General features: G+C 38.6%; 3 protein-coding genes and 1 non-coding gene across 4 annotated transcripts; 2 read left to right on the plus strand and 2 right to left on the minus strand.

The window, feature by feature from the left end:
• Positions 1–5,599: 5,599 nt before the first annotated feature.
• Positions 5,600–5,704, minus strand: LOC138890937 (small nucleolar RNA R71). The gene has a single exon (XR_011407300.1). It is a non-coding gene; the product is annotated as a small nucleolar RNA R71 (small nucleolar RNA).
• Positions 5,705–18,411: 12,707 nt separating this feature from the next.
• Positions 18,412–28,359, minus strand: LOC104220240 (ABC transporter G family member 25). The gene is made up of 3 exons (XM_009771069.2): positions 28,056–28,359; positions 26,850–27,708; positions 18,412–19,771 (listed from the first exon to the last, which is right to left on the minus strand). Exons 1-3 carry the CDS (start codon positions 28,203–28,205, stop codon positions 18,765–18,767), a joined length of 2,016 nt encoding a protein of 671 aa, XP_009769371.1. The 5' UTR covers positions 28,206–28,359; the 3' UTR covers positions 18,412–18,764.
• Positions 28,360–33,262: 4,903 nt separating this feature from the next.
• LOC138889738 (uncharacterized) lies at positions 33,263–34,036 on the plus strand. The gene is made up of 2 exons (XM_070173074.1): positions 33,263–33,698; positions 33,768–34,036. Exons 1-2 carry the CDS (start codon positions 33,263–33,265, stop codon positions 34,034–34,036), a joined length of 705 nt encoding a protein of 234 aa, XP_070029175.1.
• A 5,264-nt stretch (positions 34,037–39,300) lies between these two features.
• LOC138889739 (secreted RxLR effector protein 161-like) lies at positions 39,301–39,978 on the plus strand. The gene has a single exon (XM_070173075.1). The coding sequence runs from the start codon at positions 39,301–39,303 to the stop codon at positions 39,976–39,978; it is 678 nt and encodes a 225-aa protein (XP_070029176.1).
• The last annotated feature ends 32,111 nt before the right edge of the window (positions 39,979–72,089 follow it).

Below are 72,089 nucleotides of genomic sequence, written 5' to 3' on the forward strand. Positions count from 1 at the left end.
CAAATCTAGCAACCATCGTGTCCAAATATATCTGGATCTGCACACGAAGTGCAGAGTATAGTATGAATACAACCGACCCAATGTACTCAATAAGTAACACAGTAATAACTCAAAGAAATTCCATAATCAGTTCGTACACAGTACATAAATGTATACATTCTTTCAAGTTCAATAATTTAAGATCAACGCTGATAAATATGCCAAGTACAACTAGCATGAGGAATATTACATCTGTATGACTACATGTCAAATGTAATGCATCACAATGATACTCCCAAGTACTCACGCTCTCAGAGTATCCCAATCTGACTGTCTCAACTCCCACTCATCACACATAAACACTCAACACTGTGTGGTACCTATGCTCACAGCTGGTATGTTAGACTCCGGAGGGGCGGATCTTGCCCAAGTGCTAATATAAAGCCAATATGGCCTGTTGCGGCATGCAACCCGATCCTATCATAATAGATAAAGCTTATAAGGCCTGTTGCGGCGTACAACCCGATCCATAATAATAATAATAGATATAAAGTCAATATGGCATGTTGCGACGTGCAACCCGATCCACAATATCACTCATAACACAGCTCTCAGGCCCCAACTCAGTCATCAATCTCTCCATTCTCACGGGCTCACATATCTCATATCACTCAGCCCAAACAATGATAACATGATGTAACAGTAAATGATAATAGAAACTGATATATGATATGCAAATGAATGAATATGACTGAATACATAATTGCAATTTAAGAAAATAACTCAACAGCAGAAATGACCTCAGTGGGTCCCAATAGAATAAGCATACAACCTAAACATGATTTGTAAAATAGATAACAACACAATTATTCTAACACATAGGAATTTTATGGATAGATAAAAGATTAGATAAGTACATGGTACCATAGAATCAATTGAGTCATGATTACTATGGTGCACTCCCACACGCTTGTCACCTAGTATGTGCGTCACCACAACACTAATCACATAACACGTATTTCAGAGATTTATCCCGTCGGTACCGAGTTTAGAAGTGTTATTTACCTAAAAGTGTGCAACTCAATTCTCCAACAAATCCTTGTCTCGCAAATCGGTCTCCGAATGACTCGAATCTAGTCACACACAACTTAATATAATCAAAATAAGCTATTGGAATCGATCTCATACAAAAAAGCTAAGTTCTTTAACAAAATTCAAACGTCAACCCAAAAAGTCAAACTCGAGCCCACGCCTCAGAACCCGACAAAATCCACAAAATCTGAACATCCATTCAATAACGAGTCCAACCATACCAAAATCATCCAATACCGATCACAAATCGCCTCAAACTCTCAAATCTTACTCTCCAATCTCTAGTCCAAAATCCAACAAATTTCACCTTAAACACATAATCTATGTATAGAAATCAATGGGTATTCAATATTATAGCTTACCTCTTGATTAGTAGTGGAATCCCTCTCAAGAATCGCCCCTAGCCAAGCTCCCCAAGTTCATATATGAAATTTTACTCTAACCCACGATTTGGGATTTTAAATAGTCTGCCCAGTAGTTACACTACGCGATCACGAAGAACAAAATATTTAGAAGCCAGAAACCTCATACGTGAACACACTCTCAGGGTCGCGACGGCGGTGACTAACTTCCCAAACATACGCGATCACTGCCAGACTCACGCGATCGGGTATGACATCCCAGGTCTCCTCTTCCTTCTTCGCGAACGCGTCACCTCTCACGCGTTTGTTTAACACAACTCTCCAAAGGCTTGTGATCGCAGACGTAATCTTGCGAACGCATTGAGAAATATCCCACCCACCAGACTTAACCCTATGTGATCGTGGTCCTCCTTTCGCGATCGCGAAATAGGAAACCAGAAGCACAAATTTCAGCAATCTAACAAAGTCTAAAATGAGTCAGACCATAATCCGAATCACACCCGAGGCCCTCGGGATCCCATCCAAACATACCAACAGGTCCTAAAATATGATACGAACTTAGTCAATGCCTCAAATTAAATCAAACAACACCAAAAACAAAAATTGTACCCCAATTCAAACATATTGAAACTAATTGATTTGCAACTTCTACAATCGATGCTGAAACCTATCAAACCAACTCCGATTGACCTTAAATTTTGCACACAAATCATAAATGACACAATGGACCTATTCTAACTTTTGAAATCAAAATCCGATCCCGATAATAATAAAGTCAATTCTCGGTCAAACTTTTCAACTTTCCAAACTTTCAACTTTCCAACTTTCCAAAATAATCAGAGGAGAAATTTTATTTTGTACGAGACTCAACTATTACGTGGCAGACAATACTTGTATGGACTGCTTTAAATCTTTGCCAAGTGGATTTTGGGTCCCACTTCCAGCAAAAATTGGCCACCTCCAGCCCCTATTACGAGAAATTTTATTTTGTACGAGACTCAACTATTACGTAGTAGACAATACTTGTATGGGACTGCTTTAAATCTTTGCCAAGTGGATTTTGGGTCCCACTTCTAGTAAAAATTAGCCACCTCCAGCCCCTATTACTCTCCTTCTCTTCCAAATTTCTGCAACTCCCTTAACTTAATATATTTCCATTCACCAGAATTCCATGTTTCTAATTCGTTTTCTATTCAGTCAAATTAAACCCATAAAATATTTTTAAAAAGAACAAGTATATTATCTCTCTTTATCGCTATCTTTCTTGTTCATATTCCTCAAACCTCTTTTCTGTTCTTTTTCTCCATGAAAATGGTGAAAATCCATTAAAACAATACCTTTAAAAAAATTCAAATAAGATTGGTAAGGTATTTGCAGAGCTATATTTTTTTAATTTTGACTTCATTTTAATAGAGAACTAGAGTAAAAAATCAGATTTTTCTCCAAGCAAACATCTTCTTTTTCTAAAAACAATTCTGCAGCAAATTGCCTTGACAAGCCGTAGTGGAAGGAGTTGTCTCTCTTTGGTACTCTGTTGCTCATTATTGACAGTCATGGAGATTTTTCATCTGGTTAAGTTTTCTAAAGAACTCAAGGATCGGGCGAGACACTCTCGAGGTCCCAATTAAAATAAAGATACACAAGTAGTGTATGAAATGTGGAGCTAACAGTCACAGACCCATCGCATAGATCTGTTGCAAGGGGGAATATGTATAGATCTGTTGCAAGGGGGAAGATAGAGTGTTAACGAAAAAGGAAAGAATAAGAAAGAGAAAGTGCGAGGAGCATTTGCTTTGACCGAAGAAACACATCGAAGGAGAAAATGTTAGAAAAAATTGGGTTCACAAATTACAGATGTGACTAAATAAGGGCCTCACACAAGTATTACTTGGCATATTAGACTCAAAATAAAATTTCTCCTCTACGAGGCTCAACTATTACGTGGCAGACAATACTTGTATGGGGCTGCTTTAAATCTTTGCCAAGTGAATTTTGGCTCCTACTTCCAGCAAAAATTGGTCACCTCCAGCCCCTATTACTCTCATTCTCTTCCAAATTTCTGCAACTCCCTTAACTCAATATATTTTCATTCACCAGAATTCCATGTTTCTAATTCGTTTTCTATTTAGTCAAATTAAACCCATAAAATATTTTTTTTAAAAAACAAGTATATTTCTCCCTTTATCGCTATCTTTCTTGTTCATATTCCTCAAACCTCTTTTCTGTTCTTTTTCTCCATGAAAATGGTGAAAATCCATTGAAAAAAATACCTTTAAAAAAATTCAAATAAGATTGGTAGGTGATGTTTAGCTTAAAGTATATATATTTTTATGTAAATTGCCTTATTCTTACTCTTGTTTCATGAAATTATGATATTAAATGCGATGAATTATATTGATTTGAAGTTTTTTACTTGTAGGAATGATTCGGGAGCAATTTGGGACAAAACATGCAAGAATAGAAGCTAAAACGGAAAAATCGGAAAAGGAAGACAGTTGGGCGCCACAGGCAGTGCCTGGCGCTACCTGTGGCGCCAAAAACATTATGCTCACATTTGGGACGCCGTGGAGGGTGCCTGGTGCTGGGCTGAGCGCTGGTGACGTGAAATGTGTCCTATTTTGCCCGGGACAAGTTTATTTCGGCCCTAGACCTACCTAACTGATATAAAGCAAGACTAAACCTATTTTTGGGGGGAGAGACGGACTTTGGAGCAAAGCTACACGCAAGAAACATTGAGGAGCAAGAACATCTCAGAATTCTTCATCTTTTCTAGTATTTTCAATTAATCAAAACTTATGCAATTGTTTGATTACATCATGAGTGGCTAAACACCCATTGTTCTGGGGTTGTGATTTAGCCATGAATATTGTTGTTTGATATTAGCTTGACCTTGATTATAATTCACTCATATATGGTTGTTTCTTCAATTCTGTGTTGAATTGCTTAATTGTCTGGCCAGCAGTTAGGTTCTATTTACTATCTATGCTATGCTTGGGAAAGCCATGTTTAGATTAGAGAAGAATTGAAGAGATCATGATCTTAACCCTTAGGGGGAGCAGATTTGTGGTTAGGATAAGAATATACCTAGTCACCATGCTTAAATAAATATTGTGATCTTAATGCGTTCTTAATAGATTGATTTCATTGGAATATAGGCGTTAATCTATTGAGAATAGGTGAGTAGTACTTCGGGAGAAGGCTATGAGACCATTTATTGATTAATTAGCAACCATGAGTGAATTATATGAAAGGGAGAGATAATTAGAACACAATACGATTGGTGAATCGATCACAACTCTGGAATATTTGTCTCTACTGAATACATAACAATCAACTCGTTACTTGATAATTTATTTATTATTTAGAATCGTAGTATCATATAATCATATTATTGGACTTTGTTTTTAGCTGGATTGAATAACAATTTTAGTGAATTAGTGAGTAGTTTACACAAGTCTCTGTGGGTTCGACGCTCAACTTATCATTATATTACTTGTACGACCATGTATACTTGCGTGTGTATTGGGAGAAACATGTTTTTGGCGCCGTTGCCGGGGGCTTGAATTTTAAGTACTTGCTAGTTTTTGCTTTAATTGTTCATTTAGTCTAGTCTAACGTTACTTGATTGTTGCTCAGATCTCAGGAACTTTGATTGAATGCGTAGGGTCAGAAGCCAGGACCGACTTCAAGGCTTTGATCCTGAACCTGAGAGAACATTTCACAGGAGGTTGAGGGAAGCAAGGGACGCGAATAATATTCAGGCACTTGTTCAATTTCCTGTGGACATGGCAGAGGAGCAACCTATGTCTGTTCAGGAGGTGGCGATGCCCAGCATTGCTAATGTCACCTCCAGTATAATGAAACCCAGGATCACTGGGCACTTTGAGCTGAAACATAGCATGATCCAGTTACTTCATGCAAACAAGCAATTTATGGGTCTTCCACACGAGGATCCACAACAGCATATTCTGAACTTTTTGGAGATTAGTGATACTTATATCACTAACTGGGTCACTCCAGATTACGTGAGGCTCACACTTTTTCCATTCTCTCTGTTGGGAGAGGCTAAGCGATGGCTAAAGGAAGAACCAGCTAACTCCATCACATTATGGAATGATTTGGCAAGAAAATTTCTGGCAAGGTTCTTTCCTTCAGGCAAAACTGCAAAGATCAGAAGTGAGATAGTGACTTTCAAACAGAAAGTGGGAGAATCTTTATACTCATCTTGGGAAAGGTTCAAGGGGCTACTCAGAGACTGTCCTCATCATAATCAGACAAATGAAGTATTAGCTCACACTTTCATAGAAGGGCTACATTCAGAAACAATGATCGTGGTAGATGCTGCAGCTGGGGGTCAAGTTTTGGAGAAAAGCTTTGACGAGATATATGCATTATTGAACAAATTCTCCAAGAACAATCCGGATTGGCAAGGAGAGATGGGCAGACACACAGTGCAAAAGTCTGCAGGGGTTCTTGAGTTAGATGTCATCTCAGCATTATCCGCGCAGATTTCTACACTGACCAATTAAGTCAACCAGATGAACTTGAGTATCAACAAGCAACAAGTACAACAGGTTCAAGCTTTTTGTGAAATATATGGAGAGGGGCACACGAGTGACATATGCCCCGCAAACCCAGAGTCTGTCTGCTTTGTGGGTAATCCAAATAGGAGCCAACCAAACCAATATGGTAACACCTACAATCCCAACTGGAGGAACCACCCAAACTTCTATTGGGGTAGAAACCAGGGCACTCAGAATCAATACAGGTCTCAAGCACCTCAACAACAGTATAGACCACCTCAGGTTGAACAAGTGAGTCCTACAAGTCACCTTGAAGACATGTTCAAAAAAATGATGGTTGAACAACAAGCCCTCGCCACAACAGTGAGAAATTTGGAGCATCAAGTGGGACAGCTTGCCAGTGCTCAAACACTAGACCAGCTAGAGCCCTTCCAAGTGACACTGAAGCAAATCCTAGGGCGACCCTTAATGTCGTGTCGTTGAGGAATGGGAGACAACTAGACGAAGTTCTTCCTAAAAAAGGGAAACATGTGACTTTTAATGAGAGGCCAACCACTATAGAATCAACATCAGAGAAAGCTAAGGAGCCAGAGAAGCCAGCTGGAGAGGTGGTGGCTGAGCAACCCCCACAATTGGTTGCAAGGCCACCACCTCCCTTCCCTCAAAGATTGCAGAAATTAAGAGATAATACTGCATATAAAAAGTTTCTTGATATCTTGAAGTAGGTGCAAATTAATATTCCATTGGTTGACATCTTACAAGAAGTATCCAAATATGCAAAGTACATCAAGGACATTGTGGCAAATAAAAGGAGGCTAACCGAGTTTGAAACGGTGGCACTCACTGAGGAGTGCAGTTCCAGAATTCAAGGCAAGTTACCTCAGAAATTGAAGGATCCAGGTAGTTTCACTATCCAAATCTCGATTGGCAAACATGTTGTTGGGCGAGCTTTATGTGATCTTGGAGCAAGCATCAACTTAATGTCGCTATCTGTGTTCAGACAGTTGGGGCTGGGTGAGCCACGCCCAACAACAGTTATCTTACAGTTAGTTGATCGCTCCCTTGCTCATCCTAAGGGAGTGATTGAAGATGTGCTAGTTCAAGTGGGTTCTTTCATATTCCCTACTGATTTTATTATTCTGGACTACGACCCTGATCAGGAAGTCCTATTTATTTTGGGGTGTCCATTCCTAGACACGGGTCGAGCTATTATTGATGTTTGCAAAGGAAAGATGACAATGAGAGTGGGTGATCGAGTGGAGGTCTTCAATGTTTACAGAGCACTCAAGTTACCAGCCCACTATGAAGAGTTATCTATGATCTCTGTGGTGGAGAGTGAAGCCACATCGTTAGTGCCCTATATGAGCCCCGTAGATCCTGTTGAACGAGTATTGATTGGGGATGTAGAAAATAGTGAAGATGAAATGATAGGAGAAATTGAGCAAATACTGGATATGTCCTGCAGTTATGTATATGGGTTTAGAAAATTTGAAGAGTTAGATAGGCCTGTTACTCTGACCTTTCCCAGGCCATCTATTGAAGAAGCTCTGAAGCTAGAACTCAAGCCACTTCCAGCGCATATGCGCTATGTCTATTTGGGGAGCTCTGAGACATTTCCCGTGATTATTTCGTCCAGCTTGACTAGAACTCAAGAAGAAAAATTGCTCAGAGTAATCTGTGAGCATAAAAAGGCCATTGGGTGGACCATAGTTGACATCAAGTGTATTAGTCCATCGTTTTGCATGCATAAAATCTTTTTAGAGGATGGACACCACCCCAGTGTGGAGAAGCAAAGAAGATTAAATCCTATTATGAAAGAAGTGGTGAAAAAGGAAGTAATCAAGTTGCTCGATGCAGGGATCATTTTTCCTATTTCTGACAGCAACTGGGTAAACCCAGTTCAATATGTGCCCAAAAAGGGAAGAATGACTGTAGTTGAGAACGAGAAAAATGAGCTAATCCCTACTCGCACTGTTACGGGATGGAGAGTCTGCATTGATTATAGAAGGCTCAACAAGGCAACTCGCAAGGACCACTTCCCACTTCCATTCATCGACCAAATGCTAGAAAGGTTAGCCGGGCATAAATATTACTGCCTCCTTGATGGTTATTCAGGATACAATCAGATTGTCATATGCATAGAGGATCAGGAGAAGACTACTTTCACTTGTCCTTATGGAACTTTTGCCTTTAAGTGAATGTCGTTTGGACTTTGTAATGCACCAGCCACTTTCCAGAGGTGCATGATGGCTATTTTCACCGACATGGTGGAAAAATTCGTGGAAGTGTTTATGGATTATTTTTCAGTTTTTGGGTCTTCTTATGATGACTGCTTGAGGAATTTGAGCAAGGTGCTAGCCCATTGTGAGGAAACAAATTTGGTACTGAATTGGGAAAAGTGCCATTTTATGGTACAAGAAGGCATCGTGTTGGGTCACAGAGTATCTAGGAGTGGCATTGAAGTTGATAAGGCGAAGGTGGAGGCGGTTGAAAAGTTACCTACACCTATTTCAGTGAAGGGTGTCCGGAGTTTCTTGGGACACGCGAGTTTCTATCGGCGCTTTATTAAAGATTTTTCGAAAATTGCTACTCCTTTGTGCAGGCTGCTTGAAAAAGATGTAACTTTTAACTTTGATGATGCTTGCCTCAAGGCATTTGTAGAACTTAAAAATAAGTTGGTGACTGCTCCCATTATTGTGGCACCTGATTGGTCCTTACAATTTGAACTCATGTGTGAGAGTGACCTTTCTATTGGGGTAGTGCTCGGCCAGAGGAAGGACAAGGTGTTTTATTCCATCTACTATGCGAGTAAGACTCTTGATGATGCACAGCTGAATTACACCACCACTGAGAAGGAGTTGTTAGCTGTAGTATGGGCATTGAGAAATTTCGGGCGTACTTGGTGGGAACGAAAGTCATAGTCCATACCGATCATGCAGCAATCAGGTATTTGTTTACGAAAAAAGAATCTAAGGCTAGATTGATGCGATGGGTTTTATTGCTACAGGAATTTGATGTAGAAATACGAGATCGAAAGGGGACAGAGAACCAAGTAGCTGACCATTTGTCGAGGTTGGAAAATCACAAACACGTGGAGGAGGGTGGCCAAATTAAAGAAGTATTCCCTGATGAGCAACTTTTTGCTATAAACCAAGACCCTCCCCCATGGTACGCAGACTATGTGAACTATCTTGTGAGTGGGGTACTTCCTCCCGAAATCCAATCTGAAGCTAGAAAGAGGTTTTTACATGATGTGAACTTCTACTACTGTGATGAGCCCTATTTGTATAAGCAATGTGTTGATCAGTTGATGAGGAGATGCATTCCTGAAAAAGAGGTGGAGTTAGTGTTGTATGATTGTCACGCATCACCTTATGGGGGCCATCATATAGGAGATAGAACAGCTGCAAGGGTGCTACAATCCGGTCTCTTTTGGACGACTTTATTCAAGGATGCTCATGCATTTGTTAAGAAATGTGACCAATGTCAGAAAACAGGAACAATCACAAGGAAGCATGAGATGCCTTTAAATAACATTCTAGAAGTTGAGCTTTTTGATGTGTGGGGGATAGATTTTATGGGGCCATTTCCACCATCCAGAGGAAACAAATACATTTTTCTAGCAGTTGACTACGTTTCAAAATGGGTGGAGGCAATTGCTTTGCCAACGAATGATGCCATGGTGGTAACTGTTTTTGTGAAAAAGAACATATTCTCGAGATTTGGGACTCCATGTGCCTTAATTAGTGATGAAGGGACTCATTTTTGCAATAGATTGTTGAATAACCTTCTAGCTAAATATGGAGTTCGCCATAGAGTTGCTACAACATATTATCCTCAAACAAGTGGGCAAGCTGAGGTGTCAAACAGAGAAATCAAGCAAATATTGGAGAAGACAGTGAGTGTGAATAGGAAGGATTGGGCTACAAAGTTGGATGATGCTCTATGGGCATATAGGACTGCATATAAAATGCCAATTGGAGCGTCCCCTTACAAGCTGGTTTATGGAAAGGCATGTCACTTGTCAGTTGAGCTTGAACACAAGGCATACTGGGCCATTAAGAAGCTGAACATGGACCTTGGAGCCGCAGGTGAGAAAAGACTGATGCAGTTGAATGAATAGACGAGTTCAGGCTGCACTCTATGAAAATGCTAAGCTATATAAAGAAAAAACAAAAAGATGGCATGACAAGCATATCCAGCCATGTCACTTTGAGTCAGGCCAACATGTATTATTATTCAATTCTAGACTACGGCTATTCCCTGGGAAGCTAAAGTCAAGATGGTCAGGTCCGTTTGAGGTGGTGAGAGTCACTCCTTATGGTGCAATCGAGCTGCGAGCTTTAAATGGTGAGAGAAAATTCTTGGTGAATGGTCATAGAGTCAAGCATTATTGGGGATGAATGATTAACCGTGAAAAGACCAAGGTTGTACTCGCTAATGAGTAAGTGAGACTCTGCGTCGTGCCGCAACGTTAAATCAGGCGCTTGTTGGGAGGCAACCCTATTTTTATTGCATTCCTAGTTAACTTCTTAATTTTGTTTTTCTAGAATAGGTAGAGTATTGCATTTTCTTTATAGGTATAGAAATTTTAGATGCAATGGTGTAGGACGTGTAAATTGGGTATATATAAGGCTCGGGGGATCGGGATGTTTCTTAAAAAAAATCAGCGTGAACAACGCCCAGCGCTGCCTGGGGCGCCAAAAATAGTAGGTCCGAAAACCCCAGCGCCAGGCAGGGGGCCAGGCGCCTAGCTAGGGGTCCAGGTAAGTTTTTTTTTATTTTTTTTTATTTTTTATTTCGTTATTTATTGTATTTTACCCCATACCCATTTAACCCAACCCACATACCCATTTACACTAATACTCCTACCCATATACCTTCCCAAACCCACCCAAACACAAACAACCCAAAATTTTACAACCTGAAGAAGCACAACTCCACGCCAACCGCTACTCTCTGTCGACCCCCTTCTTCCTCTTCACAAAATTTTGTCTCCAATTTTTTTTTCTTTTTCTTTCTCACCATCTTGCACTCCTTTTTTAGGTATTTATTCTTCTTATCTTCTCTTTCTTGTGTACTCTAACTAGTAGATTAACATAATCCCAATACCAAGAGCCCTACTTCCCCATTGTTTTCCTCATATAGTTCTGATGAAATTTTTATGGTGAGTGATGTGTTTTGGTCGAAAATTATGTGTTTGATATGTATACGGAGTAGTAAACTAGAATTCCCTCTACTTCGTTGAAAATTGGGAGGGCCACCATGTTCCACCATTGTTGAAATATAAGAACACACTTTATGCCCACATTGTGTTTGTTTAAATGCTTGAAAGAGGACTTTTGGTGCACCGGTGAAGTCTGTGTAACCGGAAGCAATTGTGTATGCATTTGGGCTAAGTGTGGGGTGTGTAGGGTCACTTTTACATGCTCGGGGATATGGTGTTGATGAAGAACATGTTCTTACACCATTGCTTTTATATGTTGTATGTTGTAGAATCTTTTAAGTTAGCCTAATTTAGTATAGTCTAGTATTTGTGATAGGTGCATACTATATGCCTTTTGCTTAAATTATTGAGAATTCATGTTGCCATGATCAATCTTCATTGTGTATCATGGGGAAGTCTTGAGTGCCCATAGCTTTGAGGTGCAACACTTGCATTTGTGCCTTCGGTTTTTAAGTGAGGGGTCATTTCCTGACTTGCACGACAACATGAGGCATATTTCTTGAACCATTATCACATTCATGTTTACTTGTGTAGCAGGACACTATGGCTCGTGATAGCACTAGCAAAGGCAAAGGCATTGGGAAGTCCTCCACCACCTCTCCGGCGACCAAAAAGCGCAAGCAGGGATAAACCTCTTCACGGCAATCCAAAGGGCAACAGGTCGCCAAGGGACTGAAGCAAGTACCATTGAGGCCGAGGCCTCATTTGGACTTGGTTGATGCTACTGCTATAGCTTGGCATAGAGACTTCGTGCCGTCTGGTCGGTACATTTCTGAGATGGGATTAATACTATAGTCTTAGAGAAGAAATTCCCGGAGATACTTGATAGGTTGCGAGCTCTAAAGATGGACAAGTTTTTGGAATGCCCGGGGCCTGTGAACCTGAGCATGGTACGAGAGCTATATTCTAACTGGGATTATCACAGAATCACTTCATGTGTACGAGGAAAGGATGTGCCACTGGGCAGGGAGTATTTGTGTGACTATTTGGGAATTGAGAATGCCGACCCAAGGAGACTCCAACGATTGATCCGAAAGCCAAAGTATGAGCAAATACGTCACACTCTTTGTGGCGTAGAGTCCAATGATAAGTGGATACGGAAGCAAGGCAATATTCACCTCTCTATGGTCCGCTCAGACTTCAACAACACTGCCAAAGTGTGGCAGAACTTTGTGCAGGCGAGATTAATGCCGGCGGAGCACAGCAGTGACTGCACTCGTGCTAGGGTATGTATCATCTTCTCCTTGATTACAAGCCGACCAATAAATGTAGCTGACATCATGCTCAATGAGATGGCCCGCACAAGGTTTGGGCGACAGATTCAGCGGTTCTTCTTTGGCAATTTACTTACTCAGTATATGATGTTTTGCGGAGTACCAGAGTACCCCGGACATGATGAGGTGGTGGAGGCATCGTCAGGGCTTATGGACATCACATCGGTGGTGGAGGCATCATCCAAACTCACCCCCGCTGCACGGATGGAGCGAGAAGAGAATTTCAACAGGTACATTTATAATACTTTGAACTTGCTCATGAGCAGGGCTGGCATTACAGACGAGGAGCGTATGCATTTGCGTGATGACTTGTCCAGCACATCCAAGGAGATGTTGGTGATTGCACCGGGCAGCCCCGTTCACCCATATGAGGACATCAACTCTGCAAAAAGTTCGGATACTGAGGATGAGGATGGCAATGGTGCTACGGAACCCATGAATTTGGCGCCTTTCGGACCGGATGACGATGACCCTAGCACTGCTGGGGAAGTGGTCTTTGATTGACAGGAAGTTTTTCTTCTCACCCTACTCTGTTTTTCATTTTTACTTGCATCGGGGGCTATGCATAATTTAAGTGTGGGGTGGGAGGAATACTACTTGTGATGTAGTTGTATATTTTGTATTAACTTGTTTTGTTTTGTTTCTTTCCGTAGTTCTAGTGTAGTCAGTCTAGTTTAGTATTAGTTGCTTTAATTGAAAAAGAAAAAAAGGGGGCATAAAAACACTTTTGAAAAAGCTGAGACTTTTCTCGACGATGGATTTTGTGGACAATTTTCTTGAGGGCTAAAAGTCCGATTTAAAAACAACAAAAAGATTTTTGTTTTTTTATTTTATTTTAATTTTTAGTATTCCTTGATTTTTCTTTGGGCACCGGTTTTTTTCCAAGGATGTAGCTCGAACCGGGCACTCTAATTTTTTTTTAGGAGTAGTTTAGGAAGGAACTGAGTCGTTCTGAGATACTCATTGACATGATTGATGCTGGCACGTTAGGCTATGATATACATTCTATTTTACCGTGTATTTGGTTTGAATTGTAAAGCCGAAGTAAAGTAAATAGCCTATTTTGTGACGCCTTTTCCCGATTGTCTGACTTGTATGCCGCATAGTGCAATGTTGCTTAAATTTCTCATTTATTTGTGCTTGCTTGACTTGAGAGTTGAACAGAACCGTCTTGATTGAGTCATGTGCAACGCGTGTGTGAGGATTCATGATTTTCTGTGCTATCCTGTGTAGTCTAGAACTTGCCTCGTGTGTTAATTGAAGCAAAATTGTGAGTTGTTCTAATCTAGGAGATGACGTAGGCATTTTTCTTGCTTGATCATAGATGTGTTTGTCACATAAAAATAAAAATTTTCGTTGCTAACCCCTTTGAGCCTATAGACCTTTCTTTTGGCACCCACATTACAAGTCATTCCCTATTTTGTTCTTAATTTTATATTGATTGAACCTTTACCTCCTAAGGCACTTAGTCGCTAAAAGAAGTAAGGTTAGAGATTGGGGAGTAGCTTTTAAGTGGAACCATGGAATGGCAAGTTGGTGCACTAAAGTTGAAATCAAAAGTCACTGGCCAATGAACTTTAATGTATGGAGTGTGTGAAGAAAAGAAAAAAAAAGAGAAGGGAAAAGAAAAATTGAAAGAAAAGAAAAAAATGATAGTGAAAGTATATAGAAAATACCTCCAATTCTTATTGATTTGTGCTAGTGACAAAAATAGAGAAGTGCTTAAGTGAAAAGAGGGCTATGTTGTATATGGCAAGTGATTTGATTGAGAAGAATATGTGCTTGAAGTGTAAATGTAGTGTATTAAAGTGCTTAGGAGGGTGAGTCACTATTTCTAAATATATCCTACCCGTCCCTTAGCCTACATTACAACCTAAAAGTCCCAATTGATCCTAGATTTGGCTATCTTAAATTAGTGGAGATATACACTACGGGCAAGCTTATGGAACGACCACGGGATGCATATGAATTCTTTGTGAGAGTGAGCGAATTTTGTTCAATTGTGTGATGTCCTTAAATTATATTCAAAAGCATATTTGAATGTGTGGACCAATTTATATTCACTCTCGGTTTGTTGGTAAGGGCACATGATCTCATGAATGATTGGTAATGTTGTAAACTTTCTTGTTGGATAAGTGCATAAATTGATGGTACTTAGTGGTTGCAAGTCGGCTTGTGAGGCTGGGTGGTGAAAATTAGGTTATTGGAAATTATTGAATTGAAAGATTATACTTGGGTTTGCTTAAACGGAAAGAATGTGAATTTGTGTGTGTGCATGTTTGTGTGCCGGTATTGATCATAGTCAAGGGTATAGTATGTAGTTAAAAGTTAAGGTGCTCCTTTATGATTGAACGTTGTACGTAGTTGGGGGTTTATTAGATAGTCCGATTGCTCGAGGACGAGCAAGAGTCTAAGTGTGGGGTGTTGATGTTTAGCTTAAAGTATATATATTTTTATGTAAATTGCCTCATATCTTACTCTTGTTTCATGAAATTGTGATGTTAAATGCGATGAATTATATTGATTTGAAGTGTTTTACTTGTAGGAATAATTCAGGAGCAATTTGGGAGAAACGTGCAAGAATTGAAGCTAAAACAAAAAAAATCGGAAAACAGTATGCTCACATTTGGGGCATCGTGGAGGGCGCCTGGCGCCGGGCTGAGCGCTGGTGACGTGAAATGTGCCTTATTTTGTCCGGGACAAGTTTATTTTGGTCCTAGACCTACCTAACTGATATAAAAGCAAAACTAAACCTATTTTTGGGAGGAGAGATGGACTTTGGAGCAAAGATACGCGCAAGAAACATTGAGGAGCAAGAACATCTCAGAATTCTTATCTTTTCTAGTATTTTCAATTAATCAAAACTTATGCAATTGTTTGATTACATCATGAGTGGTAAAACACCCATTGTTCTGGGGTTGTGATTTAGCCATGAATATTGTTGTTTGATATTAGCTTAACCTTGATTATAATTCACTCATATATGGTTGTTTCTTCAATTCTGTGTTGAATTGCTTAATTGTCTGGCCAGCAGTTAGGTTCTATTTACTATCTATGCTATGCTTGGGAAAGCCATGTTTAGATTAGAGAAGAATTGAAGAGAGCATGATCTTAACCCTTAGGGGGATCGGATTTGTGGTTAGGATAGGAATATACCTAGTCACCATGTTTAATTAAATATTGTGATCTTAATGCATTCTTAATAGATTGATTTCATAGGAATATAGGCGTTAATCTATTGAGAATAGATGATTAGTACTTCGGGAGAAGGCTATGAGAGCATTTATCGATTAATTAGAAACCATGAGTGAATTATATGAAAGGGAGAGATAATTAGAACACAATACGATTGGTGAATCGATCACAATTCTGAAATATTTGTCTCTACTGAATACACAACAATCAACTTGTTACTTGATAATTTAGTTATTATTTAGAATCGTAGTATCATATAATCATATTATTGAACTTTGTTTTTAGCTAGATTGAATAACAATTTTAGTGAATTAGTGAGTAGTTTACACAAGTCTCTGTGGGTTCGACACTCAACTTATCATTATATTACTTGTACGACCACGTATACTTGCGTGTGCGTTGGGAGCAACAGTAGGTATTTTCAGAGCTATATTTTTTAAATTTTGACTTCATTTTTATAGAGAACTAAAGTAAAAAAATCAGATTTTTCTCCAAGAAAACATATTTTGTTTCTGAAAACAATTCTGTAGCAAATTGCCTTGACAAGCTGTAATGGCAGGAGTTGTCTCTCTTTGGTTCTCTGTTTCTCATTCTTGACAGTCATGGAGATTTTTCATCTGGGTTAAGTTTTCTAAAGAACCCAAGGACCGGGCGAGAGACTCTCGAGGTCCCAATTAAAATAAAGATACACAAGTAGTATATGAAATGTGAAGCTAACAGTCACAGACCCATCGCATAGATCTGTTGCAAGGGGGAAGATGGAGTGTTAACGAAAAAAGGAACGAATAAGAAAGAGAAAGTGCGAGGAGCATTTTCTTTGACCGAAGAAACACATCGAAGGAGAAAATGTTAGAAAAAATTGGGTTCACAAATTACAGATGTGACTAAATAAGGGCCTCACACAAGTATTACTTGGCATATTAGACTCAAAATAAAATTTCTCTAGAGAATTTTATTTTGTACGAGACTCAACTATTACGTGGCAGACAATACTTGTATAGGACTGCTTTACATCTTTGCCAAGTGGATTTTGGGTCCCACTTCCAGCAAAAATTGGCCACCTCCATCCCCTATTACTCTCCTTCTCTTCCAAATTTCTGCAACTCCCGTAACTCAATATATTTCCAGTCACCAGAATTCCATGTTTCTAATTCATTTTCTATTCAGTTAAATTAAACCCATAAAATATTTTTAAAAAGAACAAGTATATTTTCTCCCATTATCGCTATCTTTCTTGTTCATAGTCCTCAAACCTCTTTTCTGTTCTTTTTCTCCATGAAAATGGTGAAAATCCATTAAAAAATACCTTTAAAAAAATTTAAATAAGATTGGTAGGTATTTGCAGAGCTATATTTTTTAAATTTTGACTTCATTTTTATAGAGAACTAGAGTAAAAAATCAGATTTTTCTCCAAGCAAACATCTTCTTTTTCTGTAAACAATTCTATAAAATTGCCTTGACAAGCTGTAATTGCAGGAGTTGTCTCTCTTTGGTACTCTGTTTCTCATTCTTGACAGTCATGGAGATTTTTTATTTGGGTTAAGTTTTCTAAAGAACTCAAGGACCGGGCGAGAGCCTCGAGGTCCCAATTAAAATAAAGATACACAAGTAATGTATGAAATGTGGAGCTAACAGTCACAGACTCATCACATAGATCTGTTGCAAGGGATAAGATGTATAGATCTGTTGCAAGGGGGGAGATGGAGTGTTAACGAAAAAGGAAAGAATAAGAAAGAGAAAGTGTGAGGAGCATTTGCTTTGACCGAAGAAACACATCGAAGGAGAAAATGTTAGAAAAAATTGGGTTCACAAATTACAGATGTGACTAAATAAGGGCCTTACACAAGTATTACTTGGCATATTATACTCAAAATAAAATTTCTCTGCACAGAGAGAGCAAACCATTGAGCCCTTGTGATGATGTGAGCATACTTTTAAAATCTACTTATTTTAAATAATATGTTTTTGTCAAAAGTACTCTTGAAGTACTTTTGTATAGTAACAATTGCGTTTGACTAATTAATTTGAAAATTATTTTTGCCACTATTAAACAGCAACTTATCTTTACCTAAGGATCCAAAAGTGTTCCGTGAAAAAATACTTATTTTTTCCTAAAAGTTTGGTCAAACACATAGACTCTCTAAAATAAACATAAAAAAAAAAAAAAAAATTTGCTGTTTTTGATTGTATATATCACAGAATTCTGTAGCAACAATCAGTTAACCTTTCCCAGATGGTTGTGTATGAAATACAATTTTCGAATGTTATGAATGGTGGTTCCCGTTTTCTTACGGTTAGAAAATTATTTTCTACGTACCAAGGTCCTCCCTGCAATGCTTTAAAAAAATTCAAGTTTTTGAAATTCAATGAGGTATAAATTATAGCTCAAATCATGAATAAGTGACAAACTTACAGAAGGTCGCCACAAGAAAACGATTCTCTCTTTTATATAGTTGTATCCTACTCTCTTTTCTAGTACAATCTCTATGCTAATAGCATTCTTCCATTAGTTATAGCTTCTTCGTTTGTCCACTGAAGCGAGACAGGAAGGATGAAAATATATAAGTTATTTTTCATGTTGTACTTCATCTCTAGAGTGCTTTAATTATAAAATCTTGGCAGAAGTTGTCTTCTATTAAGGAAACTAACCTTATTAAATGTTCTTAATTCATTCAATTCTTATCCATAGATTGTCTCCTAATTAGTTGTAAAAGTCTTTCATTTGGATTGTTTGAGCCTTTCAGAAAATTGAATGCGACTTGGTGTTAAGTGTATAATATATTGCGAATTCATGTAACCATAGAGAAATGTTGTTTAGAAGAATTTCTTAGTCTTGAAAGAAAAGGAAAGCTTCTTGCGATAAAAAAAATTCCTCGTCTTTCTGAAGTTACAACAACGAATGCTGGCTGGCCTTTCGCCAGTTTTAGGTGCAAGTCACTACACTTTTTCCTCTTATATTACACTTCAATTTTTCCCTTACCCACTGCAGCTTTCATCATTTGAACAGAGTCAGTCACAATTCTCAACAAGTATATACTATTCCCACATCCCCCACAAAGCTAGCTAACCATCAATTTCCATCATCTAAAAAAGTCAGAAACTTTCCCTCTGTTTAGGCTCGAATTCGCCTCAATGCAAGGTAAGCAATTAATCGATATCCCACGAACATTATCAGGAGGATGCCAAGGCTCGCGGATGGATGAATTTGACCATTGATATCTTGTTCAATGAATTTGCAGCTAGCTCTATCACTTCCTTGATGTGAGCAGCCAAGCATGTCTGAGATTTCCTTGCCTTCTCCATACTGGACATTAATAAGTAGTCGATAACAGTAAAATGTGGTCGAGATGTACTTAATCCAAGCTAAACAAGCTGGCACTTTATGCACGTAGAACCCTCCTGTTAGAACGAATGCTAGCATCGTGACAGTGACCACAGTTGAAGCTTGTTTAGCATCCATGATCAAGGCGCCAAGGGCTAAGCCGAGGCCTTGTGAAACAATCACATAGCTCAGCAGGACGAGCAGTGTCAAAAGGAATGGCAAGAGTTGGGGCTTTAGCCCTGTCATCCAATACGTTATGGCGAGGAACAATGTAGGCAAGATAAGGTCCATGGGAAGATCTCCAACGATTCGTGCCATGAAATAGGAGGAGAGTGTGTACATACCCGAAGCCCTTTCCTTGACGAATATGGCACGTTCTTGAGGGAATGCGAAAACAGCGTTGAACGATGGGAAAACACCCCAAAAAATGGAAATGAAGAAGAGGAGGCCAAGCCTGTCCTGGATATCCGTGTAGTCAGAATGCCACCACATAGAACCAGCTAAGAGAGAAGCTGCTATTACTTGAAAAACTCTCAAATAATTGAAGGTTTCATGCCTTCTTTCTTTTACCCCTCTTTGAAGGAGAATGCTGAATTGATTGAACCAATTGGAGAAGCTACTTGTGCAAGTCCTTTTGTAACTTGAACAAGTATAGGTTATTTCTTTAGGAACTATGCTTGTTGTATCCAAACAAGCTGCTTTTACCTTGGGAGCTAACAAGTTGTTATAAGAGGATACCAAGGTTTGTTTTATATTAGGCCTTTCTTTCTCACTTACTCCATCAAACTGGCAAACCCCTGCATTTTTCCAAGTTAAGCTTTAGTGAGAATTACATTGCAAGAAAAAATGCAATAGCTGTACATTTCAAAAGGGTTCAACTTCTATAGACAGTTCAAAGAATGTTATCACTTAAAAGATAATTACAAGTATCAGTCCATAAAAGTAAGACTAAAAACCTGAAAAATGGGACAGGTTGTCTGTTATGTAAAACAGGTTAAAAAACAATGATACAATTATAGTCCGTGTATATAAGTTATATAATGTTTTTAAAAAAAGCATAGCTTTTACGTTTTAAATTTGCTTTTCCACTATACTTGATCAGTATTAGGAAGCCAAGTTAGTTTACAATGGCTAGGTGCTAGACAATTCCAATGCTCTCAAAACATTAAGAGTTCGTTTGGCAGAGTGCATTAGAGAAAATAATGCATGTATTAGTAATATCTTGTTTGGTACACTTTTTCAACATATACATTAGTTATAAATCCTATTTGATATTATCCTATGTATAGCTAATGCATAGCAAACCATAGTATTAGCAATACTAAGGCTTAGCATGGTTAAAGACAAAATTATCCTTAAAAGAATATGGAGGACATTTTTGTAACCAACTAATTTTCTTAAAAATTATGCAATGCATTTTAATTTTTAATACACTACACCAAACAATGGATAAAAATAATCTCATGCATAATTATACTTGTATTACTAACCCATATATTACTAATCTCTGCATTAGTTATACACTAGCAAACGACCCCAAAGAGGAAATCTCCATGCTTTAGCTACAATCAATGTTTAAGCTAGAACTTATGCCAGTGGAATGAGGCCCCCCAGAGAATGTTATTTTAAAGTAAAATCAGAGGTGAAACCTAAAACCTTGGTTCTACTTGAGCTAACTACAAGAACTTGTTTTGGAATTGGAACTTGTCTTCACAGAAAATAAGCTAAAAAACATAGATATTCAAAGGACATGAAATAAAGAAATGCTAGTTGCAAGATTTTTAATTTTTTTTGGTTTCCCACCGGATGTCCGGTAACCGCATTGGAGCCGAACTATATCCGGATTCGCGCAGCGTAGGACTCCATTCGGGGGGAAGCGCTCCCTACCAAGGATTTTTCCATACCCATGGCTCGAACTCGAGACCTCTTATTAATAAAAGAGCAGTCTAATCCACTGCATCACATGCTTTGGTGGTGCTAGTTGCAAGATGGTCATAAGCTTAAAAGAAAAGGTGTAAGGTACAACTACAAATTATTGTGGGCACCACTAGTAAAGACATCATACTATTCAAGAATTTGATACTAAATTTGTCAAATCAAGTTTTATTTCCATCCTTTTGTCAAATATAGTCAATCTTTCAATAAGGTAAATTACCATTCACCTCTCCAATACTTTTCCCAAAGTATAAGCTAAAGGAGCTTGCTAAAATCTCAGTTTCTTTAATGTTAACAATTGGAAAAAGCTAGATATGTATCTTTAAAGCTAGGACTACAAAAAAGCATTAAAGTAATCTTAGCACTCAAAATAAATAAAAAAACACATAATTTGTATCACATAAAACAAAGAATAAATTTAAGTTAAAAAAGAGAATATTAATTAATTAGCTGTACTATCAAGTAATAATTAGTATAGAGGAGGTAATTAAAGATGTCCAATGTTGGTGGCAAAGGGTGGAAGTCCACTAAAAGAACATAATGCTCTATTGCTGATGGAAGTTTTGGGCCACCATCATCTCCACTTATCTTCTTCTTTTACCAAATAACTATTCACAAAACAAAAAAAGCTCAATTTGGTGGGATGAATCTGAAAGCTTGTTCATTTGCAAAGGACCCTAACACGTGGCGCTATTTAATAAACGTCTTAATATTCAAAAGAGTGCCATGTAGAAAAGTAGCAGAGGAAAAAGAATTGTTCTTTGTTGAATAAAGGAAAGGAGGTGAAGAAAAGAAGAAGAAAAAATTCTTTATAGCTCAAAGATGCCTATCAATAATTGAATAAAAATGAGGGTTCAAGCGTGACAAGTGTATTTCATCATTGTAGCTCAAACTATATTGAAACACATTATAGATAAAAAAGTTGATATTTCTCTTTGCCATGTCTCGTGAAATAATTGGTACATGACATTATTGTCTCTAATACTATTCATGATTTCCTTTTAAGGTAACTGTGGACTTGCCAAAACCACCATCACTCTCTACCAAGAATCTATGTTTCTCAAATCCTTAAAAATAAAGTGTGTCAGATCCTCCAACAGTTATAGGATCTAACACAAATGCGACTGTATTTTCGAAGAATTCGAACAACATAGCCAATAAAATAAATGATTTGATTTGAGGTTATGATCTACAAGTGGACTAACTCTAGACTATTTCAATTGGTTCACTTAAATCATATTGGACTTCTGTTACTATTGCATAATATCGATATATAGAAAGAAGTCATCAACTAAGGTGAAAACTTTGACCACGAACCACTATACTTGCAAAGGTGGCCATGTGTAATTAGAACCATTGAGCACTCAATTTAGAAATGAACATTAACAAACTCTAGATAAAGCGAAATGATTAAGGTTGATAAAAAGAAGAATCAATTGACATTAATCGCTTGACACTTTGGACCAAGAATAACATCAATTTATTATTTTATATGTAGTTGACGGAGATATCATACATTTAAGAATTTAATGGTCCTAAAATTAGAGTAGAGTTGAAACTATCTCAGCCAATAACTATAAATATACTTGTAGATCTTGATGCTAGGTTTAGTTTATCCTCAAATATTTTGATCCAGATAAATATAAACTACACATCCAAGACTTTCAAGAACCCTACTACTCCTATAATGCAAGGCATGTGGGTTGTACAAACTAGCAAAGCATGTGCTATTCTATTACTATGCCAACTAAATAGAATTTAAAACTTTCCCATTTCTCAAAGTATAATATCTATGTCTATAGGTTAAAAGTTGGAAAGGGTGCTTGTGGAGTCATTAACAAAAACTATATGATTAATTTAAGGAAAGATCCATGTGGAGCCATAAATAATTAATTACTTCAAAATTTAGAGGCAGAGTTTTGAGGTAATATTTTTTTTTAAAGTGCTCGTGTGTACCAACTAGTGTAGTTGGTCTCATATTATGAATGGATTGCTAATCTACGCAAGCAGTGTTGTCACACTTCTCTTTAATCCATATTATCTAACATGTTCTCCAATGACAAATCAAAGTGAAGGAATAAAGCTCACTATATGTTTTGTTTAATAACCCTAAAGTTGCATATGCGTGATGGCCTCAAGCTAATATTAAAAAACAAAAAGAAATTAAAGAAAGCAGGTCAAAATGGTGTCCAACAACAATTTTGTATGCCAATATTACTTAAAACTATAGTCCTTTATCCAGCTGAAATGTCCCCCACACTAAAAACTATTCTTGAGAAAATGATAGAAACCAAGAATCATGGAAACACCCTGCATTGTCAAACCCTCAAAATCCATAAACCAGATTTTCATGTACTTTGGACATAGATTTTCTTTAGAAAAATGGAGTGTTAATATTCTTAGTGGAGTATGACCCCAGGTTGATGGAACCCCTGACCCCAAAACCAGAAACAAAATTATTAGATATTGAGACAATTAATCAAGACTCATTTGACACCCTTTAGAAGAATGGGTATTTACTAAGTTGTACTATCCAAGTAGAGAAGGACCACGACATGCTACAAATCCTGCATCTTAATTAAGAACTATATACAACACTAGGACTATTCTATATACATTATAACGATTTCAAGAACAACAACTACTACCCAGTAAAATCTTATAAAGTGGGGTCTGGGGAGGGTAATGTGTACGCAGACCTTACCCTGATCCCGATAGGGCAAAGGAGTTGTTTCCGATAGACCCTCAGCTCAGAAAGATTGGAATACATAATAATGATTATATCTCCAATATACAAATCAGTAGGAGTTTTCTAATAGCATTAGTCTTCTAGTTGGTATCTCACACACACACAATATATATATATAAAGTAATGTTGTCTCTCTCTTTGTCTTCTATCTTTTGCTAGAAGAATAAAAGATGCAATGGTGCTTTCTATAATTATGAGCATTTCAGGTCAAACCCAAGCATATTCATACAAGAAATCTTTTACCCCATAATATTTAGACAGAGAATAGGACATACTTCGATTCAGAGGGGAAAGATATTAGATTTTCAATACTCCATGATGATAAAGTGATGGCATATTAATGTCAATCTCAGAATTTAAGAATTTACTCATCATGAATATGAGAAAGGGCAGCCACAACAAAGAGCAGAAATCCAAGATAATAGAGTTAAAAGATTCAAGATGAACCATAACATGTCACTATCACAATCTTTCAAATACAAAGAGTCAACTCTAAAATAACAAAACTCTTTCTTTTCTTCAATATAAGTTAAAGTCCCAATTTTAAATAGGAAATACTTCAATGTAGCATCCCCATCAGAGTAAAGTCAGTTAAAGTATATGTTCTTCAGCAATTAATCATAATCCAGAATAGCATTATTCCTCTAGAAATTAGAACAAATATAGTTGTAGTATTAAAGAGGGAAATGTAGGATCCACTTTTTCCCCATATTTCTGCGCATTATAAATAAGAATCAAGATTTACAAGTATATAAATTAATTAAAGGGCCCCATCTTTCTATGAATGGATCCCCACATTGGAAATTAGCAATTAGCATCAGGTACTTTGGGAAATGATTTACATATTGAAATGAACCCCAGCATTTCCAACACAAAGCTGACCATGTGTGTTTGATTATTAATAATAGATCTAATCTAACGATGACACCTTCTTTTCTTCTTTTTATTCCAACTATAGAACTTTAAAAAATAAAAGTTTATTCTCCCGGTTGAGATACATTATTCTATTCTTTGAATTAAATCCTGTAAAATAATTTAGGATACAATATTTATGCATGAACGAACAAGACCACTCGTGCAAGTAACATATACCCCCAATATTTCAAAAAGATATAACTTTTTTTATGCAATTAGGAAGAGATTAATTGGTCGACATTGCTTTACAAACGGCCAATGACATTAATTAGAGTAAATTATAGTATAGGATTTGCTGAGAAGAAAAGTAAGGATTTGAAAAGAAAAAAAAGTAATGGACTGTAGAATAAGCTTGAGTTGGCTAAGGGAGGACAAAAAACAAAAAAAGGAATAGCCGACCATTTGAAGAGAAGGGGCACGTGGAATGTTGATATTTTCCCTAGCTAGTATATAAGTTTCACCAATTTAAACTTTCTCAAGATCAAATTTTAGTACGTTAGCCATGATGAATGTTACTCCCTCCGGTTCAAAATAAATGATTTTTTGGATGTTTTTATACAGATTAAAAAATCCACCTTTTAGCATTAATTAGCAATAGAATTGACCATATTAACCTTTACTATCTCACATAAATACTCCTAACACATATTCCAACACTATTTACTCCAAGGACAATATAGGAAAAAAATAATTAATTCATTCTTGAAATTTGAAAAAATCACTTATTTTGGACCACAAAAAAAAGGTCAAAAAATCACTTATTTTGGACCGGAGGGAGTACCCACTAAAACAAAAAGTTACGATCTTTCCACGTTATATGATTATATATAAAAAAGGTAAAATAATATTTCTTCCCGTCCATTTTTATTGATTTTTTTGCTTTTTTTGTGGTCCACAGTAGTTGATTTGTTCAGATATTAAGAAGCAATTAACTTCTTTTTCCAGAGCCTAAGAATATTTATTGTATTTCTAATAAATAAATTAAGGTTAATATGATCAATTTTATTGTTATAAATGCTAAAAGGTAAATTCCTTATTATGCGTGAAAATAACAATAAAAACTAATTAAATTGGATGGAGGGAGTAACAAAGATTAGGCATCACATATCTCACTTAAATACAATCATACTTGGAAATGGAATACTTCACTAAAAAGAAGAACTAGCAAAAAATCTAGAGTCAAAAGGAGAAACTGACCCACATCTACTTTCGGACTTTGGTTAGTTTAGCGTACGAGATTCTTTTTGTCACGTAAATTTATGGACCCCAATTTTATATTTTTTGATCCATAAAAATTTAGGTCCACAAAAATGTGATACACAAAAATTGTCGTCAGACACAAAATAAAATTTTCCCACCGATATACATATCAATAATAAATTGGAACATTGAATGTTTTACTTGTTTTTCCCCCTTCATTGATGTACCACAGTAGTTCGTACCAGGTACAGCTGGTGCGCCTCACTTTTTACAAAGTAGTGTACTGCTCTATCATCAATTTAAGGGACACTATTTTATTATTAATACATCATTACATCTCCAAAAAAATATTTTTATATTTAAAAATAATTAATTTTATATTTCTCATTTACTCTTAATACAAAACTTTTATACCTGATATGTTTAAAACTATAAGTTTCAAAAAAATTATTATAATCATACAAGTACTATGACATATTTACAGTCATAAATTTCGAAGATTTACTTTCTTTCTTAAGTTTCACAAGACAACTAGCTAGCCATGACCCTTGGAAGTTGAAGTTTTCTAGTTGTCACACAATCTTATTCGCATTATATACGGACTTGTCAACTAGACCCAAGTTGTCCACATCCTAACAAAAGATATTGAACACAAAATTCTGTTAATTAAGTTCACTCAAAAGTGAAGCTTGCATTTCAAGTAATCTTTACCGTTAATTAATCACCTTAGTTTACCTAATCAAAGCCACTTTATAGTCCACTAGCATATATATATATATATATATATATATATATATATATATATATATATATATATATATATGTCACTGGATATTGTCTTTCAGATAATATATCATCGTTTTATTCTTCCCCGCTTAAATAAAAAGCTAAGTATTAATTAACGTTAGATCAAATTATGACAAAGCTACATGGTACAGCATCAAAACTCGAACTCAAAACACACATATATGTGACAGAAAAAAGTACTTAACATGTTTAGTCAAAAAAAGAAAAATAAAGATATTTTATATGCATGTACCATATTGTAGGGTAGATATAGACAAAAAAATACGTACCATTAGCGAGATCAAGGAGGAAATCCGCTGGATTCATGGGAAAAGATGGAGAAAATCCAACCGCCTCGAAATAATTCATTGCTTCATTTCCTTTTCCAAAATACAAACACCTCCCTTCCGACAAAACCAGAACCGAGCTAAACATTTGAAAAACCCGGCTCGACGGCTGGTGAACCGACGTAATTATGGTCTTCCCCTTCTGCGCCAAGGACCCTAGCGTCGAAACCAACCGGTAAGCCGCTGTAGCGTCTAAACCGGACGTCGGTTCATCCAGTATGAGTAAACTCGGGTTTATTAGCATTTCATGGGCTATACTTACTCGTTTTCTTTCACCACCCGAGACCCCACGTATGAAGCTGTTCCCAATTATAGTGTCCTCACATTTATTGAGTCCTAACTCGGTGATCACGGAGTCGGTCACAGCGATTTTGTCCTTCCGGTTCAGCGTGTTAGGGAGCCGAAGCAGCGCGCAAAAAATTAGAGTTTCTCGAACCGTCAAGTGCGGGTAAAGGACGTCGTCTTGAGTGACGAATCCGGTTCGTTTTAAGACCGGTTTGCTGAGTTTCCGGTTATTCGCGAGGATTGTTCCGGTGTTGCCGTGTCCTTGGAGTCTTCCTGCAAGTCCATTTAGGAGCGTTGATTTTCCGCTCCCTGATGGTCCAAGAACGGCTAGGATTTCACCCGGTGAAACCATTCCTGTAATCCCATTCAAGATTGTACGTTCGTCATGAATCGTGGCTGTTGGATTCTCGATATCGGTCGAAGATGATGTGGGCCCATTTGAAAACATCTTTCTTAAGTTGTTGCTTCCCCCACTTGATTTGCTCTCCAGTTTTATCCTATAACTCACGTCCATGAACTGCAAATTGCCCAACAAAAAAATAACATAATTAATGTTTTATTCATTACACAAGTCAAGTTTCCTTGAAGTCAAATGAGTCGTTATATGTCTACTTCAGTCTCCTACTATTTGACTCTGCCACTAGATTTTATGTCCTTTTGAAATTCTATGGAGCTACACAAAATAATTCAAAGATTTTTGAAGAAAATGATAGTGATCAAGGGGGATTAAACTGCTGTTAACTTAAAAAACCTTAAGACCTTTTTTCTTTGAGCTAATTACTATGTGGTTTTCCAAAGAATATAGAGAAAATTAACAAAGATTATATTATTGTGGCTATATATGTAACTAAAGTGTGAGTTTACCTTAAGGGTGATAGGATAAGAAGAGGAAGACATGAGAAAAGGGAAGTCATGAGAATGCGAAAACTGAGAGTCTTTGTTTGTTTTATTTTCTCCTGTTAGTGTTGTTGTAGTCTTCATTGTTGTTGTTGTTTCTTTGCTTGAAACAGGCATTTGTTTTAGGTATATATCTTGAAACTGCACTTTGTTTCTTCTTCTTCTTTGAAGAGGAAAATGAGGAAAAGGCAAAAAAGATTGAGAGAAAGTAATAAGTTGATGAGTATATATGGAGAGAAGAAAAAAAGGGAAGGAAAGAAGAGTTTTAGAATGGTTGGAGAGGAACTAAGAGCAGAAGCGGAGAAGCCCTATTTATTTTGGTTTTGAGCACTGAATGGTCGCCACATCATACTAGGTAGCCCATAGGGGGTGTGCTACGTGGCACTTGACTCATATAACCAGCTGTACTACTTTTTTTCTCTGCCTTTGGGGGTGTTTAAACTTTAAAGTGGAAGAAGGGGACTGCTGTATGTATAAGTGGGAGTAAAAAGACTTTCTTTCAATAGGGTTCCATGAAAGTCATACCCAAAATATTATTCAGCGCCGTTTCAGGCTTCCAAAATCTATTTTTTACTGAGTACAAAGTATAAAAAAAGAAAAGATTTTTGATCTTGTAGCATAAAATAATATACATATATTTTATTGTATTCACATTTTGGCCTTTTCATTTATTTATTATATTTATAATACTGATATTATTTTTTTGGTTTCTGTCGTGGTTAGTGATCTATTGTGTCTAAGCCGAGGGTCTCCCAGAAACAGTCTCTTTATCCCTTCAGGGTAGGGATAAGGTCTGCGTATATCATATCTTCCCCAGACCCCACTAATGAAATTCTACTGGGTTGTTATTGTTGATATGTAAATTATTGTATAAAGGTAAATTATTTTCAAATAAAAAAAATCATTCTTTTTAACACGAACTAAAAAAAAATAGATTCACTTAAAATTCGCGTACTGTATATCCTTCTCATCTCAAGTAAGAGAGAGATAAAGTTCGTAATGAGTGATCTAAGGAAACACTAAGACCAGAAGGTGTTTGGTTGAGTGGGGAGTGGGGGTAGGAAAAAAGATAAAAGAGAGGATAATTTACTAGTTTAAGGAAATGAGGTAAGGAATAGAAGAAAAAGAATGATTTTTTTTTTTTTTTTTACTATAAGGAAGGAATGAGGAAACGGAAAAAAAAATTAAAGATGTTACGCAACAAATGTAGTTGAATCCTCCGCTTCAATAATCAAGTGACTTATACCTTTACTCCAGACAATATACCGGTTTTGGAGATTATATAATAAAAGAAAACAGAGGACAATCAACCAGTTTGAGGAATGAGTGACGGAATTTGTGAGGATAATTTACCAGATTTTAAGCTGATATTTATCTTAAAATTGAACAAGGTGGATGATTTCAATTAAAGTATTTCCTCTGTATGCGCTTTCATAAATTGAATTTATTTTAAAATATTTAAATTTTTCAAAATTATATAAAAAAAATCTATTATTTTTTTCAAATCACCGTTATCACTTTAAATAGTGGACTAAGAATTAAATAAAACATTTAAGAAAAGTGGGGCACTTGCATCTATACCCGTTTTTTGGGTTACGTTTTAATTTGTGCCCGCTTTGCTAAACAATTGCAAGTGTACTCACAGCGTAACTTCAGCATACGGAGCTGAAGTATCAAAGACAATCACGCAAAACTTCAGCATTCTAGTAGACGGGATTGAAATAGCAAGTGTGTTGAACCAAGTGTGCTGAAGTTTTTGTTTGTAATTGCTGAACTTAAGCATAGTAGCTGAAGTTTTTTGTTTGTAATTGCTGAAGTTTTTGTTTTTGTATCTGGCAAACTTCAGCTAGAGCTGAAGTTTTTGTTTTGTAACTGTCGAACTTCAGTTCTAGAGCTGATGTTTTTGTTTGTAACTGGCGAACTTCAGCTCTAGAGCTCTAGGGGGCATGTTGTACCCACACGAAGTAACTTAAAGCAACATTAACATGAACCAAGAAACATCAACACATTACCAATCCAATCGACAACTGAAATCTCTAATTTCCGCCAGACCTAATTCACCAAACAACAATATAAAATTAATAATTAATTTCTCTTGTCCCATTTTCACATCAAAATTGTGCATAAGATTCAAGTTGCAAAACCAAGATAGAACCTTTACTGAGGGTGTCGGCGAAAAGGAAAAAATGATTGAAAGGAGAAATAAGAATAAGCAGATAGAGATGAACCTTACTTCTGGAAAAAGAAAAAATAAAACTTTGAGGAGGAGAAGGAATATGAGAAAATGGGCTGAAGTTGTTTAAAAAAGTGGGTACAAGTTAAAATATTTAAAAAAAAAATTGGGTATAGGTTAAATGGGGGTGACCAAATAGGGCGCCCCGTACAATTTTTACGAGAAAAGTTTATAGTTTAGACCAAAATACTTATAATTAAACTATCAAAAGTTTTTTTATAGGATATTTTATTAAATAGATAATATGGACCAAATATAATAATTCAAAGATTGTGGTTGAATGGTAAGTGCTTCTTCATCTTTAACTAGAGTTTCGAGTTTGAGCCTTATATATAAAATTGCCTTTGATAGCATTTTATCCTCAAAGCGAGACTTTCGAGCCGCAAAATAAACACCATATACCGTACGGGAAACGGAAAAAAAAAATACACAGGTTAGCTGTTCATGATACGGTGGGAGTTTGAAATCATCATATGCATTGATATATTCTGATTTGATTTAGAACCGGTATGATGGTGATACAACAAATTATAAAACCATCCCAGTTGATATAAAATTTTGATTCCAGCAGTTGATTAGCCGTCATTGGCAAGGCACGATGGTTTATTTCATGTTCAAGTTGCTTAGCTTGTTACGAAAGTCTTAAAAGAGTATTATTAGCTCTGCAACTGCATCTATCAGTAATGTACCAAAAGAAACTGCATGTATCAGTAATTTATCAATAGCTTCACATATATTTAGTTTCAAACGCTATATGAGATCGACTTATACCAACTACAAACTCATAAACTAATTGAATGTCTCAATACTAGCTATAATTTCCATGGTTAATTTAAAGAGTATAAAAATCTAAAAATACAGCAAGCATGGATATGCCACGTGTAATTAATATGAAAAAGAAATTACCATTGGGCTATAAACTAAAGTGCTACCAAATATAATGTAAGCCTATGAAAGAAAATGAATGTCTTGGTACCATCTATCCAAGACAAATCAAACTAGTAACTTAATAGTAATACCATTATACTACTATGTGAGTCACATAATCAATATTACTATGTGAATCTAGTGTATTTCTTGACAAATGGACTCATGTTCCTACTTAATTATTTTAAGACATAAGCTAAAAAATATAATGTTTAATTCTACTCTTTTTTCCTAATTAGAGGCTTAACTTGGTGGGACAATAAAAGAAAATTAAAACAAGGGAAGACCTCTTTCATTATATAATTATATTATTAGATAAAAAAAACTTTTTTATTAAATATCTTACATTTTAAGATCCAAGTGAAAAAAAAAAAGATCCAAGTGAAAATTAAAGGCACAAGCAATTTTTATATTTGCAAAATTTAACGCACCATATCTTGAGCTATTTAACGAAAGAGAATATTGATAAATAGTTTATATGATAGGTGAGAGAAAGTAGATATTAAAAATATAAACTGGTAATTTTCAATTAAAAAGTATTCATTAGTTGATCACATTTTAAATAATAAATTTTTGTAATTACACCAATGTTGAATATTTGGTGTGGGTAGCCCCTATGGACTGGTCCGACCCGCTTTAAAGGAGATATGATTAAAGGAAGTTATTTAGAGAAGGTTTAACTCCTAAAAGTAAAACTATTGCACGTTGCAAAGTAAGTGGGAGCGTGTGGATCAACGTGGATCAGTTTCTCAGTAGTTTTTTCTCTGACAAATTTCCTTCTCTATATAATCAAGGCTCTCCTTCTTCATAGAAATATACTCTGTACAATTCTCCCTACAAACATAGAAACACACTAAAAGAAAGAAGAAGGCATTTAGTTTGTGAAAAGTATTTCGTTTCTAAGAGAGACGAAGTCGGTGTTAGGTTTTGTTAGTAATAACAAAAGAGGTGTGAATGGAAAATGGAGGGAAAAGAAATGGAGGAAAACAAAATTTTGAATTAGTTCACTTTACTAATGCAGTTTGTCCCTCATTGGAAGAAGGAAAGAAAATCTTTGTACTTATATAGAAAAGCACATCTTCTAGCTCTTAAAGAGTTAAGAAGAAGTGGTGCCTCGCGCCGTCGTCGTCGTCGCTCGCTCGGCTTCGGCTTCGGTCAATTGGTATGATTGATTGATAATTTTTGGACCACATTTATTTTCCTTTTCTATCATTTAATATTTTCTTTTCTAATATTTTTTCGCGGAAAAAAATATCGCGGAATCATTTTCTAACAGTCGAGTTCGCAACCAAACATTCCGTTCAACATACAATTTAAGTATTATCTGCTCAATAGTCACCTTATTAACGAACATGCAACTATGCACCTATTGGGACTCAACTTCTTTGGCTATAAATATAGAGGCTTAGCCTCATTTTTCACCACCGAAAAATCTGAAATCTCTCCCCTCAATCTTCTGCATTCTGATTTGATCTGCTATTTGAGTTCGCCAAAATTCTTTGATTTGAAGTGTCGCTATCACAGAATAGTTATTCTGTTCTATCATGGGAGAAATTAATCCGTAACCTTGGGCAACTGTAAGGAGATTAAATTCCTTAAGGACACACAAAAAAATTGTGGGCTCGAAATTTTTTCTGTTTTATTTTCTTAAACTAACACTTTTCTAGTTTTCTGGTTTTGAATACAGTGTACTAATAAGCTTAAGGAATTTAATATTCTATATTCATCTTACTTTCTAGTTTGGGAGACTAAAATTGTACTGATTTCTACTCCCGTTTTGGAGATTAAAATCTTCGTATTGTCTACTCCGGTTTGAGATTAAAGTCTTTGTGACTTTCTACTCAATCTGAGATATAAAAACTCGGTTGTTTGTATTCTATTTGAAGATATAAAAACTTCACCGAGATACTAATTTTGTTTGTGTCAATTTCTTTTACAGAAAAATGACAACAAGCACGGAACAACAAAATGGTTCTAGTGGAACGACTACTGCTGCAATGGCTACAACGTTTTCATGTCACTCAATGCCTGCACTGGTGATGGCACCGACAGAAAGCCCAGGAAATTTTCTGGCATGGACTTCAAACGCTGGCAGCAGAAAATGTTCTTCTACCTGACCACACTTAGTTTGCAGCGCTTTATTCCAGTCTTGGGAGAAGAGACTTCAGCTAATGAGCGATTTATGGTCACGGAGGCATGGAAGCATTCTGACTTTTTGTGCAAAAATTATATATTGAGTTGTTTGAAAGATGGCTTGTACAACGTTTCCAGTGTCATGGAGATTTCGAAAGAGTTGTGGAATGCTCTTGAAAATAAGTACAAGACGGAAGATGCTGGACTAAAGAAATTTGGTGTCGCAAAATTCTTGGACATTAAAATGGTTGACAGTAAGTCTGTCATAACTCAAGTTCAAGAATTGCAAGTCATCGTTCATGACCTCCTTGCCGAAGGTATAAATCCAATCAATATTTTTATTAAAGATATTGATTATATTATTAATCCTAAATTTATGATTGTAGGTATGGTCATAAATGAAGCATTTCAAGTTGTGGCATTGATTGAAAAGTTGCCTCTGATGTGGAAGGACTTTAAAAACTACTTGAAACATAAGCTCAAGGAGATTACATTGGAAGACCTTATTGTTCGCCTAAGGATTGAAGAGGACAACAAGGCTGCAAAAAAGAAGTCTCGTGAAAATTCAACAATAATGGGTGCAAATATTGTTGAGGAAGCTTCCACGAGTAAAAAGAGAAAGAAGCCGCTTGGACCAAAGAATTACCCAAGTTAAAAGAAGTTCAAAGGTAATTGCCACAACTGTGGAAAGGTTGGACACAAGGCTGCTGAATATCGTGCACCAAAGAAGGACAAGAAGAAAAGTCAAGCAAACATGATTGAGAAGAATTATGAAATAGACGATTTATGTGCCATACTTTCGGAATGCAACCTAGTCGGAAATACTAGAGAATGGTGGATTGATTCGGGGGCAACTCCTCATGTTTGTACAAACAAGAGTTGTTTACTTCTTATGCTCGCACTGGACCCAACGAGATAGTTTTTATGGCAAATTCCGCTACTGCAAAAACTGAAGGAACGGGCAAGATAGCTTTAAGATGACTTCTGGCAAGATTGTGACTCCAAATAATGTCCTTCATGTTCCTAAAATGCGGAATCACTTCTAGTCAAGAATGGATTTAAGTGTGTTTTTATTTCCAACAAGGTTGTAGTTAGTAAGAATAAAATGTATGTAGGAAATGGTTACCTTACTGAGGGCCTTTTCAAACTCAATGTAATTGCCATTGATATGAATAAAATTTCAGCTTCTTCTTACTTGCTTGAGTCAAATAATTTATGGCATGAACGTTAGGCCATGTCAACTTCAAAACTTTGCGAAAAATGATTAATTTGGAATTATTGTCTAAGTTTCAATGCAATAACTCAAAATATCAAATATGAGTGGAGTCAAAGTATGTTAAGCATCCTTATAAGTCAGTTGAAAGAAATTCAAATCCTTTAGACTTAATTCAGATATTTGTGACGTGAAGTCAATACCATCTCGCGATAGGAAAAAGTATTTCATAACTTTTATTGATGACAGTAATAGATATTGCTATATTTACTTACTTAATAGTAAAGATGAAGCAATTGACGCATTCAAAAAATACAAAATTAAACTTGAAACGCAACTAAACAAAAAGATAAAAATCATAAGAAGTGATAGGGGCGGTGAATATGAATCTCCTTTTGAAGAAATATGTTTGGAAAATGGCATTATTCACCAAACAACTGCCCCTTACTCACTGCGATCTAATGGAATTGCGGAAAGAAAGAATAAAACGTTAAAGGAGATGATGAATGTCTTATTAATAAGTTCTGGTTTACCTCAAAACTTGTGGGGGAAGCTATTCTTACAGATAACCAAATACTAAATCGAGTTCCCTATAGCAAAACGCAATCCATTCCATATGAAAAATAGAAACGAATGAAATCAAACTTAAAATATTTTAAAGTGTGGGGATGTTTGGCTTAAGTGCAAGTTCCTAAACTCAAAAGGGTAAAGATTGGACCAAAAACTGTTGATTGCGTTTTTGTAGGATATGCAACAAATAGTAAGGCATATCGTTTTCTGGTTCATAAATCAGAAAATCCCGACATTCATATTCAAGACCTTCTCTTGATTACTTTGACACATACTCGCCGGTAACAAGGATTACATCTATCCGAGTGTTAATAGTGTTAGTCGCGGTGTATGGCCTTCAAATCCATTAGACGGATGTAAAACAGCCTTCTTAACTGGAGATTTGGAGGAAAAAATCTATATGGAAAAAACTGAAGGGTTTGTAGTTCCCGAAAAAGAAAAGAAGGTGTGTCGACTTGTTAAGTCACTTTACGGACTAAAACAAGCACCAAAATAATGGCATGCGAAATTTGACCAAACAATATTGTCAAATGGTTTCAAGATCAATGAGTGTAAATGTGTTTACATTAAGAATACTCCAAATCAAATAGTCATTGTTTGTTTATATGTGGATAATATACTGATAATGAGTAACGACATTGCTAACATAAATGCTACTAAGCGCATGCTTACTAGTAAGTTTGATATGAAAGACTTAAGAGTTGCCAATTTAATTTTGGGAATTAAGATCCTTCAAACTCCTCAACGTCTAGCTTTGTCTCAATCTCATTATATTAAAATGGTTCTTGAAAAGTTCAAATATTTGGACTTTAATGAAGCAAAAACGTCAATTGATTTAAACCATACTTTTGTAAAGAATAAAGGTCAAAGGAAATCTCAATTGGAATATACTCGAGTGTTGGGAAGTTTGATATATATTATGAATTGTACACGAACTGAGATAGCTTGTGCAATAAGTAAGCTTAGTCGATACAGAAGAAATACCAACCAAGCTCATTGGATAGCAATGAAAAAGGTTTTGGGATATTTGAAATATACTCAAGACTATGAAATGCATTACAATAATTATCCCACAGCTATTGAGGGACATAGTGATGCAAATTGGATCACAGGATCAACGGAATCAAAACCTACAAGTGGATACATTTTTATTATTGGTGGAGGAGCAGTGTCTTGGAAGTCGTCCAAAAAGACATGCATCGCCCGCTCTACAATGGAGTCTGAGTTTATAGCTTTAGACAAGGTCGGTGAAGAAGCTGAATGGCTCCAGAATTTCTTAGAAGACATTCCATTTTGGCCCAAACCTTTGGCACCTGTATGCATACATTGTGACAGTCAAGCAGCAATAGGAAGGGCTAGAAGCGTTATGTATAACGGGAAATCTCGTCACAATCGACGAAGGCATAATACCGCTAGACAACTACTCTCTAGTGAAATTATCACAATTGACTATGTAAAGTCAAAAGATAATGTATCGGATCCGCTTACAAAAGGCCTACCTAGAGAGGCGGGTGAGAAGTCATCAAAGGTAATGGGACTATGTCCGAGGACAAGTAACTGTGGCGGTAACTCTACCTAGAAGACTGGAGATCCCAAGATTTAGGTTCAAGGATATCAAACAAAGTCATTAGTGACAGTTCAACATTGTCAAATAAAATTTCGGTCCATTCTCATGATGAAGGTAATGTTTAGTTCCAAGGATAATACATTAGGGCTTTTTAATGGTTTCTAAGGATGATACGGGGTATATCATATAGTGTATCTATGAGATAACACGTTTAGGAATCACCTATGTAAGTGTGAAGTGTAAGCCGCTTCAAAGAGAATTCTGTAAGGCCAGTTCTCTATGCACTTATGAACCAGGTGGTGTTCATGGCTGAAAAGAACACAACAATTAGAACCAAAGATGGTTAAGGGTCGATTGTGTGACTTATGGTTGTCTAGGTATACACCAAAGTTCGACGGTTCAAAGATATCAAATCTACCGATTGACCGAGTATATCCGACATAAGTTCACTACGGAAAGTTCAAAGGAAAACCTACTTATCCAGATGCGATTAATACTTACTTCCAAATCACAAAGTTTTTTCATGCATATTATTTCGGATAGCCATTCCCAATTCATGTGGGGGACTGTTGGGTTTTGTTAGTAATAACAAAAAAGGTGTGAATGGAGGAAAATGAAATTTTGAATTAGTTCACTTTACTAATGCACTTTGTCCCTCATTGGAAGAAGCAAAGAAAATCTTTGGAAAAATGGGGGCAACTCGTCATGTTTGTACAAACAAGAGTTGTTTACTTCTTATGCTCCCACTGGACCCAACGAGATAGTTTTTATGACAAATTTCGCTACTGCAAAAATTGAAGGAACATGCAAGATAGCTTTAAGATGACTTCTGACAAGATTGTGACTCCAAATGATGTCCTTCATGTTCCTAAAATGCGGAATCACTTCTAGTCAAGAATGGATTTAAGTGTGTTTTTATTTCCAACAAGGTTGTAGTTAGTAAGAATAAAATGTATGTAGGAAAAGGTTACCTTACTGAGGGACTTTTCAAACTCATTGTAATTGCCATTGATATGAATAAAATTTCAGCTTCTTCTTACTTGCTTGAGTCAAATAATTTATGGCATGAACGTTTAGGCCATGTCAACTTCTAAACTTTGCGAAAAATAATTAATTTGGAATTATTGTCTAAGTTTGAATGCAATAACTCAAAATGTCAAATATGTGTGGAGTCAAAGTATGTTAAGCATCCTTATAAGTCAGTTGAAAGAAATTCAAATCCTTTAGACTTAATTCAGATATTTGCGACGTGAAGTCAATACCATCTCGCGATGGGAAAAAGTATTTCATAACTTTTATTGATGACAGTACTAGATATTGCTATATTTACTTACTTAATAATAAAGATAAAGCAATTGACGCATTCAAGAAATACTAAATTAAACTTGAAACGCAACTAAACAAAAAGATAAAAATCATAAGAAGTGATAGGGGCGGAGAATATGAATCTCCTTTTGAAGAAATATGTTTGGAAAATGACATTATTCACCAAACAACTGCCCCTTACTCACTGCGATCTAATGGAATTGCGGAAAGAAAGAATAGAACATTAAAGGAGATGATGAATGCCTTGTTAATAAGTTCTGGTTTACCTCAAAACTTGTGGGGGAAGTTATTCTTACAGATAACCAAATACTAAATCGAGTTCCTTATAGCAAAACGCAATCCATGAAAAATAGAAATGAATGAAATCTAACTTAAAATATTTTAAAGTGTGGGGATGTTTGGCTTAAGTGCAAGTTCCTAAACCCAAAAGGGTAAAGATTGGACCAAAAACTGTTGATTGCGTTTTCGTAGGATATGCAACAAATAGTAAGGCATATCGTTTTCTGGTTCATAAATCAGAAAATCCCGACATTCATATTAATACGGTAATTAAATCGGATAATGCTGAATTCTTTGAGAATATTTACTCGTATAAAAATGAATGTGAGTCGTCTAATGGAAAATCTAAGCGACTTCGGGAAGAAGCAAAGGAAAGTACTTTTGATGAGGAAAATCCAAGATGTAGTAAACGTCAAAGGACAACTACTTCCTTTGGACCAGATTTTCTTGCATTCTTATTAGAAAATAAGCTGCAAACGTTCAAAGAAGAAATGTCTCCCTCGGAAGCACAATATTCGAAAGAGGTAGTCAATAGTGAGATAGAATCCATATTAAGTAATCATACTTGGGAATTGATTGATCTTCCTCCGGAAAATAAACCTTCGGGAATTGATAAATCAAGACCTTCTCTTGATTACTTTGACACATACTCGCCGGTAACAAGGATTACATCTATCCGAGTGTTAATAGTGTTAGCCATGGTGTATGGCCTTCAAATCCAATAAACGGATGTAAAACAGCCTTCTTAACTGGAGATTTGGAGGAAAAAATCTATATGGAAAAAACTGAAGGGTTTGTAGTTCCCGGAAAAGAAAAGAAGGTGTGTCGACTTGTTAAGTCACTTTACGGACTAAAACAAGCACCAAAATAATGGCATGCGAAATTTGACCAAACAATATTGTCAAATGGTTTCAAGATCAATGAGTGTGACAAATGTGTTTACATTACGAATACTCCAAATCAAATGGTCATTGCTTGTTTATATGTGGATAATATACTGATAATGAGTAACGACATTGCTAACATAAATGCTACTAAGCGCATGCTTACTAGTAAGTTTGATATGAAAGACTTAAGAGTTGCCAATTTAATTTTGGGAATTAAGATCCTTCAGACTCCTCAAGGTCTAGCTTTGTCTCAATCTCATTATATTAAAATGAATCTTGAAAAGTTCAAATATTTGGACTTTAATGAAGTAAAAACGGCAATTGATTTAAACCATACTCTTGTAAAGAATAAAGGTCAAAGGGAATCTCAATTGGAATATACTCTAGTGTTGGGAAGATTGATATATATTATGAATTGTACACGACCTGAGATAGCTTGTGCAATAAGTAAGATTAGTCGATACAGAAGAAATACCAACCAAGCTAATTGGATAGCAATGAAACAAGTTTTGGGATGTTTGAAATATATTCAAGACTATGCAATGCATTACAATAATTATCCCACATCTATTGAGGGACATAGTGATGCAAATTGGTTAATAGGATCAACAGAATCAAAATCTACAAGTGGATACATTTTTACTATTAGTAGAGGAGCAGTGTCTTGGAAGTTGTCCAAACAGACATGCATCGCCCGCTCTACAATGGAGTCTGAGTTTATAGCTTTAGACAAGGTCGGTGAAGAAGCTGAATGACTCCAGAATTTCTTAGAAGACATTCCATTTTGGCCCAAACCTTTGGCACCTGTATGCATACATTGTGACAGTCAAGCAGCAATAGGAAGGGCTGGAAGCGTTATGTATAACGGAAAATCTCGTCACATTCGACGAAGGCATAATACCTCTAGACAACTACTCTCTAGTGAAATTATCACAATTGACTATGTAAAGTCAAAAGATAATGTATCGGATCCGCTTACAAAAGGCCTACCTAGAGAGGCGGTTGAGAAGTCATCAAAGGTAATGGGACTATGGCCGAGGACAAGTAACTGTGGCGGTAACTCTACCTAGAAGACTGGAGATCCCAAGATTTAGGTTCAAGGATATCAAACAAAGTCATTAGAGACGGTTCAACATTGTCAAATAAAATTTCGGTCCATTCTCATGATGAAGGTAATGTTTAGTACCAAGGATAAAGCATTAGGGCTTTTTAATGGGTTCTAAGGATGATACGGGGTATATCATATAGTGTATCTATGGGATAACACGTTTAGGAATCACCTATGTAAGTGTGAAGTGTAAGCCGCTTCAAAGAGAATTCTGTAAGGCCAGTTCTCTATGCACTTATGAACCAGGTGGTGTTCATGGCTGAAAAGAACACAACAATTAGAACCAAAGATGGTTAAGGGTCGATTGTGTGACTTATGGTTGTCTAGGTATACACCAAAGTTCGACGGTTCAAAGATATCAAATCTACCGATTAACCGAGTATATCCGACGTAAGTTCACTACGGAAAGTTCAAAGGAAAACCTACTTATCCAGATGCGATTAATACTTACTTCCAAATCACAAAGTTTTTTCATGCATATTATTTCGGATAGCCATTCCCCATTCATGTGGGAGATTGTTGGGTTTTGTTAGTAATAACAAAAAAGGTGTGAATGGAAAATTGTGGGAAAAGAAATGGAGGAAAATGAAATTTTGAATTAATTCACTTTACTAATGCACTTTGTCCCTCATTGGAAGAAGGAAAGAAAATCTTTTTGCTTCTATAGAGAAGCACATCTTCTAGCTCTTAAAGAGTTAAGAAGAAGTGGTGCCTCACGCCATCGTTGTCGTCGCTCGCTCAGCTTGGGCTTCGGATTCGGTCAATTGACATGATTGATTGATAATGTTTTGGACCAAATTTATTTTCCTTTTTCATCATTTAATATTTTCTTTTCTAATATTTTTTTGCAAAAAAAAAATATCACGGAATCATTTTCCAACGGTCGAGTTCACGACCAAACATTCCGTCATAAATTTAAGTAATTTCTACTGAATAGTCACCTTATTAATGAACAGGCACCTATGCACCTGTTGGGACTCAACTTCTTTGTCTATAAATAGAGAGGCTTAACCTCATTTTCCACTACCGAAAAATCTAAAATCTCTCCCCTCAATCTTCTACATTGGTTTTCAAAAGCAAAACGTAAGCATTTTTGTGTGATTTGCTCTGCTATTTGAGTTTGCCAAAGTTTTGTGATTTGAAGTGTCGCTGTCACAGAATAGTTATTCCATTCTATCCTTGGAGAAATTAATCTGTATCTTTGGGCAACTGTTAGGGTATTAAATTCCTTAAGGACACACAAGAAAATTGTGGTCTCAGAATTTTTTCTGTTTTATTTTCTTAAACTAACGATTTTCTAGTTTTTTGGTTTTGAATACAGTATACTAACAGTCGGACTTGAGCAATTGAACAAAGGAGGTTCTGCAAGGATTCCGCTACTATTAACAGGTACACAAATCGATGTTCGTGCTACTATGTTAATCAACAATGGTATCAGAGCCATGTTTTTTACTCAAAGTTATATCTCAAAAGTCTTAACGAGCCATTTTACCAACTTCTAGTTTATCCTCGAAGCTTACAGTGTTATGTTTTTGCAATTTAGAGTAGACATAAACTAGTTCAATAATACGAAGTAAATACAGTTTCTCCTTGTATTTTTCTCTAAAATTAACTGCATCCCTTTGTTAGGAAAGTTGTGTTTGGCTTTACTCTCGGCGACTGTCCAAACTTCTACCACCGTCGTCCTTAATGCTGTAGAATATTCCTTATTAAATGCTACCAGGTGCAAAGCATTTAATATATATTTATGAGCATTATCCTTTCTATTGACAAACAGAATAGCTGTGTTCGGTCTTCAGCCATTCCCGTCATGGGTTCCACTTGTCTTTCCCTTGGATGACCACGTGTCATTACATATTTTATCTTATACAGATAGTCCCCCTACTTTCCGGTGACATTACTTTTGTGTCACCGAGAATTTGGTAGAAATACTCTTTTGGCAGGAATTACTTTAACTCCCTCTGTAGTCCTCTAGCGGTTGATTAGACGCATGTATATCGATATTTAATGCCCCTAACACGTGTTATCCCACGATTCAGCACCACTTTTGCCGATTATCAAGGTAATCATGGCCATGAATTTAGCCGCCACAATTTTACTTATACGCATCATCCTTCTCCTTATACACTTCATAATTTCTCGAACTTCTAACTTGTATCCTTGCTTTCCATCATTTCTCTAATTATCTTCGATCCAATACCTTTTTCTTCCTCTATTCAAATGGCTTCCTCTTCAAAGCGTGCTGGTTCTTCAAAGTGCAAGAACAAAGCTGAAGATTTTGATTTTCTAACTGTAGGTTCGATCATCCCTATAAGTCTTAACACCACAAAGGACTTCGAGGAAAAATTCGCTACTACTAACCCTCATTCATGGGCTGTTAGTAGGTATTCTTCTTCTATTCGTCCTTCTAGTATTCCTAATATAAAGGAAGATTGTTATTTCCATGACTTAGATATTGTTGCTCCTAATCTATCGGAGGGAGTGACCCTTCTAGGGAGGGTTTTACATATTTTTACACGTAACTTTGGGTGCCTTTTCTTTGAGTGGAGAAATAGATTCCGTGATTGCGGAGTTTTTTCTGCGCTACCAAATATGTCTGGCACAGGTTAGTCCCTCTGTATGGAGGATGGTTGCCTTTCTTCGCCACCTGTTCATGGAGACTGGAGAAGAGCTAACCTTAGCTCATATGATGAATCTCTATTCTCCCAAAATTTTCTGTAGGGGATGATAAACCTATGCAAATGTGGCCACCATGCTCTGTTGACCAACATGGATGATGATAACGATCGTGGATGGGTGGAACGGTTCGTTGTAGTTTCCACCAATAAGATCATTCAGGCAATGACTTCATCTTTTCTGGCTGCTTGGAATTGCACTCGTAAGATCTTTTCAATTAATACTCCTCTTTACTAAACATTCCATCGTGGCCATATTGACTCTTCATCTCGTCATGTGTTTTAGCAACTCGATGGGTCCTACCGGCGGTGGAAGGATTGAACTGGTGGGTCCAAAAGATCTTGGAAGTTACAATGCTCGAACCTCATTTGTGGAAAGTACTGTCCCTTAACTATGGGGGGGAAGGCCAAAAATCATGGTAATTTGAACTAACCTTGCTTTTATTTTCTAATATGAAGAAATTGCTTGAACCCTTCTAACTTGTTCATGAAATTAGGTCTACATGCGGGCTTTGTTACTGTACCCTAGGAGGATGTCTTGGCTGGTCCTGCTAATGCAGTGAGGCTGCTTTAGGAGGCACTTACTCGAACAGGTATCTCCAGGCCTGCTTTGGGCATAAATGTTTCATCACGGGGTACCCAACCGGAGAACAAGAAACCAAAAAGAAGGCGTTCTTCCTCGGCCGAGGAAAAGAATAAAAGGACGAAGACTATTGCCCCCGAGTCGTCTCTAGAAGTCGTGATCACTAGCCTTCCTCCCGGGCTGGTCATAGACAACGTGGTGGTCAACGATGATGAAAAAGCTAGTGATGATGGGGCTTCTCTACACAAAAGGCAACGTTCATTATCAACTCAACAGAATGCTCCATCTACTGAGTTAACTGTTCCAACCGAGGACGACGCCTCGGTGCTCTGAGGGGAGTTTGATTTGGTAGAAAATGTTAACTCCCATTATCGGGTCCCAACTGCTGTGCCTGGTACCGAGTCCCTGCCATATTTGGTTGGCGAGCACCCAACCACTAGCACTGCACTTGATGCAAGTACTTCGCACCTTTCAGCTCCATCAGCTTTATCCTCGTCTTTGCCATCTCCAACAACTGCTACATCATTTCCATCTTCATCCTCTCTCCCATCGACAACTGCTACATCACCTCCACATACTGTATCTGATAACAAAGGAGATATTCCTCCTCCCCAGTCCCTAATTCATGGGAATTTGGGGAAAAATTACGTTGCCCCTTCTAAGGATCTGTAGAGAAGGAGACGTATGGCCCTCTCGGTCTCTACCAGGTGTAACCTGCTTTCCCGAATAGTGGAGCTTGCTAACTATCTGAAGCCTCTGGCTTTGGAAAGAGATTGGGAAAAGATCCAAGCACTCTCGGGGGAGTGTTTGTTAAATAATGCCATGCACAATGCTGGAGCGGTGCGTTCCTTTCTTCCTTTGTAATTTCTTGTACTTTTGTCTGAATATTTTCTAAGTTTTGTTTCTCTTGTTTTGTAGGCCAACTTTCTTGCTTCCAAAGGCCTTCAAAGGTTTATTCATGAGAAGGAGGAACTCACCTCTGAGCATGATCAACTTTTGGTAGAACGGGATCAAACTATTCTCCGCCTCTCAAAATTGTAAACCAAAGCCACTAAGGTGGTTGTGTTGGAGGCTCATTTGCAGCAAAGCGAGCACGAGGTGGTGAACCTTAGCCAAGAAGGCCCGGTGAGGGTTAGATTCAATGAAGCTAAGGCTAAATGGGCTGATGTCTATGACGTTGTTCTTGCTGCAACCGAGCATGACAGTGCCACTACTGAAAAAGTGACTGAATTAGAAGCAGCCTTGAACTCCAAAATCGAAGAGCTAACTGCTGCAAGGGAAAACATGCCCAGTTGGAAGAGAAGAACAAGAAGACTATCGAGCATAACAACCTCAGATCTCTTATGTCCTCCTAGGAAAGCCTTTCTGCCGAGGTAACTCAACTGAAGAAGAGCTTAAGAACCGAGCAACTTCCCTCATTGTTGAAAAAACTTATGCCATGTGCAGCATGAGGATAAAAAACTTGGAAGAGGCCAAAGCAGACATTATTGACTTTGATGCCGAAATCATTAAGGCTCGAGAGCTTGAGTTGATTGCTAAAAATGGATTCCCGGTGCAGTCCGCCGCTCTGGTTCTGGTTCCAGGTTTTCGGAAACTGAAGAGGAATTGGAGGGTGACAATGATGAAGGCCAAACCAAGGAAAATATTAAGCCATCGGGGGAGCTGCCTACTTCTCCCGATGGTGCGGACACTTCTTTTCCTCCTGGTTCCGGAGATACTGTAGTTTAGCTTTTCTTTTTCCCATTCCTATACTTTTTGCCATTTTGGCATGTTTTTTGTAAATAAAGACATTTTTGCTAAAGTATGGTTTGAATCTTACTTTTGTTTGAGTACCCATGCAAGTCTTTAACTTTTGCATTTTCTTAAGAATTCTGCGCACATTTTGTTGTTCATGTTTTTCTATGTGTGATCTCTGATGCTTTCTCCTTGAGGAATTTTGGCCCCGAGCATTATCCCTTTTGTATGAGGGTTTCTATAAGTGTTTGCGTAAGTTTACTTTTTGCATCTTTTTGTGTACGTCTTTGGGTGCATCATCTTCCGAAGGCATTTTTATTCCGGGGATAGATTCTTCTGAAATCTACCCTTTAACATGAGGGTTTTCATAAGTGAGGGACCTATTATGTTTATGGCGTTCTTGAAGAGGACGTCTCCTGTTCATTACAGCACTAACATTTGAAGTACTTGTTTAACTTTCAAATGAAGGAGTTAGTTCATCATTCAAACTAGAAACAAGAAAAAAATAAAAGGATTTCATTTCATTTAATTCCCTCTATTTTCAAAAGTATACAAGCATTTGCTGTGCTAAAAAAGAAATTGCCATTACTTATGGCTATCTTATACAACTTGTTTGTATGGGGATGGCTGCGCAGTCCCCGGTCCCGATGACATATTTACTTTTTTGAATTTTCATTCCCGGTTGATGTGGCAATTATTGGTGTCGTATCCTTATATCATTCCCCCCAGTATTTGAAAGCGAAGAATGCGAATTGGAACACCAGAACTCTTATACCTTCAGAAATCCCACCAATGAATTGCTAGACAGTCCTCAATTCGGCAACACACCTTATTTCCCTTTAGGAATCCATGCTATCGAGTGAAGGATTATCTAACAATCCTCTAGTGGTTTGTTCTCGTTAACGGTCGGGTAAACTTTGTTCAACAACAAACTTTACTTCCCAGTGGGAATTTGCTATCGAGCCAAAAGATTATCTAACCGTCCTGGAGTGGAAGCTAATTTATTTGCCTTGCTATTAAAGGTCTTACTACTACTATCCTCGTAGTATGCTTTCCGTTGCTCCCTCATTAATAAACTTGCCAAAAAACCTAATTGGGACAAAAACTGAACGAAGAGAAAAAGAGTGCAACATATACTTTCCGCGCGGATAATGTTGATCAACAATAATATCTTTTGAGGTGTGCCATGTTCCAGTTGCTAGGCAGCTTATCTCCATCCTGATTTTCCAACTCATATGAACCTTTCCCGGTGATGGCTGAAATCCGGTAGGGACCTTTCCATGTTGGTCCCATCTTCCCCGCGTTGAGCTCTCGGGTATTTTAAGTTACTTTCCTTAGAACCAAATCTCCTACTTTGAAATAACAGAGATTGGCTCTTTGATTATAATACTGCTCTATTCTCTACTTTTGCGATGCTATTCTTACACACGCCAAGTCCCTGCGTATCACGACCCAAATTGATGGGTTGCGATGCGTGCCCGAGTCCTACCTGTCGAACACCCTTAAGCATGCATTTAAGATATAGACCCGATTAACATCTGCTGATTTACGAGAATAATATACACGAAGAAAACCTGCCAAAAAGGCATATGTAGATATACTTGCAACATACATAGGGCGAGCCGACAAGGCTGCTATAGACAACTATATACCTCAAAACTGGAAGCCGGCAAGGCCACATACTATCCAACATACTGTCTACAGACCTCTAATAGAAATATAACTGTACAAAGATGGGACTGAGCCATGTAATACCTATATAAATACAAACATATCGTACCAAAATCAAAAACAGCTCCGGATCAGGTGCAGCACGCCAACTCTCGCTGAGCAAAGATCCTAAGAATGGGGACCGTCACGTTGCCTACCTGCACTTGCGGGCATGAAACCCATGTCCCGTGAAATAGGGCGTCAATACGAAAAATGTACTGAGCGTGTAAGGCATGAAAAATAGTACGTAAAAGACATAGATGAAATATGAAATAAAGAAATCCATCTGTAAATCTGAATAACTTTGTAAATTCTGAAACATTTATAATATCATGCACGTGCATATAAATGTCGTGTCATGCATGGGTATAGGTGTACATAATATCATCAAGCCTATAAGGGCATCCTATCATATCGTCTCGGACACTGTGGACAACATCATCAACATATACCAACTAATCAGGTGGTAGTGCGTATATAACGCTGTAACCTTTTTTCCATGTCCCATATACATAAATATATACATATAAATACGTGTATATAACGCCTCCTGGTCATGGGTCAATGTACATGCATAAATGAATAAAATGCATGAAAATATGTTAAAATCTCAATATTCTTTTCGGATAAGCTTTATCAACTGCATATTATTTTGAGACCCATGAACTGAAGTTATAATAATATGTCACATGGGGAATCAAGAACACAGAGACCTCTAAAATTTCTATGAATAGAGTCGTTTATGAAAACTGTGCATTTGCTCGTTTCTTCTGTATAACTTGGACCATTCCAAAAAGAAACAAGGGATGACCTTAACATACCTGGGGTAAGGAAAAATCCGTATGATACTCTTGGAAAAGTTTGCATTGTACCCCTTTAGAACCACAAAATTTGTACGTTGTTAAACTTTCAATAATTCTCGTTAGATTTTTGGTTAGAAAATGTGTTTGTTGAAGCTTGCTAACGTCCTGTTGGTGCTTCGTTTTAAAGAAATGAAGAAATTAGCTTTGTTGAAAACTTGAAAATGGTTAATGTTTCCGGGAAGGCTAACGTTTTTCTTTTAATTCCAAAATGCCAATATCTTTTGTCTTGTAAAGGTTCTTAAGTTTCTGATGGTAAGAATTTTATATTAATCACAACAAATGATGTATCCCTTTCTTAGCTACTTAATTGCCACCTAGTCATGGAACGACCAAGAGTCATTCCTTTAATTTGTGGCCTTCTGCCATGTTTTTCGTGGGGGGGATTAATCTTATCCATTAATTTTATTAATTAACTAGGTAATGTCCGGTTACCCGATAATTAACCAATTACCCCTATAATTAAGAATTATCTTAAATTACCTAAAAATACTACTCATTTCTAATATACGTTATACATCATACTATCACGGATATATAGTACCTTGTATGGTACTAGTCCATAAATATCGGGCAGTATCGCTCGACCTGTATTTTATCTCAAATTGGCCACTTTCAACGAAACTCGTTTTTTTAATTTGTGTACCCTTTATCCTTTATGACACTTATTTATCGCTTTCTATAAATAGCGTAAATACGTTAACCTTAAGATAATCCCATCCCCGAGTCTACGTCGATTAACTGAAGATGAAACTTTTAACATACGAAAACACGAGATGTAATATCCTTCCCCCTTAGAAACATTCGTCATCGAATGTTTAACTCTCCGGGATCTATATAACCTTGGCAGAGTTGCCTTTGTAACAACACTACTACCAATTCTCCCTGTAGAAGCTTAATAAATCAACGCCATATAGGACCATAATCATCAATAATGACAATGGCCTCACAAGACCAATGACACTAACCAACACAAGAATTTATACACGTACCTTACGGTTGTGATATCCCAATCAAACCCTTCTCTAGAGGAGGAAATAAGTAAGGATATCTAGACTCCATGTCTTCTTAGTCCTCCCAAGTCATTTCTTCCACATTGTTGTTTCTCCAAAGTACTTTCACGGAGGCTACCTCCTTATTCCATAGCTTGCGGATTTGTCGGTCTAGGACAGCAACCGGAATTTCCTCCTATGACAAGTCCTCTGTAATCTATACATCATCCGTGGGCACCACTCGAGTAGGATCGCCAATTCACTTTCGTAACATAGATACGTGAAAAACCAGATGGACAGACTCCAATTCCTAGGGCAATTCTAACTCATAAGCTACTTGGCGCACTCTCTGAATGATCCTATAAGGCCCAATATATCATGGGCTAAGTTTGCCTTTCTTGCCAAACCTCATCACACCCTTCATAGGTGACACCTTTAAGAATACCCAATCATCAACCCCGAACTTTAAATCTCGTCGCCGCATGTCAGAATATGATTTCTGACAACTTTGAGCTGTTAATAGTTGATCCCAGATCAGCTTTACTTTTTCTATGGCTTGCTGACCCAGGTCTGGCCCATGTAACCTAGATTCTCTAACATTATACCACCCTATAGGAGATTTCCTACGGCTATACAAAGCGTCGTACGGATCCATCTGGATACTGCAGTGGTAACTGTTATTATATGCGAACTCAATAAGCGGTAGATGATCATCCCAACTACCTTTGAAGTCTATCACACAAGCTCGTAACATATCCGTAAGTGTTTGAATAGTATGCTCAGCCTGTCCATCTGTCTGGGGATGAAATGTTGTATTAAGACTTACTTGAGTGCCCAATCCTTTTTGGAAGGACCTCTAGAAGTTAGCTGTATATTGAGATCCTTTATTCGAGATAATAGATATAGGGACACCATGCAGTCGTACTATCTCCTTAATATAAAGCTTTGCATAATCCTATAAGGAATATGTAGTTCTAACGGGTAGAAAACAAGCTGACTTTGTAAGCCTATCAACAATCACCCATATCAAATCGAACTTATGTTGGGTACGAGGTAAGCCTACGATGAAATCTATATTGATTATTTCCCATTTCCAAATCGGAATCTCCATAGCCTACAATAATCCACCGAGTTTTTGATGCTCAATCTTAACCTGCTGACAGTTAGGAAACTGAGCAACAAACTCTGCTATATCCTTTTTCATTCCGTCCCACCAATCTACTTCCATGATATCATGATACATTTTTGTCACTCCAGGATGGATAGAATAACGAGAATAGTGAGTTTCTCCCATAACCTACCGACGCAGTCCTGCAATCTTAGGCATACATAATCGCCCTCGATATCTAAGGACCGCATCTTCTGTAATTTCAAACGGTGTCTTCTCCTTCTGAGGGGTGGTATCCCTATAATGAACTAACACAAGATCCTCGTATTGGCATTCCATTACTTCATTTCCTAAAGAGGATGTTGTCGTATCCTGAATAGTAATTCTAATATCACATGAGTCCAGTAATCGAACTCCAAGACTAGCTAGATGATGAATCTCATGGGTTGTTCCCCTTTTTTCTGGCTGTAAATATGATAGGCTACCCATGGATCTACGGCTGAGGGCATCGGCTACTACGTTCACTTTCCTCGAATGGTATAAAATATCAACGTCATAGTCTTTAAGTAACTCTAACCATCTCCTTTGACGTAAATTCAATTCCTTTTTCTTGAAGATATACTGGAGGCTTTTATGATCCATATAAATATCAAAATAAATGCCATACAAGTTGTGCCTCCACATTTTTAGTGCATGAATCACCACGACTAACTCTAAATCGTGGTCGGGTAGTTCTTCTCGTGCTTTCTTAGTTGTCTAGAAGCATAAGCTACAACCTTACCATGTTGCATCAGCACAAAACCCAATCCAATGCATGAAGCGTCACAATAGATCACATAACCATTGGTCCCTTTTGGGAGCGTTAGAACCGGTGCTGAAGTTAATATGTCTTTTAATGCCTAGAAACTCCGTTCACAAGCATCAGTCCATTGAAAATTTGCTCCCTTCTGAGTCAACTTTGTCAAAGGTGCTAAAAAGGAAGAAAATCCCTCTACAAATCTCCTATAATAACCTGCCAAATCGAGAGAGCTACAAACCTCCGTCGGTGTTGTGGGTCTAGGCCAAGTCTTCACTGCCTCAATCTTTTGTGTATCCACCCGGATGCCTTCACCCGAAATGATATGCCCAAGGAAAGCTACAGAGTTCAACCAAAATTCTCATTTAGAGAATTTTGCATACAACTTCCCTTCTTGTAGAACTCTGAGAATAGTACACAAGTGATCTGCATGCTTAGCCTCTGAACGAGAATATACCAATATATCGTCGATAAATACAATTACGAACAGATCTAAAAAAGGGCATGAACACATGGTTCATAAAATTCATGAATAATGCTGGGGCATTGGTCAAACTGAACGACATAACACGAAACTCAAAGTGCCCGTATCTAGTTCTAAATGCTGTCTCCGGAATATCTTCCTCCTTAACCCTTACCTGATGGTACTCGGACCTCAAGTCTATCTTTGAAAAATAGTTGTCACCTTGCAACTGATCAAATAAATCATCAATCCTCGGAAGCGGGTACTTATTCTTGATTGTCACCTTATTCAACTGTCTATAATCAATACACATCCGTAAGAAACCATCTTTCTTCCTCACAAATAACACAGGTGCTTCCCATGGTGATGTGCTAGGTTTGATAAAGCCTTTTTTAAGAAAATCCTTTAGCTGTTCTTTCAACTCTTTCAGCTCTGTGGGGGCCATTCTATAGAGAGGAATAAATATTGGATGAGTATTTGGTAGTAGGTCAATAGCAAACTCAATTTCTCGCTTTGGCGGGAGACCCGGAAGCTCATCGAGAAAAATATCGGGAAACTCATTAACTACATAGATGGACTGAATGGTTGGTGACTCTACTTCCACATCCTAAACCCGAACTAAGTGATAAATACAGCCCTTTCTGATCATCTTTCTTGCCTTGAGATAGGAAATAAATCTTCCTCTCGGCGATGCTGCATTACCTTTCCATTCCAAAATAGGCTCCTCTAGAAATTGAAATCGAATTATCTTTGATCTACAATCAACGTTGGCATGACAAGAAGCCAACCAATCCATACCCGTTATAACATCAAATTCTACTATATCTAACTCAATTAGGTCCGCTACTGTAGATCGATTATGAACTACTATTATACAACCCCTATATACTTGCTTAGATATCACTGAGTCCCCAACATGTGTGGACACCCCAAAAGGTTTAACTAATTTAGGTTTTATTCCAAACATACTAGCAACCAACGGAGTAACATATGATAAGGTGGAATCTGTATCAATCAGTGCATATACATCATATAAAGAGACTGATAATGTACCTATAACAACATCAGGCGATGACTCTTGATCCTGTCGTCCTGCCAATGCATAAATGCGGTTTTGAGGACCGCTCGAGTTAGATGCCCCGCCTTTGCCTATACCACGACTCATTGGTGCTTGTGAACCTTGCCCATGCGGGTGTACTGATAATGACGAACAAGCTATAGAACCCGCTAGCTGAGCCATGCTTGAATCACCTCTCGTCGGACAATCCCTCATAACGTGGCCCAGATAACCACAAGTATAACAAACACCCAATCCTATACGGCACTGCCTGGCATGCTGCTTACCACACTAAGCACATCGTGGCAAGGGAGGCCTCATCAGACTTGACTCACCCCTATACTGAGAACCTGAGGCCCTGAAATTGTGACTAGACCCTGAATATGTGGAACGATCAAATCTCTTATCGCCAAACTGAGGGGGTGCGCTAGCCGTTGGCTGGGATGGATACCTCGGGTACTGTTGCCTCTGACCACCTCGAAACTCACCAGAAGGACTTGAAGACCTTGCTCTTTTATTCTGGGCCCTATCATGCTCACGACCGGCCCTCTGTTTTTGCTTATGCTCCTCTACACCCTAAGCATACTCCTGAATACGAGAAATATCCATGTCCGACTAAAGTGAGGCCGACATACAATCGTTAAGCAAGTGCGGCTTTAATCCCATCATGAACTGATGAACCCGATCCTCCATCTTAGATACAATAGTGGGAGCATACCTAGCCAATGAATCAAACTGAAGACTGTACTCTTGAACACTCATGATACTCTGCCGAAGGGTCAAGAACCTATCAACTCTGGCCTATATAAGCATTGGTGGCAGATAATGATGAAGAAAAGCTTCTGTAAACTCCTGCCATACTGTTGGAGGGGCATCCTCACCTCTGAACAATTCCCAAGACTCGTACCAATTAATTACAACATCTCAGAGTCTATAGGTAGCTAGCTCAACTGACTCAATCGCAGTGGCCTTCATTACCCTTAACGTCCTCTACATTCTATCAATAAACACCTGAGGGTCCTCGTTTGGATCTGGCCTAGTGAATACCGGAGTGTCTAAATAAATGAAGTCACGAACCCTCGCACTGACGGACCTATCTGCATGACCAATACCTACTTCCTAACGTTGAGCCTGCGCGGCTACTAATCAAGTTAATAGCTGAATAACATCTCTCATCTCCTGACCCGGTGCATCTGGATGAGGAGCTGGACGTACAGGGGCGGGTGGTGGAGCTGGTGCCCCTCAGAGGTCTTCTGGAAAGGGCAGGGTATGTGAAGTCTAAGATGGAATCTCACTATGAGACTATCCCCGAGCCCTGGTAACTCGTGGCGCTCGACTAGTAGTCTCGACAGCCACGGACTTTCCCTTTTGGGTTGCTGTAGTCTTTGGAGGCATCAATGAAAATAAAACCTATCGTTAAAAATATGAATTCTTATATTACACGATCTAAGATAAGAAGAGAGGATAACATCCTATATGTCCTGTAGCCTCTTGTCTATAAGTGTGGTGCATAACACACCCATAAACAATACTTTACTAGACACGGCCTGAAGACAACCCTAGGACAGAACTGCTTTGATACCACTTTTGTCACGACCCAATCTGATGGGCTGCGACGGGTGCCCGAGTCCTACCTGTCGAACACCCTTAAGCATGCGTTTAAGATATAGACCTTAATAATATCTACTGAATTACGAGAATAATATACATGAAGGAAACCTGCCAAAAAGGCATATGTACATATACGTGCAACATATTTAGGGTGAGCTGGCAAGGCTGCTATAGACAACTATATACCTCAAAACTGAAAGCCAGCAAGGTCACATACTATCCAACTAGACATACTGTCTACAGACTTCTAACATAAATATAACTGTACAAAGACGGGACTGAGCCACGTCATACCCATATATATGCAAATATATCGTACAAAAATCAAAATGAGCTCTGGATCAAGTGGAGCACGCCAACTCTCGCTGAACAAGGATCCTAAGAAGAGGGACCGTCAGCTTGCCTGCTTGCACCTGCGGGCATGAAACGCAGACCTCGTGAAATAAGGCATCAGTACGAAAAATGTACTAAGTATGTAAGGTATGAAAATCAGTACGTAAAAGACATAGATAAAACATGGAATAAAGAAATACATCTGTAAATCTGAATAACTTTGTAAATTTTGAAACATTTATAATATCATGCACGTGCATAAAAATATCGTGTCATGCATGGGTATAGGGGTACATAATATCAGCAAGCCTCTAAGGGCATCCCATCATATCGTCTCGGTCACTGTGGGAAACATCATCAACATATATCAACTGATCAGGTGGTAGTGTGTATATAACACCGTAACCTTTTTTTCATATCCCATATACATAAATATATACATATAAATACGTGTATATACGCCATCTGGTCGTGGGTCAATGTACATGTATAAATGAATAAAATACATGAAAATATGTTAAAAATCTCAATATTCTTTTCAGATAAGCTTTATCAACTGTGTATTATTTGAGACCCATGAACAGAAAATATAATAATATGTAACATGGGGAATCAAGAACACAGAGACCCCTAAAATTTCTATGAATAGAGTCATTTATGAAAACTGTGCATTTGCTCGTTTCTTCTGTATAACTTGGACCATGCTTAAAAGAAAGAAGGGATGACCTTAATATACCTGCGGTAGCGAAAAAGCCGTATGATACTCTTGAAAAAGGTTGTACCGTACCCCTTTAGAACCACAAAATTTGTACGTTGTTAAACTTTCAAATAATTCTCGTTGAATTTTTGGTTGGAAAATGTGTTAGTTGAAGCTTGCTAACGTCTTGTTGGTGCTTCATTTTCAAGAAATGAAGAAATTAGCTTTGCTGAAAACTTTAAAATGGTTAACGTTTCCAGGAAGGTTAACGTTTTTCTTTTGGTTCCAAAATGCCAATATCTTTTGTCCTTTAAAGGTTCTTAAGTTTCTGATGGTAAGAATTTTATATTAATCACAACAAATGATGTATCCCTTTCTTAGCTACTTAATTGCCACCTAGTCATGGAATGACCAAGAGTCATTTCTTTAATTTGTGGCCTTTTGCCACGTTTTTTTTGGGGAGGGGGAGGGATTAATCTTATCCATTAATTTTATTAATTAACTAGGTAATATTTTGTTACCCGATAATTAATCAATTACTCACATAATTAAAAATTATCTCAAATTACCTAAAAATACTACTCATTTTTAATATACTTTATACATCATACTATCATGGCCATATGGTACCTTGTATGGTACTAGTCCATAAATATCGGGTAGTATCGCTCGACTCGTATTTTATCTCAAATTAGGCAGTTTCAACGAAACTCGTTTCTTTAATTCGTGTACCCTTTATCCTTCATGACACTTATTTATCGCTTGTTATAAATAGCGTAAATACGTCAACCTCAAGATAATCTTATCCTCGAGTCTATGTTGATTAACTGAAGACGAAACTTTAACGTACGAAAACGCGAGATGTAACACTACGTTCCTCAAGCAGCTCCAAGAGAAAAAAGAGTTTATCCTATGCTCGATTTGGTCGTTCTACGGTAGGCCCATAGAACTCCGGGTAATTCTTCGAGCCATTTTCCTTTTGCCGCTTCCCATATTTTTTTGAGGTTTTGAATTATCACTTTGTTCGTTGATTATGCTTGACCATTCGTGCTCGAATAGTAAGGTGAAGACGTGATCCTTGTAAGCACCTGATTTTTGCCTTATGAAAGAATTACTCCCAAAAAATTCAAAATAAAACAATTTTCCTTTGGATACAATTTTTGAGAATTTGCGTGACATTTTGGTAATTATTTTTGTCCGTAAATATTTACCCTTGTTATAGTTAATTGAAAAATATAAAAATACACGGTGCATGCATATTTAGGATTTAATCATGCATTTAGGAATTAATTAAACCATCATTTCGCCCTAAAAAGGAAAAATCAGAAATACATAAATATATATACCTTTTTATACTATTTGTTGTCTTTGAGTGATTTTGTTTTTAAGGTTTTAACTTGTGTATTAATTATTGTAAGTGTTAATTAACATTTGTGTAGTTTTATTTTTAATTTTAGGAGTTGTGTTTAAATTAAATTAAAAGAAGAAAAGAGTTGGAAAAAGGGAAAACTCGGATTGGGCCCAAAAATCAGGCCCAAAACCAAGACACAGACCCAGTCCAAACGCCTGGTGCCCGGTCCATTCCCATAATCACTGGAACGACATCGTTCTGTGGCAATCGATCCCAGCCGTCGACCTTACATGATCCAATGGCTCAGAATCCATCCCCTTACCCGTTCCCTGAACCCGACCCGTTGCCCGGTTCGAACCGACCCCCCTACTTAAACCAAACGACGCCGTGTTGGTTAAACCCTCTAATCCTGGCCTTTGATCTTGATTGATCCAGCGGCCAGGATTGAACAACCCACCCCGTATAAGAACCCCAATCCCTCACCCCACGCACCCAAACCAAACCCTCCTCACCTACTGTTCATCCTCGTCCCCAGAGACAACCCTCACAAACCCTAGCCGCCTTAGGATTCCCCCACCATAAACCCGGCAAGCACGACGCCGATCACCACTAGACTAACACCCCTGAATCACCATGACCCCCTCTCTCCAAATCCACACTCAGTTTACTTCAAATCTTCCCCGAACGTCTCGAATCTTCGTTCGAAGGTTCGAGCAAAAACCAGATCTACACCCACCGACCCCAAATTCATACCATAACACCTCCTGACCTCCCTCACACCCTAAACGCCGTTGGTTCCGTTCGAATCTGACCGGAGCTGAACGAATCCCAAATCGAACAACAAAGAACCTTAAAAAGACCAAAAGTTGAGGTCTGTCCAAATTAAAAGACGATGTGGGATCTAATCGACCTTAGTCGAAGTGTTCTCAGTTGAGAACACTCGATTAAGGTCCATTCGACCCCAAAAATGGTCGAGTCCGAGTTCGAGCCTGGGTCAGTTTTGATTTCGAATCCTTGAGGTAATTTTTCCCTTTCTTTTGTTCTCCTATGAATTTTATCTGTTTTTCATGTTTAGTTTGGTTTGTTTTTGATTTTTCTGTCAAGTCTGTGAATCCTGAGGTAATGTTTAGTTTGTTTTGTGTGTTTTATTGATTGTTTGCTGTCTATTATAGCTTGTATAGTCGTTTAAATAAGTGTCGTCAATTAATCTGTTTAAAATTAGAGGAAACAGGATAGTAGTTCATTAATGTCCTCCATGTATGTTTGTCAGCCCTACATCTGTATGCTAACTTGTAATGAACCTATGGAATATGTTCAGTTCTGTCTTTGAACTAGACTGCTCATTCATTCAGTAACCCCATGATCTTCATAGTTTGCCATGGAAGCCTGTTCATTACTGCTTTGATCTTAGCCTGTTGGCTGTTGCCTGTTTGCATTTTAACTCTGAGTTGGTCAGGTTTGGCTCCCAATATGACCAACTCATTTGGTTTGATTGACACCCCTTTATGATCTGATTTTGAGTTGAACTTAGGCTAGGAATTGGATATAGCTGTAGAAATCTAGGAGATCAATCAGAAATCAGTGTTAAGTTCAAGCTTATATAGTTGGTAAGTTCAGACAAGTAAGGCTTAGGGTAATACAGTAATATGCCAGAGTTAAGGGGTAATTTTGGGAGTTTAGTAGGATTTTAACAGGTTGTAAAGTTAAGGTCTGCCTAGGGGTCATTTGTTAAACTTAGTTTAATTGTCAGTGGGGTACATAACATGAGGGCATGGGTTTATGTGAATACTATAACCCCTCCCATGACTCTTGATTAAAACAAATAGGACAAGCATGGGGAACAATATAGTGGGCATCAAGAAAAGACATTTAGGCATGGGGAATTAAGGGGTATGGGCAGAATAAAAGGCTGAAGGCATCAAGGCAGTTGGGCTGGCCTGCTTTGCTTATAAATAGGCTCATTTAGAACAAAAAAAGGTGGCTAGACATTCAGTTTTCAGAGGGTGAAAAAAAAAGAAAAAGCAAAAACAAGGCTGGTCTTTCAACCTTTAGTAGGTCAGTCTATCTTCAGAGTGATATAGAGTGAGATTGTGCTGGAATTTGAATATAATTTCCAGAGGCTATTGCTTTCTTGCATCTGGTTCCTTCTCTGCTTTGCCTGTACTTGTTTTGGTATTGCTGGGCTGCAAACTTAATTTCTTGCTTGGGTTTTTAAAAATCTGTTGCTGGGTTTTGTTGCTGTTGATTGCTGGTTTCTGTTGTTGCTGTTTACTGTGAATGCTACTGCTCAACTGATCCTTCCTTTTCTTCTTCTGGCTTTCCTAATACCAGGTACACCACTGATACACTGTCAATGTAAGCTGAAAGTTGAAACATGGATATAAAAATGAAGAGTTGAAGTTGCCTTTTTTTTTCGAATTTGTTTCAGTTTGTATATTGAACATTAGGTTGTATATCAGTGGGTTAATATCTTCTATTAGGATAATGAAGGTAGTCATCATGTATAACTAGACATCACATATGGCAACTTAATGGCTCATTATCTATGTATGCTGCTAGCTAGAAAAGAAGTGATGGTGTAGTAAGCAATATCCTGATTCTTCAGTTATGTCTGTGGTTAGCATGTCTTCCAAATGTACGTTAAGTATTAAACTATCCGTTGCTAGATAATCTCACCTCATTTAGTAGGCTGCCTCGTTATAGCTTGCAACAATACCGTTAGAGTAGATAGCACAAGTTTACATTTCAACCTTATAAATGTCGAGACCGAGTCGCATGAACTAACAGGCCTTTATCAGAAAAGAAGTGGCCCAGGTCCAGTCAATACTGTGTGCGCTGGGCCTGGGCCCATAATATCCAAACGACTGCCCATATACGCGTTCATGTTTCGGATTTTGCGAATCATATTCGGAACCCAACTATAACTAATTCGTAAGCATGTAAATAAAGCTGGACCCTTTTTCTTCTTTCATTGTTAGAGACAAACTTAATAGAAAACATAGCCACTATAGGACGACCTTTTAAAATAAAATGAGGCGCGCCTCGCCAAATAAATTACACATCGCTGGGGCCCTCAATAAATATATAACCGTTAGTTAGACTTTGGAGTTGGCCGTTTAGTGAATTTCCACGGCCTTTCTTCTAAAATAACAATACGTTAGTTTCTTTAGGACGCGTCTTAATTAATATTACCTTCTTAAATACGGGTGTGCATTTATGTGACCTAAATCCAAATCTCAATGGAGTCGGAATGTGTCTCTAATCACGGGTACATTGATTGTGACGTGGTTCGAGATGCGTGTCCATGACGTTGCAAATTCCTTTTAAAAAATAAGAATGAGATGATCCTCGTCGAATAAAAATACAAAATTGCGGGGCCCTTAGTAAAAATTTGCTTTAAAATTGCTTAAATTTCGGGATGGACCGTTTAGCAAAATTTCAAGGCCCTACCCAAAGTAAAGGATACGATAGTCGCTCTATACGCGCCTTTAATAATTTAATTTTCTTAAACTCGGGTGCACATTTATGTGACCTAAATCCAAATCTCAACGGAGTTGAAACGTGCCAACAACCATGGGTGCATTGATGTGACGTGGTTCGAGATGTATTTCCACAATGTTGCAATTCTTGATAAAAAAAAATAATAATAATGACAAAAGCGGTTAAAAGTTAAAACTTGCACTTGAGCTCATAATTATAATATCAGATAAACAAGCCGAATATGACAGTTGAGCGACCGTGCTAGAACCACGGAACTCGGGAATGCCTAACACCTTCTCCCGGGTTAACAGAATTCCTTATCCGGATTTCTTGTTCGCGGACTGTAATACAGAGTCATTCTTTTCTTCGATTCGGGATTGAATTGGTGACTTGGGACACCCTAAATCTCCCAAGTGGCGACTCTGAAATAAATAAACAAATCCCGTTTCGATTGTCCTTTAATTGGAAAAACTCCTTCACCCCTTGCGGGGGCGGAAAAAGAGAGGTGTGACAGCTCTGGCGACTTTGCTGGGGATCCAGGACCCAGAATCTCTGGTTCAGGGTTCAAGAATTCGAGCTCAGAATAATTGTTATTATTCGGCATTGTCTATTATTTGATATTATTTTATGAATGGGCTTAAAATGTGCAAAATGATATCTTTTACCGCTTTGATATTACTTGGACTGTATATATAAACTGTGCCGAAACCCCTCTCTTCTCTCTCTTGAGGAGTGCACGCTGGTCGTGACTTCTTTCTGTTAGTGTCATATACCAAAATAGAACGAGGATTCGGAGGAGTTGCAAAACTGGATGGCCTTTTGGTTACCGGTACAGAGCTCCCATCGTCGGCTCGAGTCGTCCGCTCGGGTAAGCCAGGTCTAGAACAAACACCTAGGTTTTCAAAAAAACTTAGTATAACAAAGCCAAATCCGGATCCCTAGTAGGAACACTTATTTGCATCATGTGCATTTGATTTAGGGGACTCAACACAGGGGTTAGGTCCGTCTAGGACTAGTAACCTAAAGTGAAAAGACCATCCTGCTGCATACTGTGTGCTTTATGCATTTACTTGTTTCAGACTTGCATGCTGACCGGCTTCGAAAAATCGGGAATATTGGAAAATTGCGAAAAAAGAGGGAAGTAACAGTGTAGAGAGTTAATTGCCTATTTTAGAAAAAAAAAACCCAATGCCCCAAATACTGTCGAAATTCTGCCGAAGTTTTGGGGAAAAATGAAAAAGAAAAATATTTTTTTATATAGTTTGTTTCACTCAAAAAGAAAAAGAAAAAAATAGAAAAAGAAGTCTCTTATTTTTAGTTTGGAAAATAGGTTGGTCATTGTTTGTTACGAAAAGAAAAAAAAAGAGTTTTTGTTTTGTCTTATTTTCAAAATAGAAAAGGAAAAATAGTTTGTCGTGTCATGGAAAATGAAAAAAGAGAGTATTGTTTCCAAAATTTGGTTTATTTTCTCTGCACGAACTACGCCAGTTTGATTCTCGCAGGGTGTGAGATACGTAGTCAACCCCCATCGGGTCCAACTTTCCCTTTTGCAAAAATAGGCAAAAAATATCAAAACCTCAAATTTTTCGTCATAAAGAAGTCAGGCGACTCCATTCTTGAAAAATGGCCGAATGTCCCTAAAAAGACGCCGGAAGGCTGTTTTTGCAAGAACGCCGCTCTTGCTCATTTTCTCAAGGGCTTCGTCCGGTTGGTAAAACACAGCCTTTAAATCTGCTTCGAAGTGCTAAAAGGCCGTATTGACAAGACCGGAGTTTTATTTAAATGTGCGTCAATTTTGATTTATTCTTTCTTTGAGTCCCACGAGTCCTAATCACCTCAAACCAACATGCAGAATGAGCACATGTCCAAGTTTGCCGGTAACAGTTAGGAGCAAGATCCCTTTGGAGTTGCGCTTGTGGTGGGAGGATTTGGAAAAGTCAGAGCAAGACAAGATCAAGCTGCTTCTGGGAGGTCTGACCAGTTTGTTGAATGTCAGACCCAGATGCGACATCATAAAGGCTTTGGTTACACTTTGGGACCCGACCCACAATGTATTCCACTTTTCGGATTTTTAACTCACCCCAACCTTAGAAGAGGTAGCAGGCTATATGGACGTTACTGAGGGGTTAAGGCACAAATATCTGATCGCTCCGAGAGCCGTAAATTCGCACAAGTTCATGGATCTACTGAAGATAAGCAAGGGAGTCCCGTACTCTGAGTTGGATAGGGGTTTTTCTACTCTGCAATTCACATACCAGAGGTATGGGCATATAGGATTGTTCGATGATCGGGAAAGCGGTGTTTGCAATAGAGGGAATCAGACAAAGTGGGATGAACATAGGCGGTTCGCCTTCATGGTAGCGTTCTTGGGCATTGTGGTGTTTCCTCGGAAAGATAGAAATATTGATTTAAAGGTGGATGGAATTGTCAAGGTCCTGATTACCAACAACAAAAGAACGCTTGCTCCTATGATAGTGTCCGAGATATACCGAGCTCTCACAGCCTGTAAAGCCGGGGCAGATTTCTTCGAAGGATGCAATTTGTTATTGCAGATGTGGATGATCGAGCACTTATGTCATCATCCTCAGTGTATGAGCTATATATCTACGAACGAAGGCTGCATCGAAGGATATAACCTGAGGGTTTCAGGGCTCAGATTGCCGGAAGGGTTTGAAGACTGGGTATCCTATCTCCGTGCCATCACCGCAGTACAAATAGATTGGACATTGGGTTGGCTTCCTATTGAAGAAATTGTGTATATGCCCGCCATTGGTCCTTACTTCCTCTTAATGGGACTCAGAGGTATTCAACCTTATGCACTTTACCGGGTGATGAGATAATTGGGAAGATGTCAGGTGGTACACCCAGACGAAGATCTCAGTATTTATGCAGTCGAGGTTAGCAACGACGACCAATTTCATGAAAAAATAGATCGTTATATATGGAGCGAATGCCAGTATTTGCCGGCAAATACTCGAGTGTGTGACCTATCTAGAGGTGAAGTCTCACCTGCTTATCTTGCTTGGCATAGAAAGAAGAGCACTGCGAGAGACGAACCAGAACGGCCAACCAAAAGACCTCACCTCCAAGATTTTGTTGAGTCATCTCAAGAATAGTGGGGCTGGCTTGCAAAAGAATAAAACTACAGGGCAGAAATAGGCAAGCTAAAACAACAAATTAGGGACCTGGAATTTGAAAACAATGTGCAAATTGCTGCCGACAAAGAGGAAAAGAACAAGTTGGCCCAAGAAAATGTGGTGCTGAAGGCCCGAATCCGATAAATAAGAAAAAAGGCTGACAACCAACAAAGGAGTCGGTCGGACGAAAGGTTGATAAATGGGCTAAAAAATCAAATCACCAAGTGTCAAAAAGGTTTAGAAAGATCGAAAGCTAGCGCGGCGAGAATCCGAGCCAAATGAGCAAGGGGTACAGAAGCGCGAGCAAAACATATGCGGCAAGTAAAGAGGGACTACGAGGGGGGCATCACTATATTGAGATGAACAATATCCACTCTCAAAGAGCGGATCTTCAGACAAGCCCGAGATGCCCGAGCAAACAGAAGGCGCTGTTATGATTTAATGGCCAGAATGGAAGAACGAATGGAGAGGTTTCAGGATCGACTCGCCGACAATGCTCAAATACTGGGACTAAAGAACCGGCGAATAGAGCAACTGTTCGTTGAAAGGGACATCATCCGAGGAAGGATTGATGAGATTGGGCACTACATATACATGAAATGCCTATCATGTGAGCAAATACCTCGTGATATCCTTCTTGCCTCCATCATGGGCTACGTCCACCGGATCATGAATGAGTTGAAGAGCTTGCAGAGGGGTCTTACACCTAAGTCCGCGGAAAGGCCGAACGATGCCTCGCGAGCACCTAAGTTGAAATTTTTAATGTATCCCTAGTTCGAGTCTTGTTTGTTGACTTTATGGGTCCGATATCTTCCCATATGGTGTTTTCCATCGAGTCAAGTTAAGAATTTTGGAATCTGCATTTTACTATTCTTTGTCTAAAATAAGTAGTTTGTAATAGAAAATTTTGGTTATGAACTAAATGATTCCAAAAGAATTTTGTGTCTGTACTTTGTGGCAGAACTACGCCAGGTCTGATTCACGCGGGGACGTGATATATAGGCAATCCACATAAGATTCGACCACCACTAAAAAAGGAAAGAAAAGAAAAAAAAAGAAAGAAAAAAGGAAAAAAGGGGAGAGAAGAAAAGAAAGAAGAAAAGAAAAATAATAGAGAGGAAAGTGAAGGGTTCCCAAAAACACTTTAAAGACACAAATAAAGCAAGCCGAGATGACGCATGCGGTTGAAGCAAAAACATGTTAGAAAAGGTTAACTGCTTAGGAACATTGCATCCCCAACGTGTAATTACCAAATCTGTTAAACTCTCACGCTAACAAGTTTGTTGTTTTCCAAATACCAGACAGTTAGTTGTTAAAGCGTTCTGGCATCACATCATTATCAAACCAGATCCAAAGGACCCATACCTATAATCATGACTACTTCAGAAAACAGTGCCGAGGAAGAAAGGCCAGTAAGCCAGTTGCTGAAAGAGGCAATGGAGAAGATAGAGAGGATGGGATTGGAGATGAATGCAATTCAGTTAGCCTTGGCTAAAGTACAAAAGAGCCCTGAACCACCCGTTACTCTTACACTAGGGCATATGCCAGAATACCCTCACCCTGGCCCTGCAACAAGCCTCCCGAATCACCACAATCAGGGGAGAAGCCCCTATGATTCCCAAGCACCACCACCCCATCAACATCTCCCAACACCAAATGTTCCTACTTTTATGGGACCCACACCAGGCACGCTGCAAAGATCAACTAGCAAGCCATTGTTTTAGGCTCACGACGCGCAATACTATCCCCCTGAACCCACATTCAATGCACTAGAACCCCATACCTATAATCCATACTTGGAGGTCCTGGCGGAGATTGAAAAGCCGGCTAAGGTTCCAGAACAGGATGAGGTAATGAGGAAGTTCAAAAGCCTGGAGCAGTCCTTTAGGAGCATGCACGGATTGGGCAACCAGGTTAGCGTGGCCTACAAGGATCTATGCCCTTTACCGGACGTCCAACTCCCGCCAGGGTTCAAGATGCCCAAGTTTGACTTATACGAAGGGCACGGTGATCCTATGGCACATTTACGGGGCTTTTGCAGCAAAATAAGAGGAGCAGGCGGCAAAGATGAGCTGCTGATAGCTTATTTTGGTCAAAGCTTGAGTGGATCGGCATTGGAATGGTATACCAGACAAGATCCCAGCAGATGGTACACTTGGGATGATCTAGCGCAGGCTTTCGCGGGTCACTTTCAATACAATCTCGAGATAGTCCCTGACCGTCTCACATTACTGAGGACCGGAAAGAAGCCTGGGGAAATCTTTCGTGAGTTTGGTTTCTGCTGGAGAGAACAGGCAGCCAAGGCTGATCCTCCCATGAGGGAGGGGGAAATGGTAGACTACTTCCTGCAAACGCTGGATCCAACTTACTTTGGTCACTTGGTGACAACGGTTGGAAAATCCTTCAACGAAGTAGTAAAGGTAGGGGTTATGATAGAGGAGGGGCTGAAGTCCGATAAAATCTTGAATTACTCAGTGCTTAAGGCAACAACTCAGGTTATTCAGAGCGGCACGGGAGGCGCGCTGGGGAGGAAGAAGAAAGAAGAAGTCGCCATAGTTGAGGCAGGCAGTTGGGCCAGGTCCAGCAAAACATACTACAACCAACCCAGACCCCACAATCCAAATTATCCATACAGCCCGTCACAACACTACTATCCACCTCAAGAACCACACTTCTCCGTGCACCAAGCCCAAACATACACTCAGCCTCTGGTTAGCCCGTAGTGGCGCGCGCCGGCTCCCCAAAACGCATATGCCCCTCCACAGAACACATACCCTCCACCCCAAAATGCCTATCCTCCACCGAGGGCCTACAAGAACCCTCCAGGGGCAGGCTTTCGAGGAAATGAAGCTTCTAGAAATGAAAGGCTACGGAGACAGAAAGTCTTTACTGAGTTGGGGGAAACCTATACCGCCTTGTTCCACAAGTTGAGGCAGTTAGGTTTGTTGAGTCCTGTTGAGCCTAGGTGGCCAAACCCCCCACCCCAAAATTTGGACCAATCGGTAAGCTGCGAGTACTGTTCAGGGATGCTAGGGCATGATACCGAAAAATGTTGGAGGTTGAAGCGGGAAATACAAGATCTTATTGATGCCAACAAGATCGAGGTCCAGACGCCGTAGGCACCCAACATCAACCAGAACCCATTGCCAGTACACCCCGAAGCTCACATGATCGAGCTGGTGCACAAAGGAGGGGAGCCCAAGAAACCCTCACAGACAGTGATGATGATCCGTGCCACTCCAAGAGAAAAATCGACCGGTGAGGAAGCAGGGGTACAGTTGAAGGGGGAGGATGTCAAGCCAGTGGTGGTATTAGGGAAGAATCCATCCACCGCAACAAAGAAACCAGAGCCAGCCAAATTGGTAGTATCGGGAGCATCATCTGCACCCGTAGTTGTTGTGAAAGGGATCTGTAGGGAATCGGTAGTCATAAAGTCGGTAGTCCAATTGCCAGTAATTGATAGCAAGGTCGTGCCTTGGAAGTATGAAAAAGCAGTGGTAATGTACAAGGGAAAGCAAGTGGAGGAAGATAGTTGTGAGGCGCAGGGACTGACTCGATCGGGACAGTGTTTTACTCTCATAGAATTGAGAAGGTCCAACCCAGCAGTAACAAAGAAACCCGTGTCAGAAGAAGAGGCGGAGGAATTCTTGAAAAAGATGAAAGTGCAGGATTACTCCGTGGTCGAACAATTGAAGAAAACACCGGCCTAGATCTCGTTGTTATCACTATTGATCCATTCGGATGAGCATCGCCGGGCCCTGATGAAGATACTAAATGAAGCTCATGTGCCCAATGAAAGTTCAGTGAACCACCTTGAAACGATTGCCAACAAAAATTTTGAGGTAAACAGGGTGACGTTCTCTAATGACGATTTGCCAGTGGAAGGCATGGAACATAATAAAGCTCTCTACTTGACGGTCAAATGTGAAGATTCAGCAGTTACTCGGGCATTGGTGGATAATGGTTCAAGTGCCAATATTTGTCCATTATCCACACTGAACCAGTTGAAGATTGACCATGATAGAATCCACAAGAACAGCGTTTGCGTCAGAGGATTTGACGGAAGTGGAACAGACACTGTGGGGGATATTATACTCGAGTTGACCATCGGCCCGGTCAAGTTTACTATGGAGTTCCAGGTATTGGATGCCGCGGTATCTTATAACTTGTTGTTGAGACGACTGTGGATCCACGCGGCCAAAGCGGTTCCATCCACCTTGCATCAAATGGTCAAGTTCGAATGGGACAGATAAGATGTCGTGCTGCATGGGGAAGACACTGCGTGCATCATGGGAGGCGCCATTGTTCCCTTCATAGAAACCAATGATGACAAAGGTCCCTGGGTTTACCAGATTTTCGATGCAATGTCAGCAAACAAGATTCCCGAGGGTGAAAGCATTCCACACCACAAGGTAGCTTCCGTAACCGTCATGATGGTTTCAGAGATGCTGGGTATTGGGTTTGTTCCAGGAAAAGGCCTGGGGGCTGAGCTTCAGGGGATTGTTCAACCTATCTCCTTGCCCAAGAATTTAGAGACCTTTGGACTGGGGTTCAAACCTACTGCGGCAGATGTAAAGCGAGCGCGGAAAATGAAGAAGAAAGTTTGGGTTCTTCCCAAACCAATTCCGCGTCTCTCCAGATCCTTTGTTAGAGCGAGTGCCAAGGGGTCACCGGTCCCGAAAATTCTCGGACCATTGATTGGGATGGACGGGGATTTGAATTAGAGCTTCGAAAGGCTGTTCGCTGATGTCAATATGATAGAAGTTGGAGAGGGTTCCAGCAGAGCAGACATACAGTTTGTGGGGCCTGAGGCCAGTACCAACAATTGGACGGTTACTCCTCTTCCTACCCGGGGGGAGTCCTGGTAGTAGGCTTTGATTGTTCTTTCTTGTTTTTCAGATTATTCCAGGGTGTAATCCAAATATCATTTTATTCTAAAGTGTGAACCCTGTTATCCTACATTTTTAATAAAATTCTCTCTTTTTGTCTTGTTTTAATTTTGTTTTATTCTTTTCTCTTTCTGAACAGTTCTCTTTTTACTGGTTCTAATGACATGACATGCACAACGGATCTTTGACCTAGTCTAAAAAATCCATCTGACTCCGACTTAATTGTATAAGAGATCGGTTATGATGATGAGTCCGAATATGACGAGGATGAAGCCTTCGAAGAAATAAATAGAGAATTGTGCCAGTTCGAAGAGAAGCCCAAGCCTAATCTGAATGATACTGAAGCTGTCAATCTTGGGGATGCAGACGATGTCAGGGAAACCAAAATCAGCATCCACATTGAACCAAAAATCAGGGAGGAATTAATCAAAGCCCTCCTTGAGTTCAAAGATGTTTTTGCATGGTCATATGATGATATACCGGGATTAAGCACCGATCTAGTGGTTCACAAATTGCCCACTGACCCGGCATACCCTCCGGTCAAGCAAAAATTGAGGAAGTTTAAGACGGATATGAGTGTGAATATCAAAGAAGAAGTGACCAAGCAGCTGCAGGCAAAAGTTATTCGGGTCACTCGATATCCCGATTGGTTGGCCAACGTGGTACTAGTGCTGAAGAAGGATGGGAAAATCAGGGTATGTGTCGACTACCGCAATCTCAACAAGGCAAGTCCTAAGGATAATTTTCCATTGCCCAACATCCATATCTTGATCGATAATTGCGCTGGGCGCGAGATCGGATCCTTTGTGGACTGCTATGCAGGGTATCATCAGATCTTAATGGACGAAGAAGATGCGGAGAAGACGGCTTTCATTACGCCATAGGGAACTTACTGCTACCGGGTAATTCCATTCGGATTGAAGAATGCTGGGGCAACATACATGAGGGCAATGACTACTGTGTTTCATGACATGATATACAAAGAAATTGAAGTGTACGTATATGATGTGATCATAAAGTCCTGGCGTCAGGAAGACTGTGTAGAAGACCTAAGGAAGTTCTTTTAAAGACTGCGAAGGTATGATATTAAGCTCAACCCGACCAAATGTGCCTTTGGGGTTCCATCAGGAAAGCTGTTAGGATTCATCGTCAGTCGACGGGGTATTGAGTTGGACCCATCCAAGATCAAATCCATCCAGGATTTTCCCCCGCCAAAGAACAAAACGGAGGTGATGAGTCTGTTAGGAAGACTAAATTATATCAGCAGGTTCATTGCTCAACTCACGGCGACTTGTGAACCCATATTTTGGCTGCTGAAGAAAGATGCTGCGGTAGAATGGACGGCGGAATGTGAAGAAGCATTCGACCAAATCAAGGGGTATCTATCAAATCCACCGGTGTTGGTCCCACCTGAGCCGAGGAGACCATTAATTCTTTATCTGACGGTCTTAGAGAATTCGTTTGGCTGCGTGTTGGGGCAACGCGACATTACAGGAAGGAAGGACCAAGCCATCTATTATCTTAGCAAGAAGTTTACAGTATACGAAGTCAAGTATACTCAACTCGAGAGGACCTGTTGCGCCCTAACTTGGGTAGCTCAGAAATTGAAGCACTATTTGTCCTCGTATACTACTTACCTCATTTCCCGTTTGGATCCATTAAAGTACATTTTCCAGAAGCCCATGCCTACAGGGAGGTTAGAGAAATGGCAAATTTTACTCACAGAGTTTGATATCATCTATGTGACGAGGACGGCCATGAAAGCCCAACCGCTGGCCGATCACTTGGCTGAGAATCCTGTTGATGAAGAATACGAGCCACTGAGGACGTATTTTCCAGATAAGGAAATAATGCATGTAGGTGAGCTGGAATTACCCGAGGAACTAGGTTGGAAGCTTTTCTTTGATGGAGCCGCAAACGCAAAGGGAGTTGGAATAGGAGCGATACTTATTTCTGAAACAGGACGTAATTATTCTGTTACAGCTCAGCTGCGTTTCTATTGTACCAACAACATGGCTAAGTATGAGGCATGCATTTTGGGTCTGCGACTAGCTGCAGACATGGATGTCCAGGATGTTTTGGTCTTGGGAGACTCGGACCTCCTGGTGCATCAGATTCAGGGTGAATGGGAAACACGGGATTTGAAACTCATACCATATCGACAATGTTTGCACGCTCTGAGCAAGCAATTTCAATCAGTGGAATTCAGACACATCCCAAGAGTTCATAATGAGGTTGCCGATGCATTGGCCACCTTAGCATCGATGCTACACCACCCCGATAAAGTTCATGTTGACCCATTACACATTCAAGTTCGAGATCAGCATGCTTATTGCAACATGGTAGATGAAGAAGTGGATGGCGAGCCATGGTTTTATGATGTAAAGGAGTACCTCAGGATGGGGATATACCCGGAACAGGCCACCGGAGACCAGAAAAGAGCCATTCGGCGATTGTCAAATGGGTTCTTCCTCATGGGAGGAGTGTTGTACAGAAGAACCCCAGATTTGGGATTGCTGAGATGTATAGACGCCGGTCAAGCCACGATAGTTATGGCAAAGGTGCATGCTGGAGTTTGTGGGCCACATATGAGCGGATATGTACTGGCAAAGAATATTCTTCGAGCAGGGTATTATTGGCTCACTATGGAGCGTGATTGTATCAATTTCGTGCGAAAATGCCATCAATGTTAGATACACGGAGATTTGATTCATTCCCCGCCAACAGAATTGCGTACAATGTCAGCACCATGGCCATTTGTTGCATGGGGCATGGATGTCATTGGGCCTATTGAGCCGGCAGCAACCAACGGCCATAGGTTCATTCTTGTGACCATTGACTACTTTACTAAGTGGGTTGAAGCTAAAACTTTCAAGTCGGTAACCAAGAAGGCAGTGGTGGATTTTGTTCACTCCCATATCATCTGTAGATTTGGGGTCCCAAAAGTGATCATCACGGATAATGGTGCAAATCTTAACAGCAATTTGATGAGGGAGGTATGTCAACAGTTTAAGATTACACACCGCAATTCCACCCCATATCGTCCCAAGGCGAATGGAGCAGTTGAAGCAGCCAATAAGAACTTCAAGAAGATACTGAGGAAGATGGTAGAAGGATCTAGATAATGGCATGAGAAATTACCCTTTGCCCTGTTGGGTTATCGCACTACAGTTCAGACCTCAGTAGGTGCAACTCCTTATTTATTGGTATACGGAACTGAAGCAGTGATACCAGCAGAGGTCGAAATTCTATCCCTCCGGATTATCGCTGAAGCAGGGATCGACGACGATGAATGGGTCAAAGCTCGGCTGGAGCAGTTGAACTTAATAGATGAAAAACGATTGGCAGCAGTGTGTCATGGCCAGTTGTATCAGAAGAGAATGGCAAGAGCATACAATAAGAAGGTGCGCCCCAGAAAATTTGAAGTAGGGCAGCAAGTATTGAAACGAATCCTCCTACATCAGATCGAAGCAAAAGGCAAGTTCGCCCCAAATTGGCAAGGGCCTTATGTTGTGACCAGAGTGTTATCCAATGGCGCTTTATGTCTGACAAATATCGAAGGAAGATGTGTCGACATGGCTATCAATTCTGATGCAGTCAAAAGATATTATGCGTAATTTCTTTGATTATGATAGTTATTTGTTCGTTGGTTTGTACTTGGTACTTATTGGGTGATGAAATGACGGAGGCAATTCATTCTTCTATCCAAACACTTTTAATCTTTGCTTCCCCCTTTTTGAGCCTTATTTATTCTTTCATACCCCTCTTTCGGAGTCACTAATGAAAAAAAGAAAAGAAAAAAAAAAGAAAAAAAATGAAACGAGGGAAAAGTCACAAGAAAAACAAAGGAATCGTGGGAACTACGTTTGACCTGATTCCTCAAAGAAGGATACGTAGGCGTCTCACGGCTCGGTCATAGTGTAACAAAAAATAAAAATACCCCAAACAAAGAAAACTAGGGCAGAAGTTATGTTTTAAAGTTTCAAAAGAGGTTTGATTCCAAGAGTTGTAATGTTTCACCCATCAAAGTTATTTTTTGAATTTTTGATAGCTTTTTTTTAACCCCACACAAAACCAATATCGATGTCCAAAAAAGACCTCCCGATCAGTATCCAAGAAGTGCCAAGTCATGCAAACGGAAGTCGGAAACAACACTCTGATCCCCAGAAAAAGAAGAGGATCATAAACTGGAAATGAATTGATAGCCGAAAAGAATCCCCAACAGAGAGAGTCATATCGGCAACACTCCAATCCCCAGCTGGAAAAATAAAATAAATTGAGA

Source organism: Nicotiana sylvestris, chromosome 4 (assembly GCF_000393655.2).
Source record: "Nicotiana sylvestris chromosome 4, ASM39365v2, whole genome shotgun sequence".
NCBI classification, from domain to species: Eukaryota; Viridiplantae; Streptophyta; class Magnoliopsida; order Solanales; family Solanaceae; genus Nicotiana; species Nicotiana sylvestris.

Coding starts and splice junctions, on each gene's coding strand:
- LOC138889739 (XM_070173075.1), top strand. CDS start 39,301: ATGGTCATTGCTTGTTTATATGTGGATAATATACTGATAATGAGTAAC.
- LOC104220240 (XM_009771069.2), bottom strand. CDS start 28,205: ATGCCTGTTTCAAGCAAAGAAACAACAACAACAATGAAGACTACAACA. Junction 27,709..28,055: donor CTTATCCTATCACCCTTAAG/GTAAACTCACAC, acceptor GGCAATTTGCAG/TTCATGGACGTGAGTTATAG. Junction 19,772..26,849: donor CCTCCTTGATCTCGCTAATG/GTACGTATTTTT, acceptor GGAAAAATGCAG/GGGTTTGCCAGTTTGATGGA.
- LOC138889738 (XM_070173074.1), top strand. CDS start 33,263: ATGTCACTCAATGCCTGCACTGGTGATGGCACCGACAGAAAGCCCAGG. Junction 33,699..33,767: donor TCATGACCTCCTTGCCGAAG/GTATAAATCCAA, acceptor TTATGATTGTAG/GTATGGTCATAAATGAAGCA.